Below are 58,051 nucleotides of genomic sequence, written 5' to 3'. Positions count from 1 at the left end.
ATCTATTTCATGTCAAAGATCGGTGGCAGGTAGCGGGGCGGTCACGGAATAAGAGGGTGTGGGCTCGGCCGGACCCTGGTGCTGACTCGGGACAGATCTCGGAGCGACAGGCTGAGGGTCAGCGAATTGTTGTGGGGCGTTCGTCGCCTGACCATCATCGCGCTAAGGCAGTTAAACTTACTGATGATGAATCTGTTCCAGCATTTGCTTTATAAAGTTCATAGCGGTTCTGAGTTCCTGAACCTCTCCAACTGCCCATTCCTTCAGTTCCGCTGAGTATGCCTAGTCGAAAAGAGGTTGCCAGACGAGCCACAAAACTTTGTCGGTTATCAGGTTGATTCTGGGCTCCATTTGTACCCGGCGAGCCTTCGGTTGCCGGCGGTCCAGTGACAGTGACTTCATTAGGCTTATTTTTTAGCGTTCTTCTAGTTCTCACCATTAAAACTTGTTTGACGCTTTTTGATAGAGCCTGAAAAACGATTTTTCATATCGTTTCCCACAGACGGCGCCAATCTATTGATGCAAAAAACTGGTGTGTCCTCCTCCATCCTACCACTTGCACAAGAAGGAGACGAAGGAGACCCTGGCTAAAGCCGGGGACCCTCCGATGCTAAAGTCAGGGATAAAATCGTGTGAGAGGGTTGTTTAGAATAGTTTTTGTGTACCTTTCACCTTAGAAGTCTCATGTATTTATAGGAATGGGAGGGTCTCGTCATGCAGGGATTCTTCTCCTAATATCTCGGAGATTTGGAATCAATCCATTTTTTGTCTCCATCCGATCCTGAGATCTTCGGGATCGAGGATCCTTTTACTAGATTTTCAGGACGGTGTTTTCATTTGCACCGTTTTTTCATTGCTTAGCTCGGTCTTAACCGACCCTAGTGATGAATGAGTCTCGGCTGGATACAAAGATAAAACTGTTTGCCTTCTATCGGATGAAATGGAACCAATCCGTAATCGATATACTCTCTTAATCCAATAGCCGACTCTATAGCCGACCTAAATATGGGGTCGGTCAGGTGGCTTTTGAGCTTCAAGCCTTAATTGGCCTTTCTGGATGTTGCTGCCTCATTTACCGAGTTAACTTTATGGATCTTATATACTCCGCCTTGTGGCTTGTGACTTTGTAAGTCTCGATCATGATTCATTTCCTGCAATCCGAGCTAAGCCTCTCCCTTTAGGTATTTAGTTTACTTGCCTCAGTCGGACTTCTTGCCTCAGTTTCCCGGGCCGTGTCAGTAAAGTTGGTCCATTCCATAGCGGAGTCTTTGGACTTGTTTTATTTTTCCCCCCAACAAATCGCATGTGCACTACGGGACACTGAAGAATATTTGGTCTTTTATTGGTTGGATGTGAATAGCTTGAAGTTTTTCCATTTGAGATATTTTGGTGTAAGGGCCATGCGAAGTCGGGCCCATGATACGAACGTATGGATCATGAACAAGAACGGAAAGCACCGTCCGTAACGAATAATTTCAGCGCCTACTGTAGAAGTAAATGGTGAGAGAGGGCTTGTCAATTGACGTTGTTTGCACCTGTTTTTTTACACTTATGTGTACTAATGAGAGATGTTAACTTTGAATGATGGACAAAACCTTACTCATGTCTTGAAAGCATTGTCTATACTTAATATAGCACATCCAAATAAAATAATTTATAATACACTGTGGCAATCATGTCATATGTAGTGTAGATGATTTGTAGGGTTAAAAATGTGTGCATGGTAAATAATTAAATGCTAAAATCCTAACAAAATTAATCTTTAAGAATTAAATGCCAGAGTCCTAACAAAAGTAATCTCTGTAAATATATGAGTCTTATTGAAATAAATTTCTTTCAATCAACGTTAAATACCAAAATCATATCAAAGCATCTATTTAACATTAAATGATATAATCATGACGAAAGGAAATTTTATGCAGATGTCAAGGCTAAGATTCCTATACGGACTTCAGGTAATTTACAATATGAATAAGTGATGTTATCTCTCATGTACACATGGTTGCACGCAATAAGCTATGTTGGCGCGAAGAATTAAAGAGATTTGCACAACTGATCGTCCAGATCCTTCACGATGTTGAAGACTACGCACAGTCGTTTCCTCCTAAAAGCCTATAAAAGCAATGAACGATGAATGGCTTGAGGCCCATGCCAAACACAATTATTTATTTTTTCATTTATCTTTACGCTTATTTTAGCATAATCTAGTCTTAACATAGATCGCTATTGTTTAGTGCCATCATTACGGTACCGTGAGATTAAATATATTAATTAAACACTTGTAACCCGAAGTTGTTGAATCTCAATCAACCAAGTCTTGGACAGTCAATCTTTCTCGTTACATCCTATTAAGCTTTTGTCTGGATTGTTTGTTCTTATGGATTGATTATGTATTTATCTTTTTCATTGTCTCTATATAATTTTTACTATGTTGATTATAATGAGTCACATCTACACGTTAATAAAGCCAGTAATGTTTTAGCCTTCTTTTATTTATATGTTTGTCATCGTTCTTTTGATAAATACATTAATTGTAAGTTATGGTGAAGGAAAAATCTTTAACCCAAGGCAATAATAATACATCAAGGAGAACTCACCCTTACCCTTTCGCAAATCGCTTGATCGTTGATACGATCGATGGCTGACTCGACAGTTGGGATTTTTTTATATGGTCTTACTCAATCATTTTAATGTGGGGGTTGCCAATGCTCAATCAAACATTGAATCGAGTATGACTCTGACATATAAGCACTTTCTAATCGTACACAAACAAAATACAAGCCCTCGATCACACGTGCGACCCTGTGTTTGATTGAATTACTGAGCCCCCCCGATAAGTCCCTTGAACTTGATTAATCCAATGTAAGTGTCACAAAGGTCCAACCTTATATCATATATCTATAGTACATTTACACTCCTACATGGGTTTGGGAAAAATGCACACTGATACCGAGTATGATCCTTGACAATGAAGAGTGTCCATCTCGACCTAAGTCAATTATCTCTATATCCTATGTACCTGTGAATGGTCGTGGTCTACACTGGGCATTAAGATTCATTGACCTGATTCTCTTGTGTTAATGACCCTCATGTCTAATCTCTACCTTCCAAGGGCTACATAAGACTCACTCCTCGTGTAACTCATGTACATGTAAATTTAAGGTGACACTACATGCTAAAGTATGTCAAAGTATCCACATGGGACTTATGGTCATCATAATTTATAACTAAGGTCTCATATTAGTTTTTCAAGACACTTACTCCAGCACATATTCACATTCCCATATGAAAGGAAATCGACGATAAGTCAGTTTCTGATGGTGTAGACCTTCTATCACGACCAAGTCAGTCCTATCACATATGATGACTATATACCTCAAAGATTAACGTCCACATATACATCCTAAACATCTATATTGGTAATGTAAAATGCTCATTTATTTCAGCAATTACCATAATAATGTAAATAAAATGTGCGATGCTTACATGTACTTTATCTTATCCTAGCAACATTTTCATTTGCATTTGTCCGTTGATTCCCGTGTTTGGTTCATCGACAACAAACTTATAATAATGTTAATTTTATATTACTTTAATGTCAAATCATATTTCGTTGTTTGAATTTTGAGATTTTCATAATAATGTTATGAAAGGTACAACGATTACAGATTTCTTCATTATCTCTTGAATACATCTATATTTGATATACCGTTCTCATATATAATTTGACAATGGTCAAATCATAATGATTACATCACAATGATAACCGGTGAAACAAACATACTCTAAAACGTTCAAAGGAGTGGTGGTTTTCTACATACATGCATGGTGTATGTGCTACAATATGCCACAAATGACACGCACGAATGTGCCATGAGTAGGGAGTAGGGCCTGGAAAATCAAAATCTTTAATGGGGCTAGCTTGCTAGCCCAGCTCGAAACAATTCAAAATTCGGGCTAAAGACAACCCAAGGTTTGGCTCGTTGACATCCCTAGCTATTTAAAGAGATAACTAATATTTGACCACCTCACGTATCACCTTTAAATGACCCACGTGTGTCAATACTCACGTGCCACGTGTGTGTGTTGACATTTTCTACTGTACATCTTCAAATAATCACTTGCCATTATCAATCTAAAAATTGCTACCTATTTATATGTTATACTTGCTCGTTGTGTATAAAATTGTATGTGGCCATCTATACTTTTTGGCAAAGCATAAGGCAACAAGTGAAAATAGGACATTCATAAAAGCTTGTTGGTACACCCTTGGTTGGGGAGATGAATTTAAATGGTTATATTCAAACACAACTTTTATGGTGTTGTACTGTATTTATAATTGATAGAAGCAGATCCAATAAGAAAATGACATGTGGCATTACACCTCGAATACGAGGTGTTTGAATAGATTTTATGAGGAATTTGGTATGAAATCATAGTTGGCATTAATTTAATGTTACGCATCATCAGAATGAGAACGAGCAACCAATAAGATATTGTGTTTGATCGAAATAAAAGTTTGGAGTGCAATTAAGAGTCGGATGCAGGCAAAAAGAATGAATCATGACTGAAGAAAACGTAATGTGGCTGATAGAAGATGAGCAGTCACAAAATGAAAATGTAATAGAAAGAAATATATAGAGAAAAACTTTTCGATTATCGTAACTACTGGAATAATAATATAAATATGTAAAAGAATAAGTTGTACAATGAAAATCTATAAATACGAGAGGAAATTTATAAAGCAAGCACTGAACACAATCCAATTCAATACCAAACAAATTTATCAATTTACTTTATCTCAATTATCATATGAATAATGATAATTCAATATTGATAATTCTTATCTATAGTTCTCAGTTGTAATTCAAATTTACGCTCATACGCGAGATTTATCTTTTATCCAATATTACACATATATTTCAAGATACACATTCTTGTAATTGCCTCTAGTGACTGATTGTGAGTGCTTCATTTTGTTTGATTACATTGGTATTCTATAAATTTATTTATCAGAGAAGGCAACCAATTTTCTCATAATACAGTTATATGTTTTATATGTTCATGTTGGACATATATACCTAATTTAGCACCTGGGTCGAATGTTGTCCAATTTGATTAGAGCCCTATATTGATTTTGGCATGCCTGCACAATTACCTACCCGACAGAAAATCATAAGGAGAAAGAGCGCCAACACAATGGTAAAAAAATACATGTTATTCCATAGCTAACACCAACCACCTATGTTAGAGATAACCAGTCATAGTTATCATATAGAGTGATAAAGCAGATCGGATAGGTACATAAAAAATGTTGATTAGAAAAAACACCCATGGGTCACATCACGTTCAAGAACACGTGGCAGGCTGGTATGCCAACTAAAATTAAATAAAGGAGCTAAAACCATGGTAACAAGTAACGATCTCAAAATCAGGGTGTTGGATCGGTTGTAACCTCCAATCCTACAAAACTTGCTTGTTGAAACATGATAATTAGACAGTCTGGATATCATTTGTTCGCACCGCATGCACAGTAGGTAGAGCTAAGGCACAATAATTGCAGCGCATTGAGACACACAATATAGGAGGTTTGATATGATGCTCGGCCGAGAGACTATACATTACGGTTCTGGTTTCAAATTGGAGGACGGGGCCATTATTTAATGATCCAACCGTAGATTATGGGTCCATCGAGAAAGGACCATGAACTAAAAGTCTCTTGGAAGATTGATTTTGCAAATAGGAAATTGAAACAGAGATTTCATTGATTTTTGTGCTGATTCGGGCACAGTTAAAATTATCGGGCTAGGATCAGGCTGCCACAAGTTGTACTCCTGCCAAAGGTCTTAAGTATCGGGCCGTGTCAGGTCCAACCAAACCCGGCTCATTGCCACTAGTAAGTCCTACCCTCAAAAGTGCAGTGGGGAGTACACTCGGTAAACATCGCAGCTGACCTCTGGACACGCCAGACCTAGGCGGCCACAAGTGCTCACATAGGACACATGTTTGAGATCATGTTCTGTTCATCAGGTGGGCTCCTCGCTAAGTATTTCCAAGTCCAAGATTCAAGTCGTCCACTCAGTAATTGGGCCCCATGTTCATGAGAAAATGAGCTGCTTAGAGTTGGGCATCAGACCGAGTCGGATTGGATTGGGTCCAACTCGATTTGATCCAAAATCTATACAGGCTGACCTGAACTTGATCCGATCCTGGACCGAGTTCGGGACATCTGACTCGAAAAGATTCGATGCACGGTTGGCCTGACTCGAACCGAGTTCGACTCGATGAGGGAAATCAAGTCGGATCGGGTTGGGTACGATTCAGATCGATTTTTTTTTACGGTGAAAATCATTATCCCCGCTGCTATTTTCGGTGTGGTCCATTTGAGCTTTAGATATGATTCAATTATATTTTTCCAAATGCTATAAAATGATCACGAAAAATGGATAAACGGTGTGGATATAATAAATACATCATTGTGGGGCCCATGTAATTTTGATCTCATTTGAGCCGTTCATAGAACTCGGAGCTCGAGGCGCGTCGGTGTAGCTATGTGGACGTGCACAACACGAAAGTGCAGCTGTGTTGACACTTGATGTATTGACGTTAGCAAGTTTCGTGGGTTTGATCATGGGGTATGTGTTATATCCAAACCGTCCATCCATTTGACGAGCTCGTCTTAAGGCTTGAGACGAAAAATAAGACAAATCTAACTATCAAGTGGACTGCACAAATTGTTTAATGGTGAAAATCATTATATTTGTTGCGATTTGTGGTGTGGTCCAGATGATCTTTGGATATTATTCATTTTTTGAATAATGCTCTATAATGATCTCTAAAAATATATGAATGGTGTGGATATAATAAATACAACACTGTGGGGCCCATATAACTTTGATCTCCTTTGAACCGTTCATACAACTCGAAGCTCGAGGAGAGTTAGTACTCGTCTTCGCACGACACTTACCTATAGCTACAACAACTATATAGCTCTCTCTCTCTCTCTCTCTCTCTCTCTCTCTCTCTCACTGAAAATGATAGGATTATATCATCATCACGACACTTACCTACAACTACAACAGCTATATAGTTCTCTCTCTCGCTCCTATGAAAGCTCTCTCTCTCTCATGAAAGCTCTCTCTCTCTCTCATCGAAAATGATAGGATGATATCATCGTCTGCCCTGATAGATATAAACACTTTTTTTTTTCTACTATTGGTAATACAGAGTACAATTCTATACTATTATATGTTACCATAGGTACATAAGAGAGGATGTATCTTACATTGTGGTACTAAGTAAATTCTGTTGGGGCCCACCGTGAATGCACATGGTTTATCCACTCCAAATCGAGTCGGATCGGATCCATCAGGATCGGTTAGGGATTGGATTGGTCTGGATTGACCACGATCCGAAAAACATTAGGATCTAAATGACCCAACTCGATCCGCATCGATTTGGGCCATCGGTTCGTTAGAATCGGGTCCGATCCATCGGATCGGGTCAGACATGCCTCGCTCTAGAGCTGCTAAAAGAGGACAGCAAGCAGTTCCTACTCGATGAACATGTGTGGCTCACTTGAACAGCGGGTTGGCCTGATTTCTAGAATAAGATGCATCCACCAATGGGCCTGACTGACGGATGTTACAGATTTTGCACAAGTGGCCACATTGGCACATGTGCAGCGCTTGCGTTTGGACCCTGCAGTTGCAAATATCATTCCTTTGAAAATCCCTTGATCACGTCTGTACACAAAACAGGGACAAAAAGTTTGTACACCACCGTTATGTTATCAATCAATTCAAGTGGGACCCACTGTTCAGTGATCCAAATCATCAATATCACGGCCCCAGCTGCGGACGGCCAAGCAACAAAAGTCCTCCTTGGATGAATCATGACCCTTGATCGGGTGCCCAACAAACGAATCAGCAAGCAAACACTGCAGCGGTTCACATTTCACCAAAACAAGGCCAAATATTGCTTAGCCAGCATCTTCCAATTCTGGGAATTTATCGTGCATGCACCATCTACCGCGAGGCCGATCATACCAACGGTTTGGATCAACGAACTATAGACCATGTGGTCCCACTTTTAAACTTGATAAGACGTCTACTGAATTTTATTTTTTTCCTGTTCACCGTACACCTCCTCCCCGTGAAACGTCCCAACCAAATTCTCCGAGCCTCTTTATCCCGTCAAAATTATCCTGTCAAAATCGTCTATTTTATTTATCTTCTGCTATTTTTTATTTAAAATATCTTTCACCGTCTTTCCTTCTTTCCTTTTATTTTTCCCACCACCTTCCATTTCGAGAGTTCTCAAAGCCCGAAACCCTAATTCCTAAATCCAGATCATCGACGGCTGGAATCTCGCCGAGTCAACAACATCAGGCTGAAAGTCGAAAATTCTTTCGTCAGAACAGGCAAGTGCTAAAACGCCATCAATCGCAGATTTTTCATAAGATTACCTGAACAATGCTGTTGACCGTCTTTTTTTTTTTTTTTTTAATATACAATTAGTATGATGATTTATTTATTTTTGTGTGAGTGGCTGGTTTCTTCGATTTTACTCTCTTGTACGCAAACTTCAGAGTTCCGTTTTTACAATTGAAACAGTACTCAATTTCTTCACTGTTTTGCTACTTTCTCATCTTTATGTGTTCCTTTTTTCTTTTCTTTTTTTTTTTCTTTTTTAAAATTGCTTTTTCCATCAAGGTGTGTTTGGATGCTCATTGCAATCCACTTAATTCGTTGTATTGGAAGTGATCAAAATGTAGGCAGTATCGTTTTAGTTCACCGTGGCAACTTAGCCCATAACTGCAATTCCATGTGTTTCAATTCGAACTTGAAAACGATTGCAATTGCAACTTGGGGCTTGCGCTTATTACGGATGGAGTGGGCTCATCCCTGTTTGATCATCATATCTTTATCGAATTGAATTCTAACTGTTCAGCTGGGCATCCAAACACAGCCTAAGTTTCATCCAATAAAGAAATACATAATCATGTATTATTTGATACAGTCAGTAGACATACATATAAAATGTTTATTTACGTACAATCTGAGTATTGTGCGTGCACGAAGTGGGAAGTAATCAAGTAATCCTTACGGCTCATTTGGCAGGTGGATTTGAAATCCTATGGAATCTGATGGATTTTAGTTTGTACAGAATTGAGTGGATTTGAAATTATATATTTGAGGTGGGAGTTCAAAAGGATCTCTTTTGGGGGATTTGGATTCCTCTCAAATCCAAATCCTCCAATTTGTTGCTACCAAACGACCAAAAGACAGCAAATCCCTCACATTCCATGCTGCCAAATGAGTCCTTAGTGTAACTTTTTGTGTGTCAAGCTGCATGTGTACCTCGTTGTTTTTGGTCATTGGTGCTTATTGCTTGTATGAAGTCTAGTATTCAATACAATTTTAGCAGGGATGAAGTGGAGTACCTGACTTGAATAAAAGAAAAATGAAAGAATGTGTTTTATTTTACAATAACACCACCTTTTTTCTTATGAATGACTAAAGCTTTATCAAGATAACACAAAGAAAGAGGATAAGCGAGAGGCAAAGAATCACCTATGACAAGAGGCCTTTTTGTCACTCCCATCTCCAATAAAAGCATCAGATATCCAATTTTCCTATTTAAGAATGGTTTCCAAACTTAGATGATGTATTGCAGATTTCATCAACAAAAAATGATGGTCTTCACAGCTTCGGGCTCCCAGGATGAGATGAAGCCTACTCAATAGCATTCATGGAATTTTCTTCCACAATAAAAGGCTAGAAAGAAGGGTAATACGTTCATTATTTTAACTAGGTTGCCACCTTTGGAGCTTGGGTAAGTTAGTTTACAAAAAAAAAAGTGACAAAAGTGATGCTAAACAACGACAAAGGTGATGCGATAGATCCGAAAGCAGCATCAACCACTTGTTTTTGGCGGAAACATTACTTCTTGCCTGTCGATGTCGCTGACATTGTAGCAAACTCACAACTTAGTCCGACCATTGTGAAATGTAGTGAGGTCATAGTCTTTTGTCAAAAGGAACTTTCAAGGAAGTGTAATGACCGACATTGGGAAATCATAGCTGAGGCCAACTGCAGAGAGAAGTCAACCTGATTTTCATGGTATCTGTTATTGAATCCATGGCTTGCAAACACATACTTTTGCTCTCTCTACTGACTGAAAATTGTCAAGATCTCTCTATTTTGTTGACGGATCTCTTGGGCACTGTTTCCCGTATTTTACAAGATAAAAATTAATGGAGAATTGTTAAGGTGGATCGGATCATTTATTTATTTGTGAAAAATCATAATAAAATTTTCATTAATCTGCTCAATTTTCAACTGGCACTTGCGCAGAATTTGACTTTGGCTGTAGCAGATACCACTTAATTTAATATTTAAAGCATGTAGAGATTTTTTTCTAGACTAAAAAAAAAATATAATTCTCATTAATCTGCTACATTTTTCAACAGGTAATGGCGTGGAATTGAACTTTTGAAGTAGCAAAAAGTTCTTAATTTGAATTTTAAAGCATGTCGATTTTTTTTTTCCTAGATTAAATGAGATGCTAAAGCTAATTTTATTGCAATCTCATTATCAGCTTGACATTTAGTTCCCCATTGATGCGATACTGATTCTTCAATTGGAGATTCCTTGGAACTACCACAACCCTTGTTATGATGTATTAAGGGCCCCCTAAAATTGTTATGTATTTTTTAAAGGCAACTAAAATCATTATGTAGTAAACATCATTAATGAAAAAAGTGATATCTGTCAATGAAATGCGACAATTGGTGTTTCCTCTGCATGTTTCCAATATATTGCTTGATTCTCCTTTATCTTGTCTGTCATTTGGAGATTGATGTTTGATCTACAGGGAGTAAGAGGCTGACGCGTACCAATGTGTCCTGGGAGCAAGAAATTGGTGGTATGATGATCTTCAAACTGTGTCGTGCATTCTTTACCATATAAGTATGTTATTCATTTTGCTTGTTTTGATATTTTGCAGATCCTGGGGATTCCTTGGGATGTGGATAGTGAAGGACTAAGGCAGTACATGAGTCAATTTGGTGAATTGGCCGATGTGATGGTGATGAAAGTAAATATAAATATTCTCTCCAATTTCAATGTTATTTTCTTTTTGCATTGATGTGATGCCTAAGAAAATTCAAGCTTTTATTTACATTGGTTCAGTGATTTTAGGGGATACCGTTTTCCAATTTGGGGCTGTAAAAATGGCCTTTCTTCTTTTGAGCCACTTATTTAGTAAAATTTGGGCTACCAATAAAAGGAAGAAGGCATCATCTAGTGAAGTTGCCTGTGGATTTGAGGTTTGATTGTTCACGGGAGGGTTTGAGTTGGGTTAAATGTGTCAGCATTGCTTTCTTTTGATTATTCAATTGACCATCAAATCTAAGTTCTCTCTTAACTGCTGCTTTTAGCTCATGGAGTATTGCTTGTGCTTATTAGGACCGTGCATCGGGACGATCCCGCGGTTTTGGCTATGTAACGTTTGCATCTTCTGAAGACGCAGAGGTATTGTACTGCTAGCTCATTAATTACAATCTCATGGACTGGGTAATCAATTTTGAACATGCTTCTTATGTCGATATTATATATATTTTCACATGAGGCCATCAGAAAGCGCTTGCAGCACAACATACTTTCAAAGGGAGGACACTTGAGGTTAAAGTAGCAACTCCAAGGGCAAGTCCATCCTTTAACCTAACCAGATGTGCATCTTTTTAACTTATATTATTCCATCAAGCATAACTTCCTTCTGACCACCATTAGAAATGACACTGCATCCTTACATGTGCGCAAGTGCATGCACATGCATTGTCATCACATCATCGCCATCACCATCAACATCAACATCAACATCGCCATCACCATCACCATCACCATCATCATTATCGCTTTGTCCCAGAATCCCAGCTATATATTTGTGCACAGGCGTATCTGTAATTTTGTGCCTTTTTATGGATGATAAAGTTTCATTAACAAGAAGGAAGAAAAACTGCTACAAGAGGGCCTGGCAACATGTCAAGAAACAATAAAACACCACAGCAAGGGGCTGCAGCAAACTATAAGGATAAAAGAAAAAACCAGGGCTGCTGCCACTAAAACTACCACACCAGGGGCAACCCGAAGAAAACAAAGAAACAAGCCATCTGGACCCCATCATGCTATCTTCTTTCTCTAATGACCAAGGACATTGCTGAGGCACCCTCTTTAGCAAGCAAATCCACCTCCTCATTTGCTTCTTGAGGAACGTGGGAGAATGAGACCTCATGGCCAGCACACTTCAAATTCTCCCCAAAAGTCAGTGAGACACCATGGATGAGATCCTGAAGATGCCCAGCTGATGGCATTGAAAGAAACTCCCTCCATGATGAGTGGGAAGGTCAGGTTTCATCGATCAAAACTCAATGAAATTCGACAAACTCTAACTAAGCAAGACTATAGACCGTTTTTATATTTGCTTACTTTTAGTATTCAATATTACCAAAAAAAAAAAGAAACTCGTGAAAAAGCTTGGAAATTTGATTGATTTACTTGACTTGATTCCACAAACATTGTAGTGGAGTTAAGTTTTCAAGTTTTTAAACCATGGTTAGTGTTGGGTGGTACCATGTTGGCATGTGATTGCTGTTAAGCATTTTCCATGGTTGGTTCTAGAGCCCGGGTGCACAGCCGATCACAAAACTTTTGTCAAGCTACCAGTTGCAAGCTGACCCCTAAGATGATGGCAACGACAACTGCAATGAATGATATCCTGCCATATGTACACTATGTTTGAGTTTCCCTAATAGGGGCACCATGCATGCATGTATAGATACAAAGTGATACACTGTTGCAGGACATGAGATTTAAATATGATATGCAAGATTTCAGGCTTAGATCATACTAATTCAGAAACAATTACACAAATTCCATGTCCCACATGAAAATCCAACCATTCAATTAAAGGGGAATCTATGCGGGTCTAGGCCTACACAGGCTAGGACTGGACCAATAAAAATTATAAGCCAAACGATCTCAAAGGGAAATAGAAATCAACCACTCATGCATAGCAAATAGTCCCTAATCAAAGGGATTCCCCAATCTCAATTTAAGGAACCCTAGGGCTAAAAAAAAAGGCAAATAAATTAGGGCTAATGCAAACTAAGGCTAGAGTTTAGGAAATAGGAATGAAAGAAGGAAAATCAGACTCGAAGAAAGCTCCTGCGTATAGATGGTGACCCGGGGTTGACGCACATGCGCAAGTGGGATGAAAGCCCACCTCCCCAAAGTGACACGTAGGCCGCCTTGGTTGGCTACATGAGACTTCCAATCCCATCAAGTTTGACGACGATCCGACGTAAGGTCAAAGCGTAGTTTTCCGCCGAAGTTTCAGCCCTCCTAGAGGTCTAGATTCTAGAAATTGGCTGCAGGGGAATGAATAGCAACAAAAGCTGAAAAATTTAAAGCAATAATGATGATAGAAGATGAGATATATGGATGAGAGAGGGTAGGGACGGATAGGGATAGATGTGGATTCACACTACGTAGTTAGCTCTTCGAAAAGGGAGGGCTTCGCACTCACTTTTGAATTCTTCCACAACTTAATAAAAGAGTAGAAAAATAAAGCAGGAATTTTTATTAAGCTTGAATGAATAAAAAGAACTACAAGAGGTGCCTATTTATAGGAAAAAAACCTATACCCAAAAACTTGCACCATGTGCGCAACCTATTACTTGGCGATGAAGTAAACTAAAATAAAAACCAAGCAAAGAAATCTAAAACGTTCACGATATTCTAAATAATAACAATAAACAAAACCTAAAATATGAAATCTATCTGACGAGTGGGCCACGATCATGAGATCCTATGATGGGCTTTTCTTGACTATCGGGCTTTTTTTAACAAAAACTTGTCTTATAGCTAGGAGGCCCTCCCTGGACGTCGTCATCGAGCCAGATTGATGGTGAGGTCCTTCTGCATACGTACGTGCGTAGGGGTGGTGGTGTGCGTGCGTGTGTAGGGTGCGTGCATGTGCACGATGTCCTCATCAACTCTCTCTGGTTGTGAAGATTTCGCCATTGGCGAAATAAAACTCCTGAACTGCTTTAGGATGTCAGCTCCTCAGTGAGCCATGTGTTGTCTGAAGCTGGGCGTAACTTCCATTTAACTAGGTACTTCTGAAACCCGCTGTCTGATGTTGAAACTATCTCATGGTCCTGGATATCCTCTATTTCCTTTTTGGGTGTGTGAAGGCTAGGTATGAGAGGCAGTGGCTGGGATGAAAGGTCGGAAAGAGGCCATGAATCAAGGGGTAAATCTGGGGAATGAGGATGGGTGGGCGAAGGGCCGGAAAAAGTATCAATATTTTTTTGAAAAACAACTAGATCCTTCACATTGAATGTTAAACTAATTCCCATGAAAGGTGGAAGATCTATCTCATACGCATTGAGATCGTTTCGCTTTATAATTTTGAAGGGCCCAGCGCTATGCGCGTGTAACTTACGAACGGCCCCTGGAGGGTACCGCTCGGGCCTGATGCAGACCATTACAGAGTCCCTAATATTGAACTCTTTGAAATGTCTATGTTGGTTTGCCGAAAATTTGTAATGTTTATTACTAGTAGTGATCTTTCGCCTGATTTCTTGATGCAATAATGTATATGATGTGCAAAAGACTTTGCAGACTCTGATGGCCTATGAGACAATGACATGTGGATAAGATCAATAAGCTTCCTAGGCTTGTAACCATTAACGACTTCAAAAGGACTTAGACCTGTGGACCTATTTATAGAACTATTGTATGCCAACTCGGCTATGGGTAGTACGGTGTCCCATGTCCTGGTATACTTCCCCACTAAATATCGAAGTAAACTCCATAGGATCCTATTAACCACCTCAATCTGGCCATCGGTCTGAGGGTGGTAGGCAGAAGAAAATTGGAGCCTAGTATTTATCATGTGCCATAGTGTCTTCCAAAAGTAATTCATGAATCGCACGTCATGGTCAGAAACTATGGTTTTTGGTAACCCATGTAGTTTGACGACCTCACTAAAGAATAGCTTGGCAACATGAGATGCGTCGGAGGTCTTAGAACAGGGAATGAAGTGGGCCATTTTAGAGGAACGGTCCACGATAACAAATATGAAATTATGTTTCCGAATAGTCTTGGGAAGTCCAAGCATGAAGTCCATACTGATGTCCTGCTAAGGGATGAATGTGACTGGCAAAGGTGTGTATAATCCTGTATTGTCTCTTTTGCTTTACCGGTTGACAAGTACGACAGTGCTCTATAATTTTGGCTACGTCTCGCTTGAGGCTTGGCCAATAAAACCTATCCTCCACTAGGGCAATGGTCTTGTCTTGACCAAAATGACCCGCAACCCCTCCTGAATGTAACTTCCAGACAAAAAAATCGCGAAGGGAGGTGTGTGGTATGCACAAGCGGTTACTCCTAACGATGCGTACACTGCTAGCTCCTGACGGACTCTCTAACAACGACGCGTACACGACTCCGAAATCTGGACACTCAGAATACTCTTCTTTGATGAACTCAAGGCCTGTAACTTCAACACTCATGGAGTTGAGTAATGAGACTCGACAACTCAACGCGTCGGCGGGCTTATTCTCTACACCGGCCTTGTGCTTAAGCACAAAAGTGTACACTTGAAGGAATTAAACCCACTTGGCATGCCTAGGGTTTAATTTCTTTTGAGAGTTCAGATATCTCAAGGCCTCATGATCTGAGAATAAGACGAATTCTTGCGGCAATAGGTAACGACGCCAATGGCGCAGAGATTGCACTACCGCATAGAATTCCTTGTCATAAGTGAAATATTTTTGTTTCGTCTCATTCAGTTTCTTACTAAAAAAGGCGACGGGGTGCCCTTCCTGACTAAGCACTCCTATGCCGACTCCTGACGCGTTACATGCGACTTCAAAAACTTTTGAAAAATCTGGAAGTCGCGTAATTGGAGCTTCGGTCATCTTTACCTTTATCTCATTGATGGCCTTCGAGGCGGCCTTTGTCCATTGAAACTCTCCTTTTTTTATGCAATCTGTGATGGGAGCCATAATGGAACTGAAACCTCGAATGAACCGCCTATAAAAGGTGGCTAAGCCATGAAAGCTGTGCACCTCATGAATATTGCGGGGTTCAGGCCAATTGACGATGGCCCTGACCTTCTCGGATCCGCCGATACGCCCTCAGCTGACACAATAAAACTTAAGAAGATCATACTACTAGACAAAAACGCACACTTCTTTAGGTTGGCGTACAACTTCTCGGCCCTAAGGATCCCACAATCCTGCCTCAAATGATTGAGGTGTTGCTCCTTGGTCATGCTATAAATCAAGATATCATCAAAGTATATGACTAGGAATTTCCCCATGAAGGGCCTCAACACTTGGGTTATCACACGCATGAAAGTGCTTGGGGCGTTAGTTAACCTAAAAGGCATAACTAGCCACTCGTATAACCCATCCGTTGTCTTGAACGCCGTCTTCCACTCATCACCATGGTGTACACGGATTTGGTGATAACTACTCTTGAGGTCAATTTTTAAGAAGTTAGTAGCATTGGCCATCATATCTAACATGTCATTAAGACGCGGTATGAGAAACCGATACTTGACTGTGATTTTGTTGATGGCCCTACTATCAACATACATCCTCCATGTGCCATCCTTCTTAGGTGTAAGAAGGGCGGGCACGGCACACGGGCTCATGCTTTCTCGAATGAAATCCTTCTTTAGGAGCTCATCAATCTACCTCTTCAACTCAGCATACTCCCTTGGGTTCATTCTGTAATGCGGGAAGTTTGGTAGAGTCACCCCAGTGATTAAATTGATGGCATGCTGTATATCCCTCATAGGGGGAAGCTCATTTGGTAAATCCTTAGGGAAGACATCACGAAACTCATGTACTACCGGAATGGCCTCGGTAGGTAACTCTACGCTAGCTTCTATGCACTCTCCCTAGCCACAAGGGCGTATACCATCGCGTTCTCCTCCGTCTCTCGCTCAAAGTCTTTGACATTCAGAATATGGAGCGGTTTGGACTTGGACTTCGATTCCTTTGCTGCTTTCGAGCCATTCACACCACTCTGTGTGGTGAACTCTTTTCCAGTCGTACTCTTGGGTGGCAAAAGGGTTTAGCTTGACCTTCTTGCCCTCAAACCAGAATGTACACATATTTGAATGACCAAATATGGTAACATCCCTGTCGTAGAGCCATGGTATGCCCAGAATAATATGGCCAACGTCCATAGGAACAACATCACACCAAAGCGTGTCTTTATAAGATCCAAACTGAATAGGAACAAGACAACCGTGTGATACTGGAATGGAGGTTTCGTCAACCTAGGAAGCTCTATAGGGTTGAGGATGAGCTTCCAGCTTCAAGCCCAAACGGCTCACAGTGTTAGTCGATGCTACGTTGGCACTACCACTATCTACGATCAATTTATAACTCTTTTCTCCACATTTTGCGTAAGTGTAAAAGATCGTGTTGCGGCGCCATTCATCAGTGTTATTGGCTTGAACCAAAGTGTAATGCACAATTGTAAGGGTTGCAGACTCTTGCGCTCCCTCTTCTTCATCACTAAGGGTCTCTACAGGCTCATATTCTTCCTCTTCGCCATCACTCTCTGGGGGCACTACTTCTACTTGCCCATTAATAAAGAATACTTTGGTGCCCTCTCTCGTGCTGCACTGGTGAGCAAAATGACCAAACCCCTGACACCTAAAACACCTAGTGGCTCCACTTCTCCCGTGAATTAGACCTGATAATTTCTTTACCCTTATCATCCTTGGACCTAGGCTGTAAATTGTTGGAAGGTTTGTTTTGATATCTAGTGTTAGGTTTAGCCCCAGAGGGATTGGCCTTAGCATTAGAATCGTGGAAATCAAACCGCATTCTCACAGACGCTTTGAGATATTGCTCGACGTCCAACACTAGATACAACTGTTCGATAGTGTCCCTGTCTTTAGCGAGCAATTATCTCCTAATGTCAAGACGGAGGCCCGTTTTAAAACGAGCAAGGGTGAGTACGGGGTCCTCATCAACCTCACAGCGGGTCAAGTACTCTTCGAATTCCTCAATATAGTTAGCAACACTCATGGAACCCTGTCGAAGAGACTGCCACTCCTCAATCAACCGCAGGTGATAAGAGAAAGGGAGGTACTTCTCTTTCAGCATTTCTTTCATCTCTCCCCAATGGACTATTGGGAGTTCCTTTGCTCTTTCTTTCTTTCGCTCAACTGTCGGCCAAAACCTCTTTGCTTGACCCACAAGCTTCATCTTAGCGAATCGGACTCGTCGATCATCCGGCATATCATACCACTCAAAATAGTGGTCCATATCCGTCAGCCAATTTAGAAAGGCTTTAGGGTCCAAGTGGCTATCAAATGTAGGTGCATCTACCCTAACTCCCTTGAGGAGTTGTGCATCTGGGTCATATTGATCATGATGTCCCTCACGGGGTGGGTGCACAGGTACGCGCCCATGACCAGCTCCGTAGTCGCCTCCATTCCTTGGTCTAACCTCCTGACCAACTGCCCGAGATTGGGCATCCTCCCCAGTGGTGGGGTTTGCCCTAAAGGAGGCCTCTATTTCTTCAAGGCGTTTATCTATGTGTTGTTCCAAGTGCTTACTCAAGGACTCAACCTGCTGGGCTAACTTGGCCACTGTTTGTTGTAGTTACTCCATGTTTAGCGTGTGGTGCAAACCAAAACCACGACCCGTACGTGTAGGCATACACTGACTTGCTCAACCTAAGGACCTGCTACGACAACTATATGCATATAAAAACTAAATGATCCTACGAGACTCTATATGAAGGAGACTACACACCATTACTAAAATTCAGCTACATATATCAGGGACTACGGTTTTCTAGCAGCTATATATGATGGATTGGATGCATGAAGGACTCAAACAAACTACACCCTAAATATGTGGTGAATTCCCCTACAAGAATCCTACGCTTTGATGCTAAATTTGATGAAAGACATGAGATTTAAATATGATATGCAAGATTTTAGGCTTAGATCATACCAATTCAGAAACAATTACACGAATTCCACATCCCACATGAAAATCCAAACATTCAATTAAAGGGGAATCTATGCGAATCCAGGTCTATACAGGCTAGGACCGGACTAATAAAAATTATAAGCCAAACGATCTCACATGCATAGCAAACAGTCCCTAATTCAAGGGTTCTCCAATATCAATTCAAGGAACCCTGGGGTGAAAAAAATTCAAATAAATTAGGGCTAATGCAAATTAAGGATAGGGTTTAAGAAATAGGAATGAAAAGAGGAAAACTAGACTCGGAGAAAGCTCTTGCGCGCAGATGGTGACCCGGGGCTGACGCACGTGCGCGGGTAGGCTGGCCGCACGTATGATGGAAGCCCACCTCCCAAAGTGACACCTAGGCCTTAGTCGGCTAGGGGAGACCTCCAATCTCTCCAAGTTTGACGACGATCTGACGTAAGGTCAAGGCGTAGTGCTCCGCTGAAGTTTCAGCCCTCCTACAGGTCCAGATTCGGGAAACTGGCGGGTAGCTGCAAAAACTGAAAATTACAAAACAATAATGATGATAGAAGATGAGATATATGGATGGGAGAGGGTAGGGACGGATGGGGATAGATGTGGTTTCACATCACGTAGTTAGCCCTTCGAAAAGGGTGGGTTTCGCACCCACTTTTGAATTCTTTCACAACTCAAAAAGAGAGTAGAAAAATAAAGCAGAAATTTTTATTAAGCTTGAATGAATGAAAAGAACTACAAGGGGTGCCTATTTATAGGAAAAAAACCTATACAAAAACTTGCACTATGTGCGCAACCTATTACTTGGCGATGAAGTAAACTAAAATAAAAACCAAATAAAAAAATCTAAAGCGTTCACGATGTTCTAAATAATAACAATAAGCAAAACCTAAAATATGAAATCAATCTGACGAGTGGACCACGATCATGAGATCCCATGATGGGCTTTTCTTGACTATCGGGCCTACTTTTTTGAACAAAAACTTGTCTTCTACCTAGGAGGTCCTCCCTGGACGTCGTCATCAAGCCAGATCGATGGTGGGGTCCTCCTTCTGCGTACATACGTGCGTAGGGGTGGTGTGCGTGCATGTGTAGGTGGCGTGCGGGCGTGCGTGTGCACGATGTCTTCATCATACACATAGACACAACATATCCTCAAAGACATGTATGTACATGTACATTTTTTTATTTTTTTTTAATGGTTAAGAAAGATGGTGTATGTACACATAAATACCTATGTATATTCAGTTTTTGGAGTTACCATTCCCCTTGACACTTCTGCATGTTATCCACCTTGAGAATGTTTCCATTTTTCTCATGAATGTGTTTCAAGCCCTTCTCTTAATCTGCACTTCTTGTGATGGCCTTTGCATTACAGATATTAGTCTGCTGGGTGCTAAGTCATTTTTTTTTTCTTTCACCATAATGTGCTAGTACATTTAAAAGCCAACAGAAGGGCTGATGATGATGAATACACTAATAAATTAATTTCTGCCAACAGGAGGAAATGGTCCCAACATCCAAGAAGACTACTCGTATTTTTGTTGCTAGAATACCTTTGAGTGTGACTGACGAAGATTTTCACAGGTTGCTCATTTGCTTTGACCTTTTGTCACTGATGCTATGTCCTTTCCTATTTATCATTTGTATATGCCTTGATAGTTTATATGTTCTATCTGTCACAACCTTATAAGCATTGTGATACTTATCATTTGAATGTCAGAAATTTGATCGGGTGTAGGTGATAATTGCAGCTATTTCATGAAGTACGGCCCAGTAATTGATGCTTACATGCCAAAGGTAATAACCTGCCCATCAGCAACCTAATTCATGATCAATTTTCTCGGAAATCTGTGTGGACTGTTGAGCGAGTTGCCATACATTAACTGTTTCCATGTGCATCTTTTTTTTTTGAAAGATCACGATTTCTATTAAAAAAGGAAAGAGTACAGGGAAAAAAACTGCCGCTGAGATAGCGGGCAAACTACAATCCTAAAAACTACAGATTACAGCCCTTTAATTTGTCTGCATTAGAAGTCCACTCAACTAACAATCTCCTCGCTCTAAGAGCTATGGAATCCGATGTGTTAGAAACACCATTGAAGCATCGTCTGTTTCTTTCTTCCCACACTGACCACCATATAGCGAGGAGGGCCATTCTCCATAGTTCGGTCCTCTGAATACCCAGATTAGGACCATGCCACACCTTAAGGTGATTGCCAGAGGAGTTTGGGAAGGCCCAAACGATATTAAATCTGGGAAGGAAATCTGACCAAATCCGCGTGATAAAGGGACAGTGGATGAAGAGATGGTCCACCGATTCTTCGTTCGCCATACAGCATAGGCAAACGTTAGTGATAGTCATGCCTCTTTTTCTCAGATTATCCACTGTAAAGACTTTCTTTTTACCAACTAACCAGCTAATTGCCACAGTCTTAGGAGGAGCTTTGTATTTCCAAACGTGCTTAGTATGGGTCTCTTCTCCTCTTGAGGAATCCCCTTCCATACTAGTATAAAAAGATTTGACGGAGAATACCCCTTCCATGTGCATCTTCTTATCATGGTAGTCTGCCATACTGGAATTTTGATAACTTATCAGCCAAACTGTGAACTCATTATTGACCCTTTTCTGTGATATTTGTTTCATATTGACACTTGGGGCATGTTAGATACATGGAATCCAAGGGAAAAGAAAGGTAATGGAAAAGATTTTCCATTGATTTGACACTTTGGGATGTTTGGAGAACAAAGAAAACGAATGATTCCACATAGCAATTATTATACTTTTCCACAATAGCACAAGAAACTATGTGACCGTTATCTCACGAGTATGGGATTTTCACTTGCCATCTAAACAAAATCATTAAGGTTGGAACTTGAAATCCAAGGGAAAATAGTGCTCATGGAAATAATGATTTTTTTTCCCCCTTCCTATTTCCAGTGCAATCCAAACTTGCCCTTAGAACTAGAGTTTACATTACCCATAAAAAAAGAAAGAAAGTCTAGGGTACACTGAAATTTATTCCTTTAGCAGCACGTGGAAAGCTTCTCTTAGACTGTGTTTGGTAAGTTGATTGAATCTGGTGTATTATTCTTGTCTTCTAGCCACTGCCAAATCAATTGATTACTTCTTTTCATATTCTTCACTGCACTATGTCAAAGAATAGTCCTTTGTCACCAAACGTGGCTGCATTCAACATATGCCATGGTATCCAACAATGGTTACGTAACAGCCGTGACGTAACGATAACAGTGGGTACTGTTATGCATTACAGGGCTATAAGCTGTTACTGTTTTTTCTTTTACAAAGATTTGGCCGTAACGACCCATATCGTAACGGTAATGACAGTGGCCATTACAGCCATCGTTATCGTTACTGAATACCTTGGCATATGCAGTCAGTTCTAGTTGTCTTATTGCCTTTTAATTTGGCATGTCTATTTTGCAACTTGCTTTAGTCTGGTTGGCAAAATTTTCCTAGAAACCATGAAAGCCGACCCCAGTAGCTGGGACAAGGCCATGATGATGATATATACATGTGTGTTTGTGGTGAACTCCTAGTAGCAATGTGCCAGCTGGTCCCCAGCCTAGGCAGAGGAGGGCTGATATCATGCACACAGACAATTGTTGAACTTTCGTCAAGCAACCATTAGAAAAAATGGAGATGAGTTCAAATACTTGGAGAAGATTTATATGTTTTGTACTTGTATATACATAAGGAAAGGTCCTGTGCCATAGGATGTCACTCTTAGCCTAACCGAGTGCTTTTATTCGCAGGATGGTCAAATCGTTGATCTAGTATGTCCATTAGCTTCAATCCACTTTCCATGGGCCACTGTGAAAAATTCATGTTGGTCGGAGTATTCTAACCTTTGAAACGTTGGCCTCTCCTGTCATAACTTTGGTTTTCCAAGCCGTCAACGAGATAGCTATGGTCATCTGCTCAAAATGGTTCTTTGGAGACATGTTATCCAAAGAGGACTCAATTGAATGGTCTGTCTAGATTGATTTATTTTTATTTTTGTACCTTTGATCCAAAACTATCCATTTTTCTATATAATTGATTACGCGGAAAATTTCCCCTAATTGGTGTGAATTTTATTGTGGCCCACGAAAAGTGGTGTGAACTTAATGGACCATAGGTGTAATGGACCATGGATGGTCTAGATCAATGATTTGAAATCACAGCTCTAAAAACAGCCGGCACACCAAGTGTGTCTGTGTGTCCGAGGTCTATGGAAATTGTGCCTGTATATATACGTGTATGTATGTGTGCTTGTTTGTTTGTTTGTTTGTATCTTTTCTATAAAACTTGTGTCTGTATGTTTGTATCTTTTATATCAAAGACATTGATATTTGATCTTCAATGTGTTTTAGGAACCAGTATCCAAGCAACATCGAGGAATTGGCTTTGTCACATATGAAAACTCAGGTACCATACTTCTTTAGTTTCATTGATTTACATGTTTGACATATATTATTCCATTAAAGTTAATTGCAATATAGATAATTAATAGCTTGAGAGAAGCTGTTGGCTTATTTCAGTGCCAACTGCCAAATAGTAATAATTTTTTCAACATTTTTACTCACAATTTCACTTGCTTCCAGACTCTGTAGATAAGCTTATGTCTGAGACCCATGAGGTTGGAGGTTCCAAAGTTGCTGTTGATCGAGCTACTCCGAAGGTTTGTGATTGTTTGGTTGTATGTTTTTAAGTAATGTATCGACCTTTCTAGTATTGGCAACAGCAATATCCTCTCAAAACCCTCAAATCATGCATGGTAGTTTCTGGATTTTATTTCAGGAGGATTCCAGGGCTTATAGGGTTTCAAGCAACTTTGTGAAGATGCCACGCATGCACACCATATCTCATTCTTCTGGCTACAGCAATATTGATAACTATTCCAGAATAGCTGGAATTGAACCTCAAGCAAACAAGCTGTTGTCATCTGCTGTTTGCTCAGCCCAAGAGGTTGGCAGTGTAGGGTGTGCAGTGGCCACAGGGGATGCAGGTTCTGGTAATGGACAAGCTGTTTTAGCGGCTCCTGCAAGGGTAGAAAAAAAGATGTTTATTGGTCGTGTTCCTGTGGAAGCGACGACCGAAGACCTCCATGCATATTTCAGTCAGTTCGGTTGGGTTCTTGACGTTTACCTGCCAAAGGTAAACATATTCCATTCACTAACCCTGAGAGCATTTATACCTTTTTGAGTATTTCTACAGGTCTTTTGTTTGTATGTCCAATCGGACAATGGGTTATTTACAAAGTCACACTTGGGATTTGCTCTCTCATTTTTATTTATTTATTTTTATTTTTCTTTGTGCACAGGATGCAAAGAAAGCATCACACAGAGGATTTGGCTTTGTCACATTTGCAGATGAAGCATCAGCTGCACGTGTTGCTAGACTTAGACATTATCTTTTTGGTCGTGAGGTATCTTCCTGGCCCCAAATAGTGGTCTACTTTTATGAGCTAATACATTTGTTCCAGAAAATGGAAAAGCCCTCTTTTTATTCTCCTTAGTAAAGTAATCATCACTGATCAAAACATGGGAGAAGCCAGTTTTCAGCAGTTTATATGCAGTCAAATTTTAGATCACTCCAAGGGGAAGATAACTATGCTCCAAAAACCAGCCAAAAGATAGCTGAGTATGTATATATATATATATAAAAATGCATGAAATAAACCAAACTAGAAAACAGTACCTGCTAAGCCCAAGGTTGTCACTGTATAGGGAAGTGTTATGGTGTTACAAAAATCATGATCCATTTATGTTTTTTGTCAACCTGATTCAAAGTTTCTAAGCATCTTGTGGCATTTTCCTTCAACCAGAGGACTCGACTATGGATGGTTAGATCACAGATTTTGTAATTTGTGAAGGCAAGCTCATCCACTTCCTCTGGAGGCGCAGTATTCTGTGCCTCAATTTTTGTGTACCAAACATATGCATATGTGTATGATTATCTGAACCAGGCATCATGCCATGTCCACCATTGACAGGTCACTAATCACTTGATCAGAACTCGCTTTATTTTACCATCATAACCGTCTAATAAATGGATATTTTCTCACTGAATGTGGCCCATTTGCAGTTTTACCCATCAGATGAATGGTTTTTTTTTTTCCCCTTGAAAGATCATCAGATGAATGGTTTTTTTTTTTCCCCTTGAAAGATCATCAGATGAATGGTTTTTTTTATCCATAGTCTATGTAAGCCAGTTGTGCAGCGATGACATTGAGGCACAGTACTGTGCCTCCAGAGGGCACTGGATTGGGTTCCATCTGAGTGACCTAAAAGATAGGTTAGAAAATATTTCTAGAAAAGGTCAGAATTGTATTGTTATTTTCCTATATATGGATGAGAGAGAGAGAGAGGATATTAATTCGTTAAATTAATCTTTAGCTTTATTTATCTACTTTAAAATAGAAATACAGGGAAAATGGTTTTAGGAAAAAAAAAAAAACCTTGGCATAAAACTTCTATACACTACCCTCCTCGCAGTGCATGTGATGAACGCATGGTGATCGGAACTGTTGATCTGGTAGGTTCTCACTTGGATGGGCTTTATAATGAAAATCAAGGGGAGTGGATTTTTGTAGCCATCCAATAAGTGAACTGCAAAACAAGTGGTTAGAGCAGTGGTCCACATGATCGTACCATTAAAACAAACAAATTGGGTGATCAGAGTTGTCCAGTCACTGTGGTCTTCGGCCTATTAGTAGCCCAGCAAACCAATGGTCCCGATAACACATGTTTGCTCCGTCACCTCTAGGAGGCAACTGCATAGAGCTTTTATGCTGTGCTCCCTGTGTACTGGATAACCTCATTAGAGAATGCTGTTTTTATTTAGCTGTTGGTATGAAAACTTGGCTAACATATTTTTTTTGTTGATATTACATTCTGCTGATGTTCTATTCAATGCTCATGTGATGTATGCTTTTTGTTGAGATGCTGCTCTTGCTGATTCCGTTTCCACTCCTCGGAAGCAGTCAACTTTTACTGATTTGATAGAGAAACCATATATTGATCTATCTAGAAAAGCAAAATTTCAGACCGTAGAACATTGCTTATGTCATTATGATTGTACTGCATTTAATGTCTTCTCTCTCTCTCTCTCTCTTTTTTTTCTCTTTTTTTTTTTTTTAAAAATTAAATGTTTTAATCTGTTACCAGCTGGAGATGTTGCTTCTGTGCACTCTGTTATATGATATTGACCATCGAGCATGTTACACACCTCGCTCTGCAGATAGCTGTTGAATCTGCTTCACCTACAGATCGTATGCATGGTGGAGGGCAGATCCCTCCAAATGCATTTTTATCTCCAGGAGTTGAAAGAGACCTACCTTCTGAGGTTCCTGGTGTTGCAACCGAAAATTGTAATCTAGCCACTTCATCGACCACTTCAACTGGTAAATGGGGAAAGAAGCTTTTCATTGGCCGGATTCCAATTGAAGCAACTGCCGTTGACTTGCGGGTGCATTTTAGTCAGTTTGGCCATGTAATGGATGTATATCTTCCCAAGGTGAACATCCATATGCATTATCATTCCATTAATCATTGACCTCAGTTATCTCGCTCTTCAATTCTTCAGCTGCACGGTACAATCTGTTGTTTTGTTTTGCTGCAGGATGGCACAAAAACATCTCATAGAGGGTTTGGTTTTATCACGTTCGCAGATGAAATTTCAGCTGAATTTGCTTCTCAGAAAATCCATAAGATTCTAGGCCAAAAGGTCCACCACAATTTCCTAATATTTTATTGCTTTCGAAATGTCAATGCAATATTGCAAGTTTTTCATAGAAGTTCCTCCAATGCTTAGTTTTCAGAAGACCTTGAACTTCACTTGTTATGCCTAAGATTCCAATACAGCAAAGAAGAAAGGTCTATGTTATTACATCTTTACCCCTTAACTTTGAATACTATTGTACTTGTGGCCCTATCTTCCTCACACAGTTACGGTAGAATAGGAGCCCCATTTGTTCATTGGTTCCTTTGGAGCTAGATATTGGTAATTCTGAAAGCAACTTGATGAATTATAAATGAAGGCAGTTGCCTTCTATGGTATTTTGGAGGATGAGATGGGATTGAGCATGTGACTCCGGTGCGACTCACATGCATACATATTATCCCATAGTGTTGACACTTGACACTACCAGGAGACCACCATGACATGTGAATGGCATGTACTCTGTCCAAGTGTCCATCAGGTGCGCCCCTGGAGCCCAAAAATCAGGTTGATCCAAAACTCAAGTGGGCCATACCACAGGGAACAATAGGGATTGGAACGCCCACCATAGGAACCATTCCAATGCTGTTTAGGGCCTTTAATGGTGTGCATATGCCATACAAGATACAACCTGTTCATCTTGAGTTTCCCATTAGGATGGACGCCCCAAAAATAGGCCAGTCCCAACTCAAGTGGGCACGCCAGAATTTGGAGGTTTTTGTTGTGATTTGCATTGTTTCTGATGGTGTGGCCCACCCAAGTTTTGAACTGGCCTGAATTTTGGGCTACAAGATGAACATGTGGGGCCACACCTGATGGAAGTAGTGGACGACACACGCATGATGGTGAGCCCCACGTGGCTTTTGACGCTACAGAAAATTACAGCAGTGTTGACACTACGGGATCATTACACATAGCAAATGGATCACCTAGTATACTGATACAGCATAAACTTCTTTTTGTACAATCTCGACTGTAATTCAAGAATTTGGAGTCATTGCTTGTCAGATTCCCCATGTACATCCTTTCCTTATTCCAAGATTTGAAAGCTCACACCCAGACTTGGATTTCAATGTCGGCCCAAGTCAGACCAACTTGAAACTTAGTTGAGTTCTAGGTTAATCATTTGGGGACTCGATTGATTATTTCAAGTGCTCAATTTTTTATTTTTTCCCTCAAGTAATCAATCAAGGCTTCATGCTTCCATTAGCTTTGACCCAATTCTTCACAAGGTTAACTCTGATGAGCTTTTTTTTCCCCTGGTTTTCTAACTTGCATCCAGCACTATATCAGCTTATCTGCTTTTGTAGGTTTTAGAGCAGAAAAGGGTTCTATCATTAGTTGGATATGATTTCTTGTCTTCAGTAGTAATCATTGACTCTTCATGATTCTTTTATTTTGAACTGTGCTGATTATTCTACACATTTCCATTTCTTGCAGATTGTATTGGACCGAGCAGCTCCCCTAGAAAATGAGGGATCAAATGCCGTTCCCTCTTCATCTGTCACCAGTGTCACCCCTTCAGATGGATCTATTCCAACATTACAAAATCTATCAAGTCAACAGGCTTATGATGCCAAGGTGAATATATTTTATTTTCGGCCTTTTCTACTTATAAAATGCAACATCTTTCATTATAAAATGAAATTGCTTGTGATGTAGACTCTTGCAGCGTTTGATTCAAAACCATCTGTTTAATGTGCATCAAATACTCCATGGTTTGCTGGAGAGGTTATATGTAAGGCTATTGATCATTAGAGGAAGCATAAGTTAGAGAGATTACTCATAATTTAAAGGGATTTTTACGTAATGCTACCTTATTAATTTGCGTATTGCACCCCGGTTCCTAAATTGAGCCCATTTCCCTGATGGCAGTTACCTTAAGTTGCTGTTTTTAGAAAATGATGGAACTGCTGTAAAAAAACTGCTAATCATATGGACGATAGCGAATTGCATAAAATACTCGCTGCTTGTTTTCATCAGTTCATTTCTCAACTCCAAAACACCCAAACAGCAACCTTGCAACAACATTCATGCAACCGAACTTCTTCCAAATTCAAACATCTGTCCTACACATCCTTCTCCCCATCCTCTGTACACTCCTATCCAACCAATTCAATCTCGGCTGTTTATACCGATATTAACAACCTCAATTCACCAAATCACTGTGCCTCCCTAACCATCAGATACCAACAACTTATATTTTGTAAACAAACTAAGGGATAGAGTTCCACTTGTGTTTTCGGCATTTCTTAAATGGTGGTTATATACATGGCACATACATAAATCAATGTTGACCAAGACCGTTTGAATCATGGGTTCCATTGTTGATGGAGCATAGCCCTTGAAGTTGACATCAGTGATTGAATCTGGACAATTTATTTTTTTATTTTTTATTTTGGCCTTCCATTAGATTGCCTGCAAGTTGGATTATTTAGGATTGTCTGACATCCTTTTTAAGAAAACACCCTCCCTATTAGTGTCGATTCTTTAACAAGTCATAAATGTTGATTTATGGCTATGGTAGGAGGCAAAGTGAAGGACTGGATTCCTTTCAAATGTAACTTGAGGTTGCTGGGGACATCTCGTGCAAACGCGCACACCCCCTATGCACATACGCAAGGAGGAGGGCCCCACCATCGATCTGGATCGATGACGACGTCCAGGGAGGGCCTCCTAGTTTGAGGACTGTGTTTTGGTTCCTTGGAGTGGACCCGATCATCATGTGGATCCCAACATTGGATCTCATGATCGTGGCCCACTACCTTAGATGATCTAGGGACTTTGAGTTTTGCTTATTATTGTTATTAGGAACATCATGAACGATTTAGATTGCTTTGATTAGTTGTTATTTTTGTTACTTCATTTCTAAGTAATAGTATGCGCACATGACGCGACTTTTGGGGTATAGGGTTTTCTTATAAATAGGCAACCCCTTGTAGGTTTTTTCTTATTGAAGATTATGGATAAAATTTTGTGTTTTCCTGTTTCTCTAATTCTCTGAGTTGTGGAAATCCAATTGGGTGCGAAACCCTCCCTTCTTCGAAGGGCTAACTACCGTGGTGTGAAGCCACACCTATCTCAAATCGCCCCTACCTCCTACCCTCTACATTCATCATCTCTCATAGCCATCCACTCTTCAAATCCACCTTTATTTTGCAGCCAATCCTTCTCTATAGTAGATTTCCAGAATCAGGCCCTACAGGAGGGCTGAAACTTTGGCGGAGCATCGTGCTCAAACCAATCATCCGATTACCCTGAAACTTAGTGTGTGGATGGCCCATCCCTGGCCGACCAACCACTAGTTGGCCCTTTTTGGGTCGTGGGCCCCACACAAGTGCGGACAACAATCCACGCACGTGTGTTAGGCCAGCCTGTTGTCTACACGTGTGGACTGATTACAGGTCCTCTCTCTCATCTCTTTCACTCCTCTATCACCTTATTTCCCTAACCCTAACCCTAGATTATCCTAAATCTCAAGTTCTATTCCCCCTTTTACAACCCTAGGGTTTTCCGAATTGAAACATGTGAATCCCTTGGATTGGGGAAAAAATCTTTTGCATGTGTGGATAATCTACTCTCCTTTGATCATTGTTTGGTTTATAATTTTAATTGATCTAACTCTAACATGTGTAGGCTTGGACCCTTGTAGATCTCCCTTGTTGCATGCTTGACTTTATGTCGAATGTGGAAATTTTATGATTGTTTCTAAATTAGTATGATCAAAAGTTTGAAATCTTGCATATCATATTTAATTTTCATGTCTTGCATCAAATTTGGTATTAGAGATTAGGTTTTTCATAGGGGATTGCATTGCATGTTTAGGGTTTAGTCTACTCACGTTTAATTTGCGTTAAATCTCATCATATAGGACTGTTTAGGACCCATCATTCACACTAGGGGCTGCTGAATTTTCTGTTGTCAGAAAATCCCTAAATTTCTTGGCTGAATTTTCTGTTGACAGACTCTTTGGGCAGTTAGGTCGTTGGAATTTTAGTAGCATTGTGAAGTTTCTCTCATATAGAGTCCAATAGGATCATTTAGTCCCATTTAGGTGTATATAGTTGTGTTAGAGGGTCTTTGAGTTGAGTGAGTAGTTATATGCCCACACATACTGGTCATGGTATTGGCTTGCACCTTACACTAAACATGGAGCAATTGCAAGAATCAATGAACAATATAACCTGACAGTTTGAGTCTTTGGGTAAGCGCTTGGAACAATGTATTGACTAATGCTTTAAACAACTTGATGTAAGCGTTACCCAATTAGAGACCTTCGCCCGGGCAAACCCCACCATTGGGGAAGATGCTCAATCTCAGGCAGTAGTCAGGAGGATGGACCAAGGAATGGAGGTGGCCAAGGAATTGGTCATGCGCGCGTACCCGTGTACCCACCCCGCGAGGGGCATTATGATCATTATAACCCAGATGCACAACTCCTAAAGGGAGTTAAGAGTAGGGGCCCTTACGTTTGATGGTCACTTGGACCCTAAAGCCTTTTTAGATTGGTTGGCGGATATGAACCACTATTTTGAATGGTATGACATGTCAGATGCTCGTCGAGTCCGAATTATCAAGATGAAGCTTGTGAGTCAAGCAAAGAGATTTTAGGCTACTGTAGAGCGAAAGAAAGAAAGGTCGAGGAAGCTCCCAATAGTCCATTGGAAAGAAATGAAAGAAACTCTTAAGGAAAAATACCTCCCTTTTCTCTTATCACTTGAGGTTGGTTGATGAATGATAGTCTCTTCGACAAGGTTCCATGAGTGTTGCTGAATACATTGAGAAGTTCGAAGAGTACTTGACCTGATGTGAAGTTGATGAGGACCCCGTACTCACTCTTGCTCGATTTAAGACGGGCCTCCACTCTGACATTAGGAGAGAGTTGTTTGCTAAGGACATAAACACTCTTGAACAGATGTATAAAGTAGTGTTAGAGGTCGAGCAATACCTCAAAGCATCTGTGGAAAGGCGGTTTGAGTTTTGTGATTCTAGCGCTAAGGTTAACCCTTCTGGGGCTAAGCCAACACTAGATATCAACACAAGCCTTCCAGTGGTTCTCAGTGTAGGCCTAAAGATGGTAAGGGTAAAGAGGTTGTCGGGTCTAGTTTGTGCAAAAGTGAAGCAATTAGGTGTTTTAGATGTCGATGGTTTGGTCACTTTGCCCAGTGTGGCACGAAAGATGGTACCAAGGTGTTCCTTATTGATGGGCAAGTAGAAGTAGTGCCCCTAGAAGGTGACGATGAAGGGGAAGAATATGAACCAGCAGAAACCCCTAATGATGAGGAAGAGGGAGCGCAAGAGTCTGCGACCTTTGCAGTTGTGCCTTGCGCTTTTGCACAAGTTAATAATACTAATGATCGACGCCGCAACACGTTCTTCTATACTTACACAAAATGTGGTGAAAAGAGTTATAAGATGATTGTGGATAGTGGTAGTTGTGCCAACGTGGCATCAACTAGCACTGTGAGCCATTTGGGCTTGAAGCTTGAAGTTCATCCTCAACCCTATAACGTATCTCGGGTTGATGAAACTTCCATTCTAGTCTCGCACTGTTGTCTTGTTCTTGTTTAGTTTGGATCATATAAAGACACTTTGGTGTGATGTTGTTCCCATGGATGTTGGCCATATCATCATGGGTAGGCCTTGACTCTATGATAGGGATGTCACCATATTTGGTCGTTCTAATGTGTGTACATTCTAGTTTGAGGGCAAGAAAGTCAAGCTAAACCCACTTCTACCCAAGAACACAACTGGAAAAGAGTCCACCACACAGTGGTTTGAGCGGCTCAAAAGAATTGAAGGAATCGAAGTTTAAGTCTAAGCCTCTCCATATTCTAAATGCCCAGGACTTTGAGCGAGAGACTTATTTAGACTCGGTAGTGTACGCCATTGTGGCTAGGGAGAGTGCACCAGAGGCTAGCGTAGAGTTGCCCACTGAGGCCGTTTTGGTAGTGGATGAGTTCCATGATGTCTTTCCCGAGGATCTACCGGATGAGCTTCCCCTTATGAGGGATATACAGCATGCCATTGATTTAGTTCCTGGAGCGACTCTACCAAACCTTCCTCATTACAGAATGAACTCAGAGGAGCATGCAGAGTTGAAGAGGCAGATTGATGAGCTACTAGAAAATGGTTTCATTCGAGAGAGTATGAGCCCGTGTGCCGTGCCAGCCCTTCTTACACCTAAGAAGGATGGCACATGGAGGATGTATGTTGATAGTAGGGCCATCAACAAAATCACAGTAAAGTATCGGTTTCCCATATCGCGTCTTGATGACATGTTGGATATGATGGCCAATGCTACTATCTTCTCAAAAATTGACCTCAAAAGTGGTTATGACCAAATCCGTGTATGCCCTGGTGATGAGTGGAAGACGACCTTCAAGATGAAGGATGGGCTATACGAGTGGCTAGTCATGCCTTTTAGGTTAACTAATGCCCCAAGTACTTTCATGCGTATGATGACCCAAGTGTTGAGGCCCTTCATGGGAAAGTTCTCGGTCGTCTACTTTGATGATATCTTGATTTATAGCATGACCAAAGAATAACACCTCAATCATTTGAGGCAGGTTTATGGGATCCTTAGAGCCGAGAAATTGTACGCCAACCTAAAGAAGTGTGCGTTTATGTCTAGTAGTGTTATCTTCTCAAGTTTTGTTGTATTAACTGAGGGTGTATCGGCGGATCCCGAGAAGGTCAAAGCCATTGTCAATTGGCATGAACCCCACAATATTCACGATGTGCGCAGCTTTCACGGCTTAGCCACCTTATATAGGCAGTTCATTCGAGGTTTCAGTTCTATTATGGTTCCCATCACGGATTGCATAAAAAAAAGGAGAGTTTCAATGGACGAAGGCAGCCTCGAAAGCCTTCAAGAAGAAAAAGTTCAAGATAATCGAAGCTCTAGTCACGCGACTTCCGAATTTTTCAAAAGCTTTTGAAGTCGCATGCGACGCATCAGGAGTCGGCATAGGAGGAGTACTTAGTCAAGAAGGGCACCCTGTCGCCTTTTTTAGTGAGAAACTGAATGAGGTGAAGCAAAAATATTCCACCTATGACAAAGAATTCTATGAGGTCGTGCAATCGCTGCGCCACTGGTGTCATTATTTATTGCCGTAAGAATTCGTCTTGTTCTCAGATAACGAGGCCTTAAGATATCTGAACTCTCAGAAGAAATTAAACCCTAGGCACGCCAAGTAGGTCCAATTCCTTCAAAAGTATACTTTTGTGCTTAAACACAAGGCCGGTGTAGAGAATAAGCCCGCTGACGCGTTGAGACATCGAGTCGCATTACTCAGTTTCATGAGTGTTGAAGTCACGGGCCTCGAGCATGTCAATGATGATTATTCTGAGTGATCAGATTTTGGAGTTGTGTACGCGTCGTTGTTAGAGAGTTTGTCAGGAGCTAGCAGTGAGTACTTGATTTTAGATGGATATTTGTTTAGGAGTGATTGCTTATGCATACCGCGCACATCCCTCCACGATTTTCTTATCTGGGGGTTACATTCAGGAGGGGTCGCGAGTAATTTTGGTCAAGACGAGACCATTGCCCTAGTGGAGGATAGGTTCTATTGGCCAAGCCTCAACAAGACGTGACCAAAATTATTGGGGCAATGTCGTACTTGTCAACAGGCAAAACAGAAAAAATAAAATACGGGACTAACACACCTTTGCCAGTTCCATTCATCCCTTGGCAGGACATCAGTATAGACTTCGTGTTTGAGCTTCCCAAGACTATTCGTAAACATGATTCCATATTTGTTGTCGTGGACTATTTTTCTAAAATGACCCATTTCGTTCCTTGTCCTAAGACCTCTGATACATCTCATGTTGCCAAACTGTTCTTTAGTGAGGTCGTTAAACTTCACGGGTTACCAAAAACCATAGTGTCTGACCGTGACGTGCGATTTATGAGTTATTTTTGGAAGACACTATGGCATATGATGAATACTAGGCTCCAATTTTCTTCTGCCTACCACCCTCAGACCAATGGTCAGACTGAGGTGGTCAATAGGAGCCTAGGGTGTTTGCTCAGATGTTTAGTGGGGGAACACACCAGGACATAGGACACCGTACTACCTATAACCGAGTTTGTATTTTATAGTTCTGTCAATAAGTCCATAGGTTTAAGTCCCTTTGAAGTCATTACTGGTTATAAACCTAGGAAACTTATTGATCTTGTCCCTATGTCACTGTCCCATAGGCCATCAGAGTCTGCAGAGTCTTTTGTGCATCACATTCATTCATTGCATCAAGAAATTAGGCGAAAGATCACTACTAGTAATGAACATTACAAACTTTCTGCAGACCAGCATAAACCTTTCAAGGAATTCAATGTAGGGGACTCTGTAATGGTCTACATCAAGCTAGAGCAGTGCCCTCAGGGAGCCGTTCATAAATTACACGCGTGTGGCACTGGACCATTCAAAATTATAAAACGAAACGGTCTTAATGCGTATGTGGTAGATCTTCCACCTTCCATGGTAATTAGTTCCACATTCAATGTGGAGGATCTAGTTGCTTTTCAGGGGACCCCTGATACATTATCCAGCCTTTCGCCTAACCATGCTGATTCCCCAGACCTTTCCGTTGATCCACGACCTCTTCCCGACCCTTCTTCCCAGCCTCTACTTTCCATACCTTCCCTTCCCACACCTAGAGAGGAGATAGGGGATATTCTGGACCATCAGATAGTATCAACGTCGGGCGACGGGTTTCAAAAGTACCTGGTTAAGTGGAAGTCACGCCCAACTTCAGATAATACGTGACTCGCTAAGGAGGAGCTTCAACGAGTTGATCTTGACATCTTGGAGCGGTTCAGGAGTTTTGTTTCGCCAATGGCGAAATCTTCGCAGCAGGGGAGAGTTGATGAGGACATCTCGCACACACGCACGCAAGGAGGAGGAGCGCCCCACCATCGATCTGGATCAATGACAACATCCAGGGAGGGCCTCCTAGTTAGAAGACTGTGTTTTGGTTCCTTGGAGTGAACTCGATCATCATGTGAATCCCATCACTGGATCTCATGATCGTGGCCCACTACCCTAGATGATCTAGGGACTTAGAGTTTTGCTTATTATTGTCATTAGGAACATCATGAACGATTTAGATTGCTTTGATTAATTGTTATTTTTGTTACTTCATTTCTAAGTAATAGTATGCGCACATGACGCGGCTTTTGGGTTATAGGGTTTTCTTATAAATAGGCAACCCCTTGTAGGTTTTTTCTCATTGAAGATTGTGAATAAAATTATGTGTTTTCCTGATTCTCTAATTCTCTGAGTTGTGGAAATCCAATTGGGTGCAAAACTCTCCCTTCTTTGAATGGTTAACTACCGTGGTGTGAAGTCACACGTATCTCAAATCGCCCCCACCTCCTATCATCTATATTCATCATCTCTCACAGCCATCCACTCTTCAAATCCACTTTTATTTTGCAGTCAATCCTTCTCTATAGCAGATTTCTAGAATCAAGCCCTGTAGGAGGGCTGAAACTTTAGCAGAGCACCGTGCTCAAACTAGTCATCCGATTGCCCTGAAACTTGGTGTTTGGATGACCCATCCCTGGCCGACCAACCACTAGTTGGCCCTTTTTGGGTCGTGTTCCCCACACACACATGCGGGCAGCAATCCACGCACATGTGTCAGGCCAAGCTGTTGTCCACTCGTGTGGACTGATTACAAGTTCTCTCTCTCTCTCCTCTTTTTCACTCCTCTATCACCTTATTTCCCTAACCCTAACCCTAGATTATCCTAAATCCCAAGTTCTATTCCCCCTTTTACAACCCTAGGGTTTCCCGAATTGAAACATGTGAATCCCTTGAATTGGGAAAATAATCATTTGCCTGTGTGGATGAATCTACTCTCCTTTGATCATTGTTTGGTCTATAATTTTAATTGATCCAGCCCTAGCATGTGTAGGCTTGGACCCTTGTAGATCCCCCTTGTTGATTGCTTGACTTTATGTGGGATGTGGAATTTTTGTGATTGTTTCTAAATTAGTATTGATCTAAAGTTTGAAATCTTGCATATCATATTTAATTTCCATGTCCTGCATCAAAGGTTATTGGTAGCTCAAGGTTTAGCTCGAGCAGTGGCATTTTTGCATCTCAATGCCAATGCACAGGACGTCATTCCCCACAAGAACTTGAAGTCTTTGAATTTTATTCTCGATGAGAATGATGTACCTCTTGTTTCTCATTACAGCCTTAATCCATTGATTGTGGTTGCTGCCGCAGTTGAACAAATGGTGTCATACAAATTGTCAAAATAACAACAACAAAAAGAAGTTTCAAAGAAATCAGATGCATGGACGTAATGGCTGTCTTCCCCTTTAGCTTAAAATGGGTAGAGCACGTAGTCATTCGGCTCCATCCGGCATCAAAGGTGTGGATCTATGCAATTGGGCTAATAGAGCTATTGGAGAAGAATGGGGCTGCTGAGATTTTCGATCTAGAGATCTCCATGCAGAGAAGTGCCTCAGAAGGGACTTAAGTTGCCATAAATCATTCTACATTGTTGCAACAAGTTGCCTGAGAACTACCCAGACATGGAGGAGGTGTTGAAGGACATGGCCAATAAAAAAGATCTCCAACTCAGGGGAGGACGAGAACTCATCTGATTGGTTATTGAAGTAGTGTTTGATTTTGACGAGTGGTTCAGTGTAGTTGGTGATGAGAGATGTTGAAAGTCTTGCTTAAAAGGTGATCATCCAAGGTGTCCCGTATCGGTATCGATTGGCGTAACGGTGACCTCCAAAACCGATACGGATATGGGGGCGTAACGGCGCAATTTTATTTATTTTTTGCCAAAAAAATATGAAAAAATATGGATTAAATCCGGAATATTCTAAGCATTCCAAATATGCATTCATTTATAAATTGGAACATGTTTATGGTGGTGTAACGGTCCACTCTTTGGTGAGAAGTTGTATCGGACTGTCTGATGAATTTATGAACCAGATAACCTGAATTTGACTACAAAATTCATATATTTTATTTTCTAACTATCTACTATCAATGATAGATATGTTAGAATGAATGTAATATGAAAATATCTTACATTTAGGTGTTTGCAATTATTTTTGAGGTCCAAAATTCATGCGTAAATAGAAAAAAATATAAAATGGCACCCCAAATATGTAAAATGCACATTAACATGTTCTACTATGATTAACAACACATCATATGACATCATTAAAACAGCAAAAGAATCATTAAAAAATAATTTTTCGAATTTTCAAAAAAAGGGCTGAAATAAATGCGTAAATAGAAAAAAATAAAAAAATAAAAAAAAATGGCACCCCAAATATGTAAAATGCACATTAACATGTTCTACTATGATTAACACATCATATGACATCATTAAAATAGCAAAAGAATCATTAAAAAATGATTTTTCGAATTTTCAAAAAAAGGGCCGAAATAAATGCGTAAATAGAAAAAAATATAAAATGGCACCCCAAATCTGTAAAATGCATATTAACATGTTCTACTATGATTAACACATCATATGGCATCATTAAAACAGCAAAAGAATTATTAAAAAATGATTTTTCGAATTTTCAAAAAAAGGGTCAAAATAAATGCGTAAATAGAAAAAAATATAAAAAATATATAAAATGGCACTCCAAATCTGTAAAATGCACATTAACATGTTCTACTATGATTAACACATCATATGACGTCATTAAAACAGCAAAAGAATCATTAAAAAATGATTTTTCGAATTTTCAAAAAAAGGGCCAAAATAAATGCGTAAATAGAAAAAAAATATTAAAAAAATATAAAATGGCACCCCAGATCTGTAAAATGCACATTAACATATTCTACTATGATTAACACATCAAATGGCATGATTAAAACAGCAAAACAACCATTAAAATTTGATTTTTCGAATTTTAAAAAAAGGGGCCAAAATTCATGCGTAAATAGAAAAAAATATTAAAAAATTATTAAATGGCACCCCAAATCTGTAAAATGTACATTAACATGTTCTACTATGATTAACACATCATATGACATGATTAAAACAGCAAAACATATTAAAAAAAGTATAAATACCTATTTTTGACGAATTTTTGAAAAATGGACCAGCGAGCTTTGATTCAAAAAAATCTGTAATATAATGTGTTTTTATCTCAAATACTTAACTAAGGTTGGTCGAAATTAGTAGTAGAAGGAGTGAAAAACAGTTTGGAAGCAAGAGGTTTCAAAAAAACAGCAAAAAATGAGCTAAAAATGAAAAAAAAAAAAAGTTACCGTTACGGCCGTTACACCCCGTAACGGGCCCGTATCGGCCGATACGGGTACAAAAAATCGTATCGGCCGATACGGCCCCGAAACGGGTAACGGTTCGCACCGTTACCGTTACGTATCGGCCGATACGTAACCGATTTGGCACACCCTGTGATCATCTGCATTTCAGCCATGTTTGGAATGACAAAAACCAGTAGTCTAATGCCCTTTATTCCTTAGTGGGCAGTGAGATTGACACCATGGAAGTAATTGGATTTGGGGGAATAAAGAAGCTTAGAAAACGAGTAGAGGTGTTTTAAAAATAGCAATTAAGGAATTAATGAGGGTAATTTCATCATTTTATTAAAATAGAAACTTTAGGTAACCGCCGTTAAGAAAATCTCACGGATGGGGACATTTAACTAAAAATAGAAACTGAAGGGTACTTACTGTTAGGAGAATCACACGGAAGGGAGCCAGATGTGAGGTACTTAAATTAATGAGGTACCCGTAGAAAATGGGATTCATTTAGGTATAGGGATGCAATATGCAAATCAATAAGGTGCCTTTATGTAAGAATCCCTAATCTAAATAACGTAATGATGAGTGTTGCGGAATCATGCCTACGATAAAGAAAATTCTATTAAAAGAAAAGCAAGAAGGAAGATACAACAGATGGGTAAGCAAGAATGAGGAATACAACAGATGGGAACTATTTAGTCCCCAGCAAAACGATCCACTTCTGTGACACCCTCCTTAGCAAGCGTGTCCTTGACATAATTTGGCTCTATACGAACATGATTAAACAAAATGCTTAAAGCAAGAGATAAGAACCTGAATTTTGTTGAAAATGTAGGCAAGCTTCCATGGTCCCGAATTTTCTTTGGACGCCCAACCAATAACATTCCTGGAATCACCTTCAACAATAAGGCCCCCGGAGAAATTAATGTACGCTACTTTTTAACCCGAATCAAATTCATTTTTTGGGTTTCTCACTTTGTATTGTTAAAAGGCCTCTGAATTTCCATCTCCACTTTTGTGCTCTTTTTTTTTTCAATTTTCTTTTTATTGATATTTGTGCTTGCATTATGTTTTGCAGGTTGTACACTCTCGAGGTGCCACGGTAAACCGGCCACTCAGATCAGTGTCACGGTACAGACCCTATTAGAAGTGAGTATGGGAGTTTCATGGATCTCAATTGTGGCATTGTCTTTGTAAAATGCAGTTCTTCCCAGAATCCAATGCAAAAAAGGGGAGGCCTTGGAGAATGTTATGGAAGCTTTGCCTTGCCTTCTTTCAAGAAACATGAGGTTGATTGCTCTTGCTCTTGGGTAATTTTATTTGGTTCCAGTGAAAGTTTCTACTCTCTTTGGGGGAGTTTTTATATAGTTGAAATGAGCTTTGCTCTCATTTCATGTTAAACTGCCAACCTGACGAATGTAACATTACAGTTTATCAAGTTTTATGAGGTGTGATGACATTTTTTTATTCAAAAGTTACGTGAAAAAACTTCTAAATGGGGGCACTTCCCCATCAACAACGAATGCGTGCCATGATTTTTATTTTTTTTTGCCATTCTTGTTGTCACGTGTATCAAATAGATTATCTTGGTGTATGTTTTTTGCATTTCCTTTCCGTTTGGAGGTCCATTAGATCAACAGTCCTGATTGACACCCTGGTGAAAATGTCTTTTTTTTTAAATGCTTATGAGTTATGTGCATATTTGATCATTCCAAGAGGTTGGCTTGGTGATCGACCATAGCTATCAATGGGCAATCGGTAATCTACGATGATGAAGTTTGCTAGCCCCATATTCACCACCCTCCACCTTCATGTTTATGTGTGGCAGATTTCAACCTGGCATGTGAGTGGAATGTCATAGCTGTGTAGAGCTGTACACGAACCGAGTTAGCTCAGTTAGCTCGCTCGACTCGAGAAAGCTCAATTCAACTCAGTTCGAAATTGAGTTCGAGTCAAGCCAAGCTGATTTTACGAGCTCGAAAAAATTTCGAACCGAGTTCGAGCTTGCCCGAGCTCAACTCGACTCAACTTGGATCGAACCAGTTTGGTGACTTGGTTATTTTGATATTGATGTTGCTCACCAAGTGTTTGATGAAATGACTCGACGAAGTGTCCGCTGGTGGCGAGGAAGGTATGGATATGAAACAAATACCTTGTATCTTGAATTTGATGTTGCCTACAAAGTGTTTGATAAAATATCTGTAGATTGATGCTGCTGTTTTATATTCCATGAGAAATTGAAGGTGCACTCCATGTGTTTGTGAAAATGCTGCACAGGCTCGATCTTGGCTTGAACTCGGCTCAAACTGGCCCGAGCTACTGACTGAACCAAGCTGAGCTGGCCAGTCAGGCTCGAGGACTGAGCCGAGCTGAGTTCGAGCTGGGGTCAGCTAGTGGCCGAGCCGAGTCGAGCTGTGCCAAGCTCAACTTGGTTCGACTTGTGTACAGCTCTAGTCAGCTGTGCATAATGTGGGCCTGTTCGTGAAGGTGCCCCTTCACAAAAATAGGGTCAGTCCACTCATCACGTGGGCCACATGTCTATTATGGTTCTTTGGCAAGTTGGTCTTTTTTCTTTAAACTCTCTACTGTTTTTGAACGGCTTGGCTGATTAGCGGATCGGCCTGATTTGCTCCAGGTTGTCTGCATGATGAGGTGCACCCTCTGCACATGCCAGTTTCCCCTCATGCTGCATGTAGACTTTTGCGGAGAGAACTATGCGAGGCTAGCAAACCTCTGTTTATTGTTGCTTTCTGTTAAATCTGACAGAAGGTGACAGCATGTGATGCATGACAAACACTGCAACCTATAGATAGATGATAGGTGTTGTGGGGCTTACCTCTTAGATGGTTGGATGCCGTAACACAATGCAGGCCCCACAACAGCCCGGTACTGCTGTAGCGCACCTCCTAGATGATTGCTCTATAAATGGGTGAAATTGCATTAATAGCAATGAATTATGACTAGGATGTTGCATATTGTGTTGATGGCACCTGGTATATAGTGCTAGCGGTGGCTGAAATTGATATATTTTCAACACCTAGGGTGAATATTTGTTTGTGAATAATAGGCTTGGCAATGGGTCGTGTTCGGTTGGGGTTGGGATCAGCCCAAGGCCGACCCATTTAATAAATAGCTCTAGAAATCTGGCCCAAACCCGACCGCAAGCCAGCACCTGGTGACCTAACCTGGCCCACTTAAAGTTTCTAGAGCCCAAACCCAACCCATTTAATTGCAGTCTGGTTGAGCTTAAATGACCCGCCCACCTAGACCCATGTACCAACTTTAATCTCTCATATTAGGCTGATTGGTTATTCTTGGAGTTTTCATGTGTATGGAACTCACTATTAATGCTTATGGGATTGGGTTTTTCATGTTGTCCGAATATTTCATCTCATCTATATTCACGTGTATGTTAGGATACCTTGGTTTTGGCTTATGGGTTAGTTTAGATCAGGTCATTTGACCCGTCCCATTGATTCAATATATGGGTGGGTCAGGTTGGGTTGGCCTAAACCCGAGCCCGACCCTAATCTAAATGGGCTACTTTTTTTGCCTGGCCTCGACTCACAACCCAATCCAACCCACTAGGCTTAAACTCAGTTTAGAAGCCGGTCAGGCCAATTGACTCATGGGTCTACCCAACCCATCACCACCCCCTTGTTTAGATGGGGGAGCTGAACTATTGCGTGCAATTCCATTTTCGTGTACCGTATATGTGGCACGTTTATGATGATCTGAACTAATCCTATGGGTTTCAGCATCGATTGGCTCTGCTTTGATGGGATTATCTCAACCATCTAAGACGATTTTTGATTTAGTATTCATAGCATGCACAAATTGGAAAGCTAGGATTGTCCAAAAATATTTTTTATAGGTCTCGTGGACATCCAGCTCCTAAAGATCCCGATTGTTCTAATGAATTTTGTTAAGTGAGGGATTTTTGAATCAAACGGTGCCAGAATCAGAGTTATGTAGGGCTGTCAACGTTTACCCTAATGAATGCAGCCGATTTTAACAGGTATAGATCCGGATCCATCTCTTCCGACCCATTTAAAATCGGACCTGGTTCGTATCCAGTTAATATTCGGGTTAGTGTGGTTCAGGTCGAGTCCATCTTTGAGACCCGTTAAATTTGGGTCGCATCTGAGTTGGGTCCATCTAACTTTAATGGTGATCTTATATATATATATATATAGAGAGAGAGAGAGAGAGAGAGAGAGAGAGAGAGTCCCGGTCTCCTGCGCACCGTGCCGCACGGAGCTTAAATACGAGGTCCGTGCAGAGCCCTTAGATCTCCATCTTCGGTTGAGATTAAGCGTCCCTAAACAGTAGAGAGTCTCCGTGTTTAAGACTCGCGTGCCACTATTTTCAGACTCTGGCGAGCTCCTCCTGAAGTGACGTCTCCAAGTTCTGTGGGTGTAATAACAAGCTAACAAAAAAAAAAGAAAAACAAAAAGATGACGGCCCATCTAGACTATACGTGTGTGCACACTGATTTAGCCTTGTTCAAGATGTTCCCACCACAGATGGACCACGGTCAAAGAATTGCATTGGACTGACAATCCTAACCATCTATTCGTTAGATGCTTGCCTAGTACGTGGGTATGATCAAGGTGAGCCATTGGATAGGTGGGTCACCGTGGATTACGCATGACCCCTATATCACCTTGATCAGACGACCAACAACATTCAAGGGCAGAATCTTCTAATCCAACGGTCTTTATTAGCCGTTGGTGGGGCTAGCTTAGCCCCCAAAAGTATACACACTGTAACGTGGTAAGAAAAAAATCCAATTCCATCACTATGTTAGTCTAGAAAACTGGCCAGCATTTTCAAATGCTGTAGTAGGAAACGAAGACTTCTTCTAAAAAGTAGATTCTATTACATCTTGACCGTTGAAAATCTTGATAGAAATTTTTAGGACATCAAAGTCTTTCTGAGACATTGATTCTTTCAAATCTTGACCTTTTAAAAATCTTTATCATAGGAATTTTCAGCAGAGACGAAACCGAAAACGTCCATGTTAGGGAATTTCACACGGTACTGTAGGGAGCACGTACAACACAACGCTCTGTGGGCCCATCATGATGAATGTGTGACATCCATTCCGTTCATTTGTGCCAGCTCATTTTATTACATGAACCCAAAAAATCAGGCTGATAAAATAGTGAACTGGACCACACCACAAGGAAATGTGTGGATAAGGACTCGTTGAAACTTGCTTTGGGCCCACTGAAGTTTTGAATTGGGTGGGTGTTTTGTTTTTTACCTCCATCCTGGTGGGCCACAATTTGGGTGGCAAATAAAACCTCATGGTTGGGCCTATCAATTTCTTGGTACTGATTTATGGCACTCAGAACTTTTTAACGGTGGGTGTCACTCTCCCCTCTGTTTTTTGTGGTGGGGTCCTCTCGAACTTCGGATCTGATTCATTATTTTGATCATGCTGTAACATGATCCGTCCAAATGGATGGATGGTGCAGATACAAAACACACATCACGGTGTGGCCCATAGAACTTGGAGACGTCACTTCAGGAGGAGCTCGTCAGCGTCCGAAAATAGTGAGGCCCGACTCTTAAATACGGAGACTCTTTGCTGTTTAGGGATGCTTAATCTCAACCGAAGATGGAGATCTAAGGGCTCTACACGGCGCTCGTATTTAAGCTCCGTGCGGCATGGTGCACAGGAGACTGGGACTCTATATATATATATATATTGGTTATTCTAGCTACTGAACCAGACCCATTAGGCCACTCACATGCAAGAGAGCCAATTTATTCACTCTTATGTCAAAGTGACGTGTGTTTTATCTAATCCATCCATCGAGTGGGCCGCACCCGACATCCAGGTGCCCTTATTTGACCACCCCGAGACCAGAACTCAACTCAAGGCGGATCCGAGTATGGCTCCTGAAAACAAGACGAGGAAAGGTAAGGCTCAAAACTAGAGGTGTACACGAGTCGAGCTGAGCCGAGCTTTGCCCAGCTCGTGCTCGATTCGGACTGCTCAAGTCCCAGCTCATGATCAGCTCAGCTTGGCCTTCGAACTCAGAACAGCAGCTCGTGCTCGGCTCGCCTGAGTTTGAGCCGAGTTCGGACTGAGAGACAAAGAGGGAAGGAAACGGGGAAATGGAGAAGGGTTAGGGTATTTTTTGAAGGGGAAGGGAAAATGAGGCGTGCAGTGTGCAGCATGCAAATAGGGTATTTCTTTTTAAGGGGGTAAAGTAAATTAGGTTTTTTTAAGGGTGTATATACATATATATATATATATATATATATATATATATATATATATATATGCACTACACCGAGTCAAACCGAGTCAAGCAGGGGCAAGCTCGAGCTCGACTCGAATATGTTTCGAGCACCAAAAAACAGCTCGACTCAGTTCGAACTCAGCTTCGATCCGAGTCGAGTCAAGCTTTTTCGAGTCGAGTCGAGCGAGCTACCGAGCTTACTCTGCTCGTGTATAGCTCTAATCAAAACCCAATAAGCTCGATTATATGGGTACTTTAGGACCCAACCCCATGCAACGAGTGGTTGGAGAGGCGGCGGTGCATGTGTGACAACGGAGGTCGCGTATTGATACCACCAGTAGCGACGTCCCTACTGGATGGTGCTTTGTAGGCCCTACAATGATGTGTTTTTTATCCATGTCGTCCATCCATTTTAGATCATTATTTTAGGGCATGAGCCCAATGAGGCAGATTCAAATCACAGGTGGACCACACTACAGGAAAATAGTGGTGATCGAACTTCCTAGGGCCCAATGTAATGTTTATTTTCTATCCAACTTGTCAATTAGATGATAAAGACAAGGACGAAGGGAAAACACGAATATCAACTTGATTCAAAACTTTTGCAGCCCCGTAGAAGTTTTTAATGGTGGGCGTTCAATCACCACTGTTTCCCATGATGTGGTCCACCAAAGATTTTTATCTGCATCATTTTTGGTCTCTTACCTAATGTAAGCTAGGAAAATGGATGAATGGCGTGGATAAAACATATATATCATGGTGGGACCCATGGAGCACAGCGAGTTGCTACTAGCAGTATCAGTAGGCAATCTGTGTCCGTGTGGGGCCAATTGTACTACGTGTTAGGCATCCAACCCGTCCAGTAGTGCCGTTGCATGATGAGAACAGGATGCTCCAACTCATTGTGTGGGGCCTACCATATAAAATTATGGACAACCATTATATATATATATATATATATATATATATATATATATATATATATATACAGGAAATGGTTCTATGTGGTTGAGCTAATGGGAACTTCCCATGAGGTCGAGCTGTGTGGGTCCCACCGTGATGCGTGTTGAACATCAACACCGTGCATTTGATGGGTCCCCTTTAAATTATGGGATATCACAAAAATCAGCCGTATACTGACTCAGGTGGGCCATACCATCTAAAACCATGTGAAGACATGCCTAAAACATATAAAATCACTTGGTGGGGCCCACGTAAAATTTGGATGCATCTGGAACTTGGTCTGACCCCCCATCCAACTGGGAAACACATAATGAATGGGCTGGATTTGTGAACCACACCTCAGTGGGCCCAACAAATGATTAGGAATGTTTTAATAGGAGGGTAACCCCTCTCAACTTTTGTACCTAGTGTGTCCCACAAAAGTCATCGATTGACTTGATTTTTAAGCCCAAGGCCCACCATGAAATGGTGCATCTAACTGATGGGGTAAATGTTCGACACACATCGCGGTGGGGCCCACACAACTCGACCTCATGGGAAGTTCCCACCGTGATCTGTGTCAAACATCAACACTATGCATTTGATGGTTCCCCTTTAGGTAATGGGATATCCCAAAAATCAGCTGCATTCAGAACGGCCCATAACATCTAAAATGATGTGAAGACATGCCTAAAATATATAAAAGCAGTTGGTGGGGCCCACATGAGTTTTGGATGCAGCTGAAACTTGGTCTAAACCCTCATCCAAGTGGGACACACACAGTGGATAGTCTAGATTTGTAAACCACATCTCAGTATGAATCATTGTGAATGTTTTAATGGGAGGGCAACCCCTCTCAACTGTTGTATGTAATGTGGCCCACCCAAGTTGTGGGTTGACTTGATTTTTAAGCCTGTGGGCCACCAAGGACTGTTGCATCTGATTGATGGGGTAGATGTTCGACACACATCAGGGTGGGGCCCACACAAGTGGACCTCTTAGGAAGTTCCCATGGGGTAAACATCAACATCGTGCATTTGATGAGTCCCCTCGAGGTTATGGGATATTCCAAAAGCTGTATATGGAATTCAAGTGGGTCATACCATTTAAAACCATGTGAAGATATGCTTAAAACATATAAAACCATTTAAAACCTAGTTTGACCCGACAAAAGCCAAAGAAGGAGATCTCCCTCCTTCCTTTTTTTTTTTTTTTTTTGGCAGAGGATGGACAACCGTCCATATTTGTGATTGTGGCCCATGAAAGAGGGTCCTCTTGCCAGATCCGAACCGTCCATCATGTCTAGCTTTCAAAGCTAACCAAAACCTCGGCTATTTCACATGAAGATGTACACGTTTGTGGGCACAAATTCAAATGCATGTGGGCTGCATGTGATGGATTTTTGAAAATGGAAACTTATCTTGCTGTTGTCATGCTGGAGATCCGCTTGCGTCTCTCCTCCTCCATCTCAGCCATTCCTTCAACGTCGATCCCTGCCCCATGTTTAACAGCGAAAGAGTTAAGACAACCTGCCAACATGCGAAAGGCAGTGGGGGTTTTTCTTCTTCAGGAAACAGACGTTGGCACGATCTAAGCCTTCTACCCAAGCCTCATCGATGATCCCAACCACCTATGCTAGGAAAGCCTCAAATCTAACAGTAGGGTAGCTGAAACCCAAAAAAAGCCTCCCTTGCACGATATGCGGTGGAATATCTCACGAGTCGTCGCACTCGGGTGAAGTGTGATGGGAATAGTGGACCTCAGAGAGGTCAATGGCCCCATCTACTCCATCCAGATGACTTGGATTTCCCTCTTAACCTGTCAATGGGAAATTGTCATTTGTGGCAGCGTCATCTTCTCCGTCTAACCCAAGTACCCACCATGATGAAATAGGCCCTATCTTATGATCAGGGACGTTTTTTTGGTGAGCCATGGTGGTAGAGAATCCATCCCACAAATGGATTGCTCCCATGTAAATGGGAGGTGGTGAAAAGAGAGAAAGAAACAACTGTCATCTTGGCCATTCGTTACAGCGACTAAGGGGCGGTCGTGAGCACGCCCTAGCCCTTTATAAGGGACCCGTTAGCCTCGAGATCCCCACCAAAAATTCAGGAAAAGAAAAAGAAAAATAGAGGGAGAAAGAGAGAAAGCAGGAGAGGAAAGAGGGAGTGATAATCGGGTGGGCTGTGGTGTCGCACCACGCGAAACCTCGTCCGAGTTAAACTCAAACTCGGGGCAAGCTATGGGGCCCTCTGATAAGAATAGAAAGAGAGAAAGAACGAGAGAGAGAGAGAGTGCGTGCTAGTCCAGCACGACTCGAGCGGGGTCACTAACTTGCTCGGACTCACTCGGGTTGAGTCACGAGCTTGTCGAAGGCGACAGAAAGGAAGGGAAGAGTGAGGGGGGTGGTCGTGCATCCATCCAGACCCCCGCTTGAATCCAGGCCATGTTGGCCGGCATTGAGTTGCTGGCTCGTTCACTAGGTTAGGCGGCAGACGGGCCTCGACCACGTTGACTCACCACGCCCCACCAAGTCACCATAGGCCGCACTTACTCAACTCACTTCCAGAATATTGGGTGGTACAGGTTGCTGGACGTATTTGATAAAAAGAAGAAGAAGAATAGGAAAGATGAAAATAGAGGAGGAAGGAAGTTCGATAATTGCTGAGTTGTATCGAGTCGACTCAGCCCCACTCTATCCAGATTTTGAACAGGAGCAGTCCTGCTACATTTCGACTCTTCCAACTTGAGCTAGGCTTCACTATGGTAGGAAGCCTTGAGTTAGCAGGGTGAAACTAAGTTGAGTTAACTCAGCTTTCATTTGGCCCATTTACTTTCATTTCTTAAAATGAGACTGATCTAGTTAAACTCAAAGACAGCCCTGTGAATGCTGAAATCGCTTAGACTTCTAGAGCATTAATTAGAGAAATCTCCAAATTTAATTAAGTCTGGGATAATCTCGGGTTAATGTCAAGTTGAGTCAGGCTAAGTTAACTCAGCAAATCAATTCCCTTATTAATTTATGATTTGTTAGCTCCAAGAAATCTGACTCGATCCTTTTGGCAGGATTAAACCATCACACTCAGTTGAATTAAATTAATTCGTCGAGTCGAACAAGTGCTAGACAATTCGTAGATTAGATAAGTGGTAGCCGATCCAAAATGTGATGATTTCTTCCCCCTGAGCTTTCCATTTTTCCATTAGCTTTTAGTGATAATTTTTGCTTTAATTTCGGTTGATAATTGATATCTTTATCTCATAATTATTTGTGCTAGTTGTTAGAATTGAATTCTGGATTACGTGCTAAATATTTATCTTACATGAACATCTATGTGTTACATTGTATATTTTCTCATGCTTATGGATTACTTGTGAATTGCTTGTGGAAGTTTAATTGGTGCATTTATCAGTGGAGAACTCCACTGACATATGTACATCCAGACTTGGGATGTAACTTGATTGATTGTGATTATAATGGACCTTCGACTTAATGACTACTTGATTAATGATGGGTTAAATAAAATATTGATGTGGGCCTACCATCCATGGGTTGTTGTGTCTACGTGACTTTTAAGGATGATCTTTTTATCGCATCGATTTAGTATTTGTCCTATGTGACTTTGATTTGATATTTGTCTTATGTGGCTTAGTTTTGATATTTGTCCTATATAGGTTCGACGTATTATTTTTGTACAACCATGCAATGGTAAGTTCCACATCTCGAACTATGATTGGTCATTAGTCGATGAGTTTCCATTAAACATCCCAACGTTGAAGTCTTATGAGCCAGAGATGGTGGTATGGGACACTATTCCCGAGTTGTCGTCCTACACTGGGTGATGAGCCCCTGTAGTGACCTTTGAGCTTTCTTAAATTGGTTAGTTGTAATCAGAATAATAATAGTTGGGCTAATCATGTATTCATAGCATATGGACAATGACGGATGACTAATTCTGGATATTGTAGCACATGCCTTTATATCGTTTCGCTAGCTCGTGGATCACCGATAATATAGGTGGCTAATTCTAAATGTTGTAGCACGTGCCCTTAGTCGTGGTATCGTTTCGCTAGCTCCCAGACCATCGACTATTAGTCCACTTTTGGTGAGTTTGGCACTACACACGTATGAGATGTACTTTCACTGGTGACCGGCCATATGCTTGGGTTTCACCCAAAAGCCAACTACATGAGCATCCTCAGTTGATGTGCATTCACGCATCCATGCATTTAATAAGATTGTATTGAAATGTTTTGTATGATTTCTTGTTTACAACTATGCTTAACTAATGCGGTGGTATGTAATTTTGAGAAAAATTCACACTGAGTTGGTCACTCATTCATTGAATATATAACCGTACAGGTAGTGCAAGTGACTTAAATGATATTCATGTCCAGATTGATGAGGAGCATGATGTAATTATCAGGGATGTATGACTTTATATTCTAAAATAAGTTGTGCGATCTTGCTGCTCAAATTTATATGCATTTTATTATGTCCCATGTGTTAAATTGTGTATTTCTTGTATTTGATAATATAGATACATTGGTTTGTATAAGTCATTTTGGGCAACCGCTCTTATATTTTGAATAAATATACATTTTTCTTTATGCTTGATTTGTTTATCTTCCGTAAAACTGCCAACTCTGAAAAAGAAAAGAAAAAAATATACGTGAAATTTGGCTATCTTTAAATGTTAACATTTTTGGAAAACGAGTCATATATTTGGGTTTCGAAAACACGGGACGTTACAAATGACTTCTAAATATAGAGAATAAACTTTCATTTAAATGATGCCAACCATCAAATTTGTTCTTCAAAAGATGAATAGTTACAGTGAATGACTAACACTTAACATGGCTGAGATTGTCTGATTAGCAATTTTTTTACATGATATCATGTCAATAGTTGATGTATTATCTCATGTGTTGTCTAAAAAGGTCAAGGGACACTGCTAATGTTTGCATGAATGAGTGAGTCGGTAGCCTCTTATTTATCCCCATATATATATATATATATATATATATATATATATATATATATATATATATATATATATATATATATCGTTAGTAATTATGAATATTAGTAGTTTTTTGAAGAGGTAAACTTCATGTTAAAAATATATATATTACCATCTTCATAATGAGAAAACGTTCATACACAAGTCTTGAGAATTTATGCATATGGAAGACAATGAACTGAAATTAAATTGTGTAACTGGAAAGAAATATAGTGAAATTCTATACAAATGTTTTTATCTTATATAGCTATAGTGAAATTTGTTCATTGTATCGTTTGTGGCCCTGTTTGATGTGTCAGTGACAACCACTTTGAGCATCAGATGCATCACTATTAATTTCACAAAAGACACGGCATGTTATGTGTATATCATTTAACCCATTCACCTATATTCATTGTATTGTGTGTCATTAGCCTAAATTAAGGGATCCTACAACCAACAAACCGTTTTGACACTTTAGCGGGGCCCATTGGAGATCAATGGTGGGCATTTCCTCTGAATTATTTCTTATAGTTCAAGAGCACCCCACCATTGATTTCATGCATGGAAGGCTCGTTGTGTTGTGTGTATGTCATTTAAATCATTTACCCCAGGCATTTACATTGGATGAAGGGATTGCACAACCAACAAACTATCTTTAAACTTTGGTGGACCCCATTGTAAATCAATGATATGTGCCTCTTTTCAATTGTTTCTTACAGTTCGAGAGGGCGCCTCACCTTTAATTTCACAGAAGGCTTATTGTATTATGTGTATATCATCTAACCTATTTATCTAAAACATTTACCCCAAATGAAAAGAATTTACGACCGACAAACCATTTTAAAGCTTTGGTGGGCCCCATTTGAGATGAATGATGGACATCGCTCCTGAATTGTTTCTTACGATTCAGGAAGGTGCTCTACCTTTGATTTCCTATAAAGCTCATTAATGTTATGTATATGTCATGTAATCCATTTAGCTGAATCATTTACTATAGATGAAGGGATCCCATGGCTAACTAATAATTTTGACACTTTGGTTGGCTAGCCATATTGGATATCTATAATGGGCATCGCTTGAATTATCTCTTATAATGCATTCGATCTTAATTTTAAATTGGACTAATTTTGGGCTTATGGGCAAATAAGCAATAACAGATCTATTGGCAAGTCGAACATCATCAACGCATCATGATGACTCACACACAATATTTTCATTGCAATTATGGTGGAAACGTTTATATTGAATCATTTCTCAACCAGTTTTGGAATATGAATAGTTGATGAACGGTGCTAACATAAAGAGACTTAAAGCATGTGGTATGTATAACACGTAGGAATGTCGATTTACAAATAGCAAACAAAATACTAACATGAAAAGATGGTTAAAATGCATGTCATGTAATATGTAAAAGTGTGTTGTATTGTTAATAATTTACAAGCTTGTAATCTTTTTAAAGCATTGATCAACTAATTGAATTTATGTCCGTGGTAACCATGTGACATGTTAAAATACTCATTTTTTATTATTATTGGAATTCACAATTATGACATGTTATGACTTTTAAAAGAAGATAATGCACAATTGTTTTGCATGGAGTGTCAGTGCTTATGTGTTTTACCACCATCCAATAGTAGTAGAGGGAAAATTTCATTCGCTTAAAAATAATTGTTTGACAAAAAATTGAAATTCTTACCTTTACTTATTAGGTCTTTGGACCATATTTTCGAGTTAGTTTTGAGTTGGATTGAAGTTAAGTATGGTCAAATATAGGCATCTACACAATTGGAATCCCGATAAATTAGACTATAGGTGTATCCCTTTGACACGTGCATAGTGTGTAAACTTCATTCTACTACTCTCTCACATGCATATATACAATTCATCATGCACCAAACCTTTATAGAAATGTTAGAAATGTCTTCAAAGCTTTCAATTGACATGTGCCACAACTATCATTAGTTAGGAATGTTCATTTATTTCGTATTGCCATTAGTAAGCCATTATAAAAACATTCATGTTGATTAGATAATTCTAACAAACTTATCGATAGCAAAAAAAACTAAATAGTTAAGATCGATCTCAAGGGCAACAAAAGCTAAATACTCAAGATTGAGCACAAAGAAGCATTGATCTAATTATCACTGTCATCGTCTTACATCTATTCAAACAGCCCATCTTGAATGACTTCTAAATTCATAAAATAAACTTTTTATTTAGATGGATAATTGTAATGAATGACCAGCACTTGAAGGGTTGGGTTTGTTTAATTGACACTTGTTTTTTCACATGATACCCTACCAGTAATTGATATGCAATCCCACATGTTGTTTAAAAGCTTTAAAGACATCACTGATGTTTATATGAATGATGGATCCAATATTTGCCATATATTAGATTAGTATTTATGGCGTTTGTAGTTTTTAAATGAGGTAAGCCTTAGTTTAAATGACATGATTTTTTTTAAGCGTTGCTTACCAATTGTCATATCTATTCCTCTTCACAATGAGAAAATGTTCATTCACGAGTACTAAGAAATTATACATATGCAATACAATGAGTTAAAATTAAATTGTGAAATTAGAAAGAGTGGGGGATAAAATTTAGTGCAAATATTTTAACTCAATAGTGAAAACATTTTCATTGTATCGTTTGAGACCCCATTTGTTGTGTCAATGAGAACCACTTCAAGCATCAACCATAGCACCATCTTTTAAGCATAAGTACAAGATTCATGTGAATCTGTAGCTTGTATGACCATGATAAAGAAATGATACTTAGAATTACGCTCCACTCTTATTTTTACAAAGGCACACCGTGCTGTGTGTATGTCATTTAACCCATTCACCCAGAGCATTCACCCTAGATGAAGGGGTCCCATAACTAATAAACCATTTCGACACTTTGGTAGGCCCCATCAAAGATCAATGGCGAGTGTCTCTTCAAACTTGTTTCTTACCATTTAGGAGGGTGCTCCACCATTGATTTCAAAGAAGGATCATTGGTGTTGTTTGTATGTCATCTAACCTATTCACTCAAAGCACTTATCCCCGATGATGGGATCCCATAGCCAACAAAACCATTTTGATGCTTTGGAGATTAATGGTAAGTGTTCCACCCTCAATTTCAAAGAAGGCTCGTTAGTGCCATGTATACATTATCCAACCCATCTACCTGAATCATATATTTTGGATGAAGAAATCCCATCGCCAACAAACCCTTTCGATACATTGATTGGCCCCATTAGAGATTAATAGTGGATCTCTTCTAAATTGTTTCTTATCGTTTAATATGGCACTCCACTATTGATTTTATGAAAAGGTTTATTGGTGTTGTGTATATGTTATGGAACCCATCCACCGAAAGCATTTATCTTATATGAAGGGATCTTCTTGCCAACAAACCCTTTTGACATTTTGGTGGGGCCCATTGGAGATCAATAGTGGGTGTCTCTCCTTAACTGTTTCTTATAGTGTACCCCATCTCAATTTTACATTGGATTGATTTCGTGCTCTTGGTCAAACAAGCATTGGATGTCATCATGTCATGATGAGTCCCATGCAATATCTTCATTGCAATTATGGTGAAAACATTTGTTTTGAATCATTTCTCCGCTGGTTGAGGGGTATGAATGGTTGACTGCACAATGACGACAAAAAGGCACCCACAAATGTATGGTATTTAGAATACATATAAATGTCAGTCTATAAATAGCAAACCAAATATTGTCACTAAAAGACAACGCATGGCATGCAATGTGTGAAAAATGCGCTTTATTGTTAATCATTTACAAGCTTGCTATCTTTCTTGGAGCGTGAAGGCGCGATCGATTCATTCAATTTATGTCGCTGATCGATCTTATTGAATTTATGTCGTCCGCGACCACACGACATGTAAAAATACCAATTTCTTTATTGAAATTTACAATTATGACCTATTATAAATTCTAACGGAAATCAGTGTGTGCCTGTTGCACATGGAGTGTCGATGTGCACATGTTCTGCCATCGTTGAATGCACATTAAAAAATATTTGTTTGAAAATTTTTGAAATGCTTACATTTACCTGGATTTGGCATTTGAATATTGTCCGTATCCAACTTGAATCCTTGATACTATTTCTGAGTTGATTTTGTGCCGGTTTCAAGTCAGGTATGATCAAATGAGGTTTTTTTTGGCATATTTCTTTATGTTCTAGCCTCATTCCATAGCTCTCTCACATGCATATGACTCACCAAATTCATTTCATTGTTAGATTAATAATTGCATAGTTGAGATGCACAACATTTTGAGTAAGATTAGCCCAAACTAACCTGACCTAATTGAGACCGGGTCCGAGTTGGTGGCCCTTGGTGTCCCTCAGCTGACCCTGACCAGACCCAATTTTTAAACAGGGTTGAAAATGGTCAACCCAAACCCGATCCGGTTTCAAACGGTTCAAAGAAAGTTGGGGCCCGCAGGAAAGAATTTGGCCGGGTGCAATGGGCACCCGTTGACAGCGGACCAGCCATCCTGTGGCGTGATCGTGTGGGAGCTTATCGACCAGAATACCCCTCTCAAAGCATACACTCTCTCGCGGAATACGATCATCTACCGGGACTCGCTGAGAACTTGACCAAAATGCCCCCGCGTGATAAGTGAAACCCCGATATGTCAATTTCTGACGAGACGGGGCCGACACCGTAACAAGTTTATATATTAAATGGGTTTTTTAAATCCGTTCGTCCCATCTGGCCCACCATATGATGATCCCAACCGTTTATCTAGAGTCTCCCATGCCACACTATCAACATGGAATGGATCTCAATCATCGAACAGCATCCCCATTCAGAAAATGCTATCTGGACATTTCCTTTTAAAGTAATTTCCGATTTTCGATGAGATCTATGATGGGTGAGTTCTGTTCCACTAAGCATCCGGGGTGGGGATTTCTAGATGAACCGTCTGGATCATCATATGGTGGGGCAGAATGGGCGAGCAAGTAAAGCAGATTTGGGCGAGCCTCCAGTTAATTCCAAGCCGGGGAGTTATTTGATACTCTGGTTGCGTGTGACGCTCGATAAGTAGGCATCTAGAAATGGAACACGTGGCATATATTAACTATATTAACTCGAATCAAACCGACCGAACCATGGAACCATCTGTTTCTAAGTTACACTGCAAAATAAGTCCAATTTGGAACCTCTGATTCATGGATACTTTTTTTTTTTGAAATAAGACAGTGGAATACTTTTCTTCTTAACCGTCCAATAAATTCCCACAGATCTAATAGTCATATAATCCTATAGAGGTAATAATTAGATATTGATATATCTAAAACTGTACCTATAATTTAGACGGTTTATTTGAATTAATTATGCATAACATATGCAGCTCCTCTGACTGCGTATCATCCACAACACTCCGACAGAGTATCAAAGGATTCTCTGCCGTGCTTCCACCGCAGAAAGCAACGTTCAATGGAGTCATGCTCGCGTGCGCACCTACGCACGTGCGAACCTTTTCACACGTGTAATTTGCATCTAATCTGAACGGTCCATGTGACTAGGAATACCATGAAAGGAATAACTTTTCATCCTGATATAAAATTCTGGCCGGCTATAGAAAAGAGAAATACAAACAATGTAGAAAACTGTTTTCTTTTTTCATAGCTCACAAAAGTTTTGGATTAAAATAAAAATTGGGCCTTAAGATTTCATGAGGTGTGGCTTCGCTTAGATTGTTCAGATTTTGGAGTCATATCACATATTATGCGTTCTCAAAAAAGTTTGCATGAGTTTGGTGCCAATTGGTGTGCATCTGAGCATGCGGCACGTTCAATGAGGACGTGGATTTTATGTGGGGTCCACTGTGATGCTTGTGAGAAAGCCACTCGGTTCATCCATTTTCTGAAGTCATTCTAATACATATGACAAAAAATAAGGTTTATCCAAAACTTAAATAGGCCACATGATATAAGAAATAGTAGGGATTGTGTAGGGCCACTGTGACGTTTGTGAGACAGCTATTCAGTTCATCCGTTTTCTGAGATTTTAGTATATGCGACTAAAAATAAGGTATATACAAAACTATAATAGGCTACACAGGAGAAAACAACGGGGATTTAGCGACCACTGTTGAAACATTTATACAGCCACAAAAGTTTTATGTTGAAAAGAAATGCGAACGTGCGAATCCAAGTAAAGAGCTCACCTAATCGATCATTAGATTTCCTTGAAGCTCTAACAACGAGAAACCCATCTGATTCTTGGGTTTCTCACCAAGAATAGATCTCGAGATTGAAATCATTTGGAGTGAAATGAAAAGTGGTGGTGGTGGTGGGAAGAGAGAAAGAAGAAAGGAAAGGGAAGGGAGTGCATGCGGTTGGGTAGAAACTCTAGGGTTTGTTTTTTTTTTTTTATTTTTAAGTTTAAACTTAAAACTTATATATATATATATATATAATATAATATTTAATATATTTAAGTCGAGTTCGAGTTCGAGTCGAGTTGAAATGCCCCCTGGTCGAACTTGGCTTGAACTCAACTCGAGCTTTAAATAATTAGCTTGGCTTGGCTTGAATCGGTCATTCAAGTCGAGTCAATCCGAGCTGACTCAAGCCGAGTCGAGCGAGCTTTTCGAGCTAGCTTGACTCGTGAATAGCCGGTCCACTGTGATGCTTGTGAGAAAGCCACTCGGTTCATCCATTTTCTGAAGTCATTCTAATACATATGACAAAAAATAAGGTTTATCCAAAACTTAAATGGGCCACATGATATAAGAAATAGTAGGGATTGTCTAGGGCCACTGTGACGTTTGTGAGACAGCTATT

At 40.3% G+C, this 58,051-nt stretch overlaps 1 protein-coding gene and 1 long non-coding RNA gene across 8 annotated transcripts; both read left to right on the top strand.

The window, feature by feature from the left end:
• The first annotated feature begins 8,207 nt into the window (after positions 1 to 8,207).
• LOC131236694 (RNA-binding protein 1-like) lies at positions 8,208 to 40,559 on the top strand. 7 transcript variants are annotated; one of them, XM_058234048.1, is made up of 16 exons: positions 8,208 to 8,426; positions 10,883 to 10,929; positions 11,011 to 11,100; positions 11,472 to 11,537; positions 11,643 to 11,708; positions 20,559 to 20,644; positions 20,812 to 20,857; positions 23,435 to 23,489; positions 23,666 to 23,742; positions 23,862 to 24,218; positions 24,385 to 24,489; positions 26,304 to 26,579; positions 26,685 to 26,789; positions 28,224 to 28,364; positions 39,876 to 39,967; positions 40,119 to 40,559. In XM_058234048.1, the coding sequence occupies exons 2-16, from the start codon at positions 10,903 to 10,905 to the stop codon at positions 40,144 to 40,146; spliced, it is 1,617 nt and encodes a 538-aa protein (XP_058090031.1). In that variant the 5' UTR covers positions 8,208 to 8,426; positions 10,883 to 10,902; the 3' UTR covers positions 40,147 to 40,559. The 7 variants fall into 7 exon arrangements, 6 of the variants coding, with proteins under 6 accessions (XP_058090031.1, XP_058090033.1, XP_058090034.1 ...); XR_009166834.1 differs by lacking the exons at positions 8,208 to 8,426; positions 39,876 to 39,967 and adding an exon at positions 36,990 to 37,486 and having other exon boundaries at positions 9,501 to 10,929; XM_058234050.1 differs by lacking the exons at positions 8,208 to 8,426; positions 11,643 to 11,708 and having other exon boundaries at positions 9,470 to 10,929.
• On the top strand, positions 37,502 to 38,566 carry LOC131236696 (uncharacterized). The gene is made up of 2 exons (XR_009166835.1): positions 37,502 to 38,357; positions 38,525 to 38,566. It is a non-coding gene; the product is annotated as an uncharacterized LOC131236696 (long non-coding RNA).
• Positions 40,560 to 58,051: the final 17,492 nt, after the last annotated feature.

This window comes from Magnolia sinica, chromosome 2 (genome assembly GCF_029962835.1).
Source record: "Magnolia sinica isolate HGM2019 chromosome 2, MsV1, whole genome shotgun sequence".
Classification (NCBI taxonomy): Eukaryota; Viridiplantae; Streptophyta; class Magnoliopsida; order Magnoliales; family Magnoliaceae; genus Magnolia; species Magnolia sinica.
This window is presented reverse-complemented; position numbering and strand designations above follow the sequence as displayed.

What these genes read in the sequence shown, in the direction of transcription:
- LOC131236694 (XM_058234048.1), top strand. Translation starts at nt 10,903, where the DNA reads ATGTGTCCTGGGAGCAAGAAATTGGTG. An exon ending in CATCTTCTGAAGACGCAGAG is followed by an intron (nt 11,538 to 11,642) that starts GTATTGTACTGC and finishes TGAGGCCATCAG; the next exon opens with AAAGCGCTTGCAGCACAACA. An exon ending in TTGACGTTTACCTGCCAAAG is followed by an intron (nt 24,219 to 24,384) that starts GTAAACATATTC and finishes CTTTGTGCACAG; the next exon opens with GATGCAAAGAAAGCATCACA.